General features: G+C 33.8%; 2 protein-coding genes across 2 annotated transcripts; both read left to right on the top strand.

The window, feature by feature from the left end:
* The first annotated feature begins 39,900 nt into the window (after nucleotides 1–39,900).
* Nucleotides 39,901–40,791, top strand: LOC141708885 (uncharacterized). Its single transcript, XM_074512711.1, has 2 exons — nucleotides 39,901–40,081; nucleotides 40,181–40,791. Exons 1-2 carry the CDS (start codon nucleotides 39,901–39,903, stop codon nucleotides 40,789–40,791), a joined length of 792 nt encoding a protein of 263 aa, XP_074368812.1.
* A 25,611-nt stretch (nucleotides 40,792–66,402) lies between these two features.
* Nucleotides 66,403–67,119, top strand: LOC141708737 (uncharacterized). Its single transcript, XM_074512500.1, has one exon. It carries the CDS (start codon nucleotides 66,403–66,405, stop codon nucleotides 67,117–67,119), a length of 717 nt encoding a protein of 238 aa, XP_074368601.1.
* Nucleotides 67,120–72,089: the final 4,970 nt, after the last annotated feature.

Below are 72,089 nucleotides of genomic sequence, written 5' to 3'. Positions count from 1 at the left end.
TTTATCAAATAAAATAATGTCTCTGTTGAATTTGACTCATTTGGTTTTTCTGTGAAGGATCTTTAAACAGGGGATACGGTCATGAGATGTAATAATTATGGAGATCTTTATCATGTTTTTCAAACCACCGTGGTTCTACCTTTCCGCAAGTATCCTTTGCAGTCTTATCTTTCCATGATTGACATTGTCGTCTAGAACACCTGGAGATCATGTTTTTGATTTTCTTAGATGGAATAATGCAATTTCTTGTAATAAAGAACAATGCTTCAAAAGTTTGTGTTCATCTTATCAATTTGCTAAACATAAGCGTTTACCTTTCTCTCCTTTTTTCACTCCTACTTAAGCACCTTTTGATATTGTTCATAGTGATATTTGGACTTCTCCCGTGTTAAGTAAAAATGGTCATCGCTATTACCTTGTTTTGCTAGATGATTTCACTAATTTTGTTTGGGTTTACCCTCTTAAACAAAAATATGAAGTTTACAATAAATTTCTTCACTTTAGTGTATTCATGAAGACTCAATTTGAGCGTGACATAAAATGTTTTCAATGTGACATGGGTCGCGAATTTGATAACTCTTCTTTTAAATTATTTTGTCAAAATTATGGGATGATCTTTCGCTTTTCATGTCCTCAAACTTCTCCTCAAAATGGGAAAGAAAAAAAAATGATTCAGACTCTAAATGACGTAATCCGAACTCTGTTAACACATTCGTCTCTCCCACCTAATTTTTGGGTTGCCTCCCTTCATATGGCAGTATATCTTCATAACATTTTACCTACCATGCTTTTAAATTTTGACACTCCTACTCATGCTTTGCACCTTCGTTCACCTTCTTACTCTCATCTCAAAATATTTGGATGTCTTTGTTTTCCCAACTTGACTGCTAGGACCCCTCACAAGTTGTCCGCTCATTTTACTCCTTGTGTTTTCCTTGGTTATCCCATTTCTCATTGTGGTTACTATTGTCTAAACTTGTCCACTCATAAACTTTATATATCCCGTCATGTCATTTTTGACAAGAATGTTTTTTCTTTTTCAAAGATAGACAATGTTCCCTCATCATCGTATAAGTTTTTAGCTAAAGATACACGTTCTCCATATTTGTTAGAGCATTTCATGACCATCCCAGGTTCTCATTCCACACCTACACCCACACCGACCAATAGGCCTGCACACCAAAAAAATCAAGACCTTCCACTACCATCTCGACCTCTATTGGTCTAGAGTCATGCTCCTAAAGAGCCTCCAAACAAACAGCCCCAACCACCCCCTGCTCGCCACCATCGAATGATTATCCGATCCCAAACAACAAACCAATATAATCTACACACCACTTCTCTCTCTCTCTCCCTTGCCTCACTCCCATCTTAGTGCCCTTGAAGACCCTAACTGGAATACCTCCATGCAAGAGGAATATAATGCATTGATTAATATAAGTACTTGGGATTTGGTCCCCCGACCTACCAATTCTAATATTATTTGGTGTATGTGGTTGTTTAAGCATAAGTTTGATTCTAATGGCAACTTGCAACGCTATAACGTCCGTTTGGTGGTTAATGGTTGATCTCACGAGGATGAGGTTGACTGTGATAAGACTTTAAGTCCAGTTGTGAAACCAGACACTGTTTGAACTATATTTAGTCTCGCCTTCTCTCAATCTTGGCAAATTCGTCAACTTGATGTCAACAATGCCTTTCTACAAGGGGATTTGAAAGAAACTGTCTACATGCATCAACCTCAGGGATTTGTTGACCCTTTATTCCTGTCACATATATGTCTACTTCGAAAGTCTTTATATGGTCTAAAACAGGCTCCACGCTGTTCGTATCAACAGTTTGCCACATTTAAAATAAAAATAGATTTTGTAAGCAATAAATGTGCTAATTTTTTGTTCATTTACAAGCATGGGGTGATACTGCATATCTTTTTGTGTATATAGATGATGTTGTCCTCACCATCTCTTCTCCAACATTCATTCAAAATATCATCTCCACTTTGAGTTCAGAGTTCTTTATGACCGATTTTGGGCCACTAAGTTACTTTTTGAATGTTTCAGTTCGTTGAACGGGTAATCAAATATTTTTTTCTCAGCGGAAGTACGTTGAGGATATTCTTCGCATGGCTAAGATGGATAATTGTAAACCAATTTAGACACCTATTGACACCAAAAACAAGCTAGGTGTTGCTTTAGGGGACCCAGTCTCTGATCCATCTTCTTATCGGAGCCTTGCTGGTGCCCTTCAATATTTGACATTCACTCGACCCGATCTTAGTTATGCTGTTCAAAAAATTTGCTTATTCATGCATGCCTCGCGAAAGCCCCACCTTGCTGCAATGAAACATATTCTCACATATATTAAGGGAACTCTTGAGTACGGCCGCCATCTTCCAGGTTCATCCTCCCTTGACTTGATAGCATACTCTGACGCTGATTGGGGTGGGTGCCTTTACACTCGTCGTTCCACCTCTATGTATTGTGTGTTCTTGGGTAACAATTTGATCTCTTGGTCCTCTAAACGATAACCAACGTTGTCCTGCTCCTCTGCCGAGGCAGAATATCGAGGTGTGTTGCCAACGTTGTTGCAGAGACCTCCTGGATCAAGAATTTACTACTCGAGCTGCACCAGCCCATCCAAAAAGCAACTCTGGTCTATTGTAATAATGTAAGTGCAATTTATTTGTCATGTAATCCTGAGCAACACCAACGTACTAAACACGTTGAGATGGACATCCATTTAGTACGTGAAAATGTTTATATTGGCCAGGTTCGTGTTCTACATGTTCCTTCCTGATCTCAATATGCAGATATCTTCACCAAAGGTCTACCTTCCTCCTTGTTCACAGAATTTCGTTTCAGTCTCACTGTTCATCCCTCCCCTGCTTTGACTAAATATAATTATATAAATCATTGCTTGATTGATGTTAAGTGATATTATCGTAATATCTGTAATTACTATAGGACAGCTAGACAATCATTTAGGACACTTACACAAATCTCTAGTAATTACAGTAAGGATATCTTCTGTAATCATAATCAAGATTCCCTTAGTATGTATATATAGTTCTGAAATATAATACGAGAAGGTCAAAGATAATTACTCAATAACTAGGAGAGAGGTTTAAAGATGTATTTAAATAATGATTAATTGTTTTGCTTTCTAATTAAAATAGAGATTTCTAATATTTGAGTTTTAATAATATAATATAAATAGGAAAAGGGAAATGTTGTATTTAAAAATCTTTTTCTTAGGTACAGAGTAAAATTGTAAAAAGATAAAATAACCTTTACATTAAATATTTTTTAAGGATCATCAGAACAGTTCCTTGCTCCACGCGTCTTAAATGTAAAGTAAGTCAAGCAAAATAGTGAATTACCTTTACAATTCTATGGCGTACCAATTCTGTGAATGAGAAAAATAAAGACTGCATTAGTGATAAAGTTTTTTGGGAAAATCCCCTAAAGAATTGAATATTTGCTTTAGTTTCCCCTCTCAGGAGCTTTGTGTTGCTTACTTTTGGTCTTACATTTCCGTATCCTGAGATAATTCTAAGACGATTGCTGCTTATTTTTGCTCCTAACTTATATCAGTCAACATATCAAACCATTGGCCAAAAGAAGTCTTGCTCTACTTGCACTGCAGGTTTTCTGGTTTTTCTTGGTCTTACATTTTCCAGAATGTCCTCAAAAGCCTCCCACTCCCACCATTGGAGCTTCCACATAAAACTAAACACGCCTTAACCAACTTCCACCATAATTTAATCATGGAAGACTAATTCCTGACTGATTTTCTTATTTTACTCAATACGACATACAGAATCCTATGTTCAGTCAGAGAACTAAGCCTCTGTCTGGTACTGCTGTTGCAGACAGCTACAACAGTTTTATGCCGAAAAGCTGTTAGAAAGGTATTTGGTAAATATCTAAATTTTATAAACTTTTTGTAAAAATACTATCAGTTTTTAAAATAAATTGTAAAAATATTATCTTTCAAAAAATATTTACAAAAATACAGAGGTTGCATTTGCAACCATATCTGCAACTGCTAGTAACCATGTATGCAACCACAAATGAAAATTTGAAAAAATCTGTTGAAAATTACACTTAGTTGCAAAATAAGTTGTCCAGGTGGTTGCAAATAGCGAAAAATGAGTGTCCCTGCGGGGCCAATACTAATATCACAAAAGCAAACATGAAATCAACCAAAAATTGTCGTCGCCGGAATCGTTAATATTTACTCAACTAGTTTAGTCAGAAAGAGATTGAAACAACAAGTTAGATCACATCCATAGAGTATTCAAGACTAATTTCAGAGAGAGAATAAAATTGAACAATAAAAGATAGCAACAAATAGTAGTAAGAATGTATTGGAAAATAATAAAAACGGTGATCAGATCGATTGTAGGAATAGAGGCGGTAGAGGACCCACGTGCTAGACAACCATGGACTAATCAAGCTGGTCTTCATCCGGCAACGGAGCTCTGGCCGATAAAATTTTCCAGAGAACTTCTTGACATTGTTTGGAGTCACTACAAGAAACAAGGCTAAATTCGACCGAAAAAAATCGGTCGAATTTAGCTTAATTCGACTGCGCGCGGTCGAATTTAACTAAATTCGACCGATTTTGAATCGGTTGTAATAAAGGGAGTCGAATTTAGGAGTTCGGTCGTATATAACTAAATTCGACCTGCTAATTACAACCGGATGAATACAACCGCATAAATTTGACCGCCCAAATTCGACCGAAGATGGTCAAATTAAAATTTTAACTGAAAATTTAAAAATCCAGCTTAAAAAATTGAATTTTCTGAAATTTTTTGAAAGAACCGCCCAAAACTTAAATTCGACCTTATCGAGTCAAAAATAAGAATTCTAAATTTAACTGGTTTCAGTTGAATTAATCAAAACCAGTTTTAAAAAAAATCTCACCGGAATCTGGAAAATTTCCAGAACCGGTGAGTTTGCCAAGATTTTACTACAAACAACTACATCCATTTCATATGCCCAACTTAAAATGTGTAGCAACTGTTTCTGTAACTAAGCAGTACAGAAAGAAATTACAGAGTGATTAGTACATTTCATATGATTTTTATGCTATTAAATGACATGTATAATTGTAGATTAGTATGAACTAGCAAGGCCTCTCTCCCACATAATTACCAACAGGATCATAGTTACATGTTGTTATTCCTAGTGGACTAACAATGAGATTTACAGAAGGGGGGTTGAATGTAAATCTAAAAACTTTTTCAAGTTTTGAGCAGTTTCAAAGGCTATGTGTTTAAGATAAACAAGTGTGTAAATTGCTTTAAGCTAATACAGACAGATATATATTCAAACACAAATGAAAAGAACACAACAGACCTTAAAAACTTTTCTGGTGGGTTTGTTGTTCCACCAGAGATGGTATTTCAGAAAATCTGTGATTCAAGAAGTTGATCACAGCTGCGTCCTAGTACAAACTAGATAAACTTTCTCTCAAGATTTTTCTAAACAGCTCTGGAAAATTCTTATCTAATTACTAGCTGCTACTTGGTTTATATATCACCAAGTTTACAAGTGAAGACAAAGATAAAATACAATAATAAAATGAGTTCTCCACTTGTTTCTTCTCCATTTCACTCCAGTACATTGTTGACTATTGCCTCTTTGTAGTAGAGTAGAACGGCTGCTGTTTCTGATGTTCCTGAAATAGGCTACCACATCTCAGTTGTCTCTGTCAACCCATGTGCCTCTGTCTGCAGTTACAACTACCACTTATCAACTGCTATTTAACAGAACATCCGTTGAAGCCTTCATCCGTTGATGGCTTTATCCGTTGATGTGTTAGCAGTTGAAGCTCTATCCGTTGATGCACTCATCCGTTGAAGGATGTTATCCGTTGAAGCTTTAGAGACATCCGTTGAAGCTTTGTTTCTCATCCGTTGAAGGTCTTTAAGTTTTCCGTTGATACCACTTCATTTATGCAAAATTACAAGGAATGAAATATTTATAATTAGCCTTCCTATTTGCATATCCTCTAGTAGTCAACATGACTTATAATTTCTCTGAACTTCTAAGAATTATATCTCAAATACAAAGACTGAAATGTGCTATAACACTAGACTTATTTCTAAGTAAAGCTACACCATCAACGGATAGCCAAAGTGGTCTTATCCGTTGAGGCTACAAATACTAGACTTCTACTTAAGTGTTTTGTTAAACATATCATCAAACTAATGCACATATATTCCTAACAATCTCCCCCTATTTATGTCTATAAGAATTGTAGGCATAAATTCAGGGTTAACTTGATGATAACAAAACACTTAACAAATATATGAATTGAAACTAAGTAGAAATTTAAAAGTGCTGCAAAAGTGTATGTACTAGGAGGTAATTGAAGATTTACTGTATTTCCAAGGGTGCTCCTCTAGCCTGAGCAAATCATCTTTTTCTTCTTTGTTCCCTTGTTTTCTTTCCTAGCCCTCTGTCATTTTCCTCAATTTGGAGTTGGAGTTGTCTGTAGAATTCAGTTTCATCTTCATCACTGATATCCAACTTAGATTGCATTTCCTTGAGAGTTTCATTGCTGGCAATCTTGAGTTGGTCTTCAAGTCTGAAAAATCTTCTGACTCCTTTATCATCTCTAAATTCCATCAACCAATGAGGTGATTTGTGGATTGTAATTCATCTTTCTTGAATGAGTAATGTTCTGGGCAAAGCATTGGGCTCCCTCCAAGTTTTCCTTATGTTGGCAATCTTGTTGAGAATTTCAGTCTTGGCAGTCCTGGTAAAGCCAGAATCCTTTTGTATGGCTGAATAGACTCTGATCAAGGTAGAGTAGCCTTCATTCAGAATTCTGTAGAGAGGCCATGTTCTTTCCCCAGCTCCTTTATATTTGAACACCAGTCTCTCTGGTAGCTGTCTGTAGGCAGCTATTCCCCTTACATCCTCCAGCTCATCCAGATAGAGTTCAATGTCTGAAATTTCTTTTATGTCACAGATGCGAACATAATCATCTTTAGAAATGGGTGGCTTAGGCTTAGGTTTATGTTTTTGAGTGAATTTCTTAGAGGTTAGGGGAGGTGTAGATTTGGATTTTCTTTTCTGTTTCTTTAGTAGTGGACGAGTGGTTAAAAAGGTAGGCAATTTGATGGTGTCCCAATCAATAGGTTCCTCTTTTGGGATGATTGGTTCACCATGGATGTTTATAGTGGGATCAACAACAAAGGGTTCAGGTATGGAAGGTAGTGGTTTAGATATTGATTTAGTTTCTTCAGTGTTATCTTCACTCCTTCTATGTGCCTTGGCCTTTCTTCTGTTTCCCTTCTTCCATTCCTCTCTTTCCTCCATACTTTCACCAAATATACTCCCAAAAACCTCATCTAAGTTTGCTATCTTGTCTTCACCCCTGACTTCAATTCCTTTCTCTTCTTCAACTTGACTTGACTTTAGCTGTTGTTCAAGCTTTGCTTGTGCTCTTTTGTCAGCCTTGAGTTTTTCAGCTTCTTTCTTCAACCTTTTGGTTTCTTCCCTCTTGGCCTTTGGAAATTTGGGATGTCCTTGCATCACACAGATACTCTTTCCCTCTCTAAAGATAATGGCCATGTTCATTCTTTCAACTATGTCCTTGGTCTCCTTGTGCTTTATGATGTTAGCACCCAAAACTTTGTTTTCATCAGGCTTTGGAAGAGGAAAGTCCACTTCTTTCATCTGAGCAAAGTCTAGGGGGTTCTTTGTAGAGTCCTTGCTGGATCTAGTGTTGGGCTTGAGAACCATAGGTTTTAGATTCTTGAAAGAAGACTCTCCAACCTTATTCCTCATTTCTGGCTTGTGCTCCATAATGATTGGTTCAACCTTTGTGCTATGTTTCACAGATATTGATTTATCTTGTGTAGAGCCAAACACCTGTTGCACCCTTTTATCAATTCTCCTCCTTTGCTCTTTCACTTGAATTTCAGCTGCTGCTAGCTGAATTAGATCAATTCCATCAGGCTTTCCTTTGATTTGAATAATTGGAGAAGTAGTGATGGCAGGAACTAGCACTTTAGATATTTGGATTTTTGTAGATGGCTCTCCTTCCCCTTCCCTTTTACTCTCCCCCTTTTTGTTATCATCAAGGAGAGGGGTCAAGCCTTGTGCCTTTGCCAGCTGCATAAGTAGACTTGTTTGAGATTGTTGGTTGTGAAGAATGGTGGCCACAGAATTTTCAATAACTTGAACTCTGTTTTCCAACTTGGCCAGCCTCTTTTCAGTATTTGATTCCTTTTTCAATCTCAACACTAACTCTTGCATTGTACCATAGGGCATGACTGAATCCAATTTTTCAGAATTGTAGGATTTCAAGTCAGCAATATCCTTTTTGAGTTCATCCACACTCAGATTCTGTCTTACTTGCTGCAACTTCATGAGATGCAGTGAGTCCAGGTGAGCTGTAAGGATAGCCTTGGTACCAGCATGTGAAGTTTTCTGAATGGCCTGATGGATAGAACTGATTTGTTTGACTAAGGAGACATTGAATTGCCCTGGTGTAGACTCCTTTGTCAAGGCCCATTCAGGTAAATTTGGAATAGAACTAGGGCCTTCATCTCCCCCTAAGTTCATGCTTCCATCAGAAGTAACAGAGTCATCATCATCAGAATTTACTCCAAATTCCTCAGATGACTCACCAGCTGTAGAAGGCATCTTGTTAATAGCAGCTTTATCCCTTTGAAGAGATTCTGTTGTATGTACTAGATGTAGTATCTTTTCTGCCTCCTCATTGCCCTGAGCAGCCAACAAGTGATAGGCTGATACAGGATGAGTAAAAGTGTCAGCATCCAAGGAAATGTTATCAATTACAGCTTTGTAATGTTGCTGAAATTGTCTTTCCTTTTCAGCATCATCCACAATCATTGACTCACTAGCAATGGCTGGATCCACCCTTATGTCTGCTGTACCTGCCTTTCTCTCATTTTCTCTATTTTCTTGCATCAGGGGCTCCCCCTGGCTCACACTCCTCACTCCCTCACCTTCACCTACTAAGGTGGTACTCCTCTCACTTACTTTTGCCATGCTGGAAGAAATAGCATGCATATTTGAGTTCTCAATCTCTCCTTTTGCCTGGGTGCAACCCAGCCTCTCACTCAAATTATCACTCCCTTCCCTCAGTCCTAAAAGTGATTGTACAGTAATCATGTCTTCTACGCTTGGAATTGTTTCAGTTGTGTGTGTAGAGACTATCAACGGATGTGGAATAGCCGTTGAAGGTGAAACTGATGGTATCAACGGATAACTGCTGTTAAGCTTATCCGTTGAAGAACAACCACTTGTCAACGGATGAGTGATATCCGTTGAAGAAGGAAAAGAAGTAGAAATTGAAAGTGATATAACTGTTGAATCTGTGTGGATTGATTTGAGTTTTGGTGACACAGATCCTTCAATTACATCTGAAAGAATTTGCGGGTGATCCACCAAATCATCTAAAAGATGATGATCACCTATATTTGAGTGGGGCTCCTCCCTGAGTTGTAAAGAGGGAGAATCAGGAATTGATGGGAATAACATATCCACATCCAGAGATGGTGATGAAGTGTGTGGTGATTGATGTGTGTTAATTGTGAGAGAATGGGGCTGTGACTCCACATTTGTTGGAGCCACATCAAACTGAGTTTGAGAAGGCATATATACAGATGGATGTATCTGTGCAGTGTGTGCACCCTGTGTAGAAGATTGGGTTCTAGCCCTCTTTCTTCTAATAAAAGCTTTTGTTGGTGAGTGTTTGGCTTCTGTGTCCCTCCCTCGTTTGTTCTGTGTTCCTGGTTGGGAACTATTTTCAATAGTTACATCCTTTTGGGAGGATCCAGCTAGGGATATGCTAGAAACCTTTTCAACCACCACAGCTTTTTGAGAAACTGTGGCTTGGCTAGCTTGGGAAGCACTTATCTTTCCTTCCTTATCCTGGGGGTTTCATTGATGTTCACCCCTCCCCTCACCACTCACACCCTGTTCACTCCCCTCAGGGTTAATGGTAGGTGTTACAACTGTTGTCTTTTGAGAAACAACAGAGGTGATTTTTATTTGTCTTTGATTTTGAAAGTTTAGTTTTGGTGACTTTGGTAGGAATCTGTTGGGGCATTGTCACAGATTCCATGGCCACACTAGAAGATAAAGAAATAGAGGGGTTAGAAGAAGTAGGAGTTGTAGAAGCAATTACCTCACTTACCTGAGGTGCATTCATGATTGGTAAATATATCAATGGCACACTGCTGTTGAGATCCATTCTCAATAAATCTGCAAGAACTCTTTTCTCTTCTACCCAGCACTTGAGTTTATTATTCTCATTGGTTATGACCAAACCTTCAGCAACATGGTTAGCCAATAACATAAAGAATCTAGCATAATAGATGTTATTAGGTCTATTAGCTTTGTTACCTAATCTAGTACCCAATTCTAGCATAACATAGTTGCTAAAATTAAAATACCTATCAGAAACAAGCATATAGAGCATATTAACAAGAGATGAAGTTATGGCATCAAAATTACTAATTTTCCCAGAGAAAACCTTGATAAAGGCATCCCCAAGAAAACTCCATTCTTTCCTAAGGCCTTTTCTTTTAATACTCCCTAAACTAGCAGAGTTAAGAGAATAACCTATGAAATCTAACATGCTGGATACATCATTATCAGTGTGTGGTGTCATGGCATTGTTCTCAGGTAATTTAAAACATGCTAGTAAATCATCATAGTTAACACAGTAATTTTTACTTTTGAGAGTGAAGGAGATGGTCATATCTATGGAGTTGAACTCAGCAGTTGTCCAAATCTCCTCAACTACTTCACAGTAAATCGTTGGGGCTTCCAGCATTGCATAGCTAAGTTTACAGTTTTTGATGAAGTCCATCATTTTGTGATAATCTGAGTGGGCTTCATTCTTTGCTACCAAAGCTATGAAATTGTTCTTCTCAAAGATGAACCCGGATTGAGACATAATCTTTACTACTGGTGCCATTATTGTGAGTAGAAATTGCAGAGAATAACTTGAAGGTTTTGCAGAGAGAAAATGGTAAAAGCTTTGAAATTTCAAGAAAGCGTAAAGTAAAAATGAAAAATCAGAAGGGCTTATATACTTTCTCAAATTAAAAAGCATAAATAAAAGATTAAACAATAAATATATGTAAGTGAATTTCAGCCGTTTAAGAATAAACTGTAAGTATTCTAAAAACTACCTTTAAAACAAATACATACAGCTGTATGTATGAGTATCAACGGTTAAGAAAATAGAATCAACGGCTGTGAATCACCTAAATCGACTGATGTGACATTTCAACAGATAAAGTAAACTGTCATCCGTTGAAAAGCACTACAGTTTTATCCGTTGACGGATAAAAATTCCAGAAATGTATATGTCTTTCAACGGATAATGAACATCCGTTGATAGAACAATTTTGACTTTCAACGGATAGGAAATACCCGTTGATGGAATAATCTGTGTTAAAAAGTCAAATTTGTTCTAGCAACTAATACATTTCAGGCTTCAATTCAAATTGCAATAAGGACATGAATTTTAAGAGTAATTAAGCATACCTAGCTCACTTACCAATCTTGTGAATGTTGATTCATCAAGTGGCATGGTAAATATGTCTGCAATTTGTTGTTCACTTGGAACAAAATATAGTTCCACTGTACCATTCATGACGTGCTCCCTAATGAAGTGGTACTTGATATCAATGTGCTTGGTCCTTGAGTGCTGCACAGGATTCTCTGTTATGGCTATGGCACTTGTGTTGTCACAAAAAATAGGAATTCTATCAACATGAAGTCCATAATCAAGGAGTTGATTCCTCATCCATAACACTTGAGAGCAGCAACTTCCAGCAGCAATGTATTCAGCCTCAGCTGTAGAAGTAGAGACTGAATTTTGCTTTTTGCTAAACCATGATACAAGCTTTTTCCCAGGAATTGGCAGGAGCCTGTTGTACTTTTTCTGTCTATTTTGCAACCTACATAGTCTGCATCTGAATAACCAATTAGATCAAAGCCAGATTCTCTAGGATACCAAATACCTAAATTTGGTGTACCCTTGAGATATCTGAAAATCCTCTTGATAGCAATTAAGTGAGACTCCCTAGGATCAGCTTGAAATCTAGCACACAGACATGCAGCAAACATTATATCTGGTCTACTGGCAGTTAAATATAAAAGTGAACCAACCATGCCTCTATAACTTGTAATGTCCACAGACCTTTCAGTCTTATTTAATTCAAGTTTGGTGGCAGTGACCATGGGAGTTTTTGCAGATGAACATTCCATTAAGTCAAACTTTTTTAAAAGATCATGAATATATTTAGTTTGACTAATGAAAATTCCATCACTAACTTGTTTAACTTGTAAACCAAGAAAATAGGTTAGTTCTCCCATTAGGCTCATTTCATATTTACTTTGCATTAGCTTAGCAAACTTTTTGCAAAGTTTATTATCTTTAGAACCAAATATTATGTCATCTACATAAATTTGAACAAGTATACTAGAGCCATTAACATTCCTAAAGAAGAGAGTTTTATCAACAGTACCTCTAGTGAAGTGATTCTCCAAAAGGAATTTTGATAGGGTTTCATACTAGGCTCTAGGTGCTTGCTTCAGTCCATAGAGTGCTTTCAACAGATAATACACATAGTCTGGAAAATTTGGATCTTCAAACCCTGGAGGTTGACTTACATAGACTTCTTCCTCCAATTTCCCGTTTAGAAATGCACTCTTGACATCCATTTGATAGACTTTGAAATTGGCATGGGCTGCATAGGCTAGAAATATTCTGATGGCTTCAAGTCTTGCAACAGGAGCATATGTCTCATCAAAATCTATTCCCTCTTGTTGAGAATAGCCTTTACCAATCTGGCTTTATTCCTTATGACAATGCCATTTTCATCCATCTTGTTTCTGAATACCCATTTTGTGTCAATAGGACTCTTGTTCTTTGGTTTGGGTACCAGCTTCCAAACTTTGTTTCTCTCAAATTGGTTCAGCTCTTCCTGCATAGCTAATATCCAATCTGGATCCAATAAGGCTTCTTCCACTTTCTTAGGTTCCTCCTGAGATAGAAAACTACTATACAGACATTCATCTTGAGTAGCTCTTCTTGTTTGCACTTTAGATGATGCATCACCAATGATCAGTTCAAAGGGATGATTCTTGGTCCATTTCCTTTGAGGTGGAAGATGTGCTCTAGATGAGGCGGCCTCAGTATTGTCATGATGTGAGACAGAGTGTTGATTAGTTGAAACTCCCCCTGAGTTGTTGGTCCTTTGCAGGGAACTTGGAGTTCTATCAACTTATGATGTAAATCGATTATCCGTTGATGAACTATGATCAACGGATGCTTCATTATGTACTTCGACGGATGATGCACTATGTCTTTCAACGGATACTGCATTGCCTCTATCAACGGATGCAGAATTCTGACTTTCAACGGATGCAGTATTTTGTGCATTATCCAAGGGCATATTTTGAATCCCTTTTGAAGTGTCATCTCCATCAATCTCCTCTTCACTATCATCACAATATATCTCAATGTTGTCAAATTTGAGTCTCTCATGGTGTCCCTCATCTGTTAGTCCATCAATCTTTTTATCATCAAACACAACATGCACAGATTCCATAACAATGTTGGTTCTTAGATTGTAGACCCTATAAATTTTCCAGCTGAGTAACCAACAAATATCCCTTCATCAGCCTTTGCATCAAACTTCCCTTTATGGTCAGATTGATTCCTCAATATAAAGCATTTACATCCAAAGACATGAAGAAAGTTTAGAGTTGGTTTTCTTCTCTTGAACAACTGATAAGGAGTCATGCCTTTAGCTTGATTGATCAAATAAATATTCTGAGTGTAACAGGCACAATTAACAGCTTCAGCCCAGAAATATGTTGGTAACTTTGATTCTTCAAGCATTGTTCTGCCAGCCTCAATTAAAGATCTGTTCTTTCTTTCAACTACCCCATTTTGCTGAGGTGTTCTTGGAGCTGAGAACTCATGCATGATTCCATTTTCTTCACAGAACAGCCTCATTGACAAATTCTTGAACTCAGTTCCATTGTCACTCCTGATATTCCTAACCTTCAAGTCAGGATGATTATTGACTTGCCTGATGTGATTGATAATGATTTCACTTGCTTCATCCTTTGATCCAAGAAAATAGACCCATGAAAACTTTGAGAAATCATCTACAATCACTAAGCAATATCTTTTTCTTGCAATTGACAATACATTGACTGGTCCAAACAAATCCATATGTAGCAGCTGTAATGGTTCATCAATTGTTGTTTCAAGCTTCTTTTTAAATGATGCTTTCCTTTGTTTGCCTTTCTGACAAGCATCACACAAACCATCCCTTGAGAATTCAACAAGAGGAATTCCTCTAACTAAGTCCTTTTTGACTAGATCATTCATTGTCTTGAAATTCAAATGGGATAGCTTCTTGTGCCATAGCCAACTTTCAACTGGACTTGCTTTGCTGAAGAGACAAGTAATAGATTCTGCATCTGTAGAGTTGGAGTCAGCTAAGTACACATTTCCTTTTCTAACTCCAGTTAGAACCATTTTGTTGTCTTTCTTACTGGTGATAACACAGGCTTCAGATTTGAAGGAAACTGTATTCCCTCTATCACATAGTTGACTGATGCTCAGTAAGTTGTGCTTGAGACCATCAACTAATGCAACTTCATCAATGATGACATTCCTTGTTGAAATCAAGCCATATCCCATAGTAAACCTTTTGCTGTCATCTCCAAAGGTTATGCTAGGGCCAGCTCTCTCCTTAAACTCTGTGAGCAGGGAGAAATCTCCTGTCATGTGTCTTGAACAGCCACTTTCCAAGTACCATAGATTTCTTCTTTTTCCCTGCACACCATAAAATCAATCAAGTTGATTTTGGTACCCAAGTTTCCTTGGGTCCATTCTTGTTAGCCTTTCTCCTAGACTTCATTCCTCCTGCATCTTTAGACTTAGGTAACTTTGAGTCAACCTTGATCTTAGATGTAGTTGGTTGAGGTGTAGGGTTAGTAACAGAATCATTTAGCACATTTGGAACTTGATAAGGCATAGATTGTGCAAACATGTTATTCCACATAGGCATATTGTATGGCATTTGAGGCATACTAAATGCAGCAAGATAAGGATTGTTAAAATATGGCATGTTTGCAAAATGTGCATAAGGATTCTGTTGAGACATAACAGGCATAGCATGCAGAGGTGATACAGACATATTAGGCATGGAAGAGGGTACAGGCATGGGAGTTTTCTTAATAGATTTGCAATTAGCAGATAGATGATTAACACTACTACAATGCACACAGCTTTTTCTAGGAGCATACTTATCAGGTGTGTAATTGTTATGTTTGTTAATCCCTACCTTCCCATTTCTACTAGATTTCCTTTTAGTTTCCTTTTTATCCTCAACCACTTTGAGCCTATTCATTAACTGTTCTAAGGTCATGTGCCCTATATTCACCTTACTGACATCTTTGGATGTGCTTGCTTCTCCTTTAACAAAGTTTTTGGAAGTTGAACCAAACTTTTTGTTGAGTTTCTTTAGATTTTAACTTTTAGAAACATCTGCCTTTTTAATTGAGGAACCTTCAACGGATGCTCCTCTTCTTCCTTCAACGGATAACTTTCATCATCCGTTGATTCCACATCCGTTGACAGCCCATCAATTAATTCCAGTTTCTTTTTGTTTTTATCCCAGGCAGTCTCACAGAATGATTCAATTCCTTGGACCTTGGCAATTTGAGCACTAACATCCCTAGATGTCTTCCAGGCTTTAATCACCTCTTGCTCTCTCTCTAATTGATTAGAAAGTATTTCTACTTTATTAACAGATTCAGCTAGTTCATTTTCAACAGATATACAATGTAGCTTAGTTTTCTCTAGGTCAATCAACTTATCTTCTAATACAGCATTTCTATCACTTAAAAACAGATTGTTCTCTTTAATCTATTTTCTTTAGCAAGAGATTTAAGAGACACACGCAAATGATACAATTCAGTAGACATGTCATTAAAAGCATCATTGCACTCTTCTTTAGTAAGCTGTGTTACATCAGTAGTGATTACCTGGTTGCTTGATGAACTAACTTCACTTTCCTCAGAATCAGCCATGAGAGCCAAGTTGACATATTCTACATCTTCATCCTCTTCTTCTCCATCGGCTGCCCAGTCTTTCTCTTGAGTAATGAAAGCCCTCTCCTTTTGCTTGAGCAGATCAAAATATTTCTTTTTGTAATCTACTTGGTCAAATTTCTTCTTTTCAGAAGTTGGCTTTCTGCACTCACTTGCAAAGTGTCCACTTGTACCACAATTGTAACACTTGAACTTGGATTTGTCCACCATGTTCTTATGAGGTTTAGTGGCTCTAGTGTTTTTCCTAAATTTCATCTTTGCAAATCTCCTGGACATAAATGCAAGATGCTCATCAATACTATCAGAGTCATCTTGGCTGGAGTTGTCTTCATTCTCAGCAACTTGCTCTTTACCCTTGCTTGATTCTAATTTGTTTGTGCCAATTTTGAGACTTGGCATTGTCTTCTCCTCAATCCTGGTTTCCATCTTCTCACTGTCAGCTACAAGAGCAACTGTTCCTCCTTTTCTCTTTCCCTTTTCCAACAGCTCATCCTGCTCCATTTCAAGTTCATAAGTCTTCAAAATTCCATATAATCTTTCAAGAGTGAAGTTCTTATAATCTTGAGAGTTTCTCAAAGAAACAGTCATGGGCTTCCATTCCTTTGGCAGAGACCTAAGAAATTTTAAGTTGGAATCCTTGACTTGGTATACTCTGCCATACAGCTTCAGTCCATTCAACAGCTTTTGGAATCTATTGAATGTGTCATTTAAAGATTCATTTTCTTTAAAATGAAAATACTCATACTGTTGAATGAGAAGTTGCATTTTGTTCTCTCTGACCTGCTCAGTTCCTTCACAGATGATTTGTACAGTATCCCAAACTTCCTTTGCAGTTTGGCAATTGATGACATTGTCAAACATATCTTGATCTAAGCCATTAAACAAAATGTTCATGGCTCTCTTATCCTTGCGGATTTCTTCCATGTCTTCAATAGTCCATTCTGCTTTTGGCTTGGGAATGGACTATCCAACAGCAATTGTTGCAGTAGCAGTTGTGGCTACTTTGTGAGGGATGTGAGGACCATTTTCAATACAGTTAATGTAGCTTTCATCTTGAAAAAGAAGATGTAAATGCATCTTCACTTTCCAGTAATGATAGTTATCCTTTTCCAGGACTGGGATCTTTACACCAATATCCTTCCTATTCATAATGGTAACAGGAGGGTTCTTCTGTGCACTCATCTTTGTTAGTTTCCAAGATCTTTAAACTCTTTGTGTGTCAAGAGCTTGCTCTGATACCAATTGTTATTCCTAGTGGACTAACAATGAGATTTACAGAAGGGGGTTTGAATGTAAATCTCAAAATTTTTTCAAGTTTTGAGCAGTTTCAAAGGCTATGTGTTTAAGATAAACAAGTGTGTAAATTGCTTTAAGCTAATACAGACAGATATATATTCAAACACAAATGAAAAGAACACAACAGACCTTAAAAACTTTTCTGGTGGATTTGTTGTTCCACCAGAGATGGTATTTCAGAAAATCTGTGATTCAAGAAGTTGATCACGCTGCGTCCTAGTACAAACTAGATAAACTTTCTCTCAAGATTTTTCTAAACAGCTCTGGAAAATTCTTATCTAATTACTAGCTGCTACTTGGTTTATATATCACCATGTTTACAAGTGAAGACAAAGATAAAATACAATAATAAAATGAGTTCTCCACTTGTTTCTTCTCCATTTCACTCCAGTACATTGTTGACTATTGTCTCTTTGTACTAGAGTAGAACGGCTGCTTTTTCTGATGTTCCTGAAATAGGCTACCACATCTCAGTTGTCTCTGTCAACCTATGTGCCTCTGTCTGCAGTTACAACTACCACTTATCAACTGCTATTTAACAGAACATCCGTTGAAGCCTTCATCCGTTGATGGCTTTATCCGTTGATGTGTTAGCAGTTGAAGCTCTATCCGTTGATGCACTCATCCGTTGAATGATGTTATTCGTTGAAGCTTTAGAGACATCCGTTGAAGCTTTGTTTCTCATCCGTTGAAGGTCTTTAAGTTATCCGTTGATACCACTTCATTTATGCAAAATTACAAGGCATGAAATATTTACAATTGGCCTTCCTATTTGCATATCCTCTAGTAGTCAATGTTAGGTCACACTTTCACTGTAGAGGGGGTGAATACAGTGTTTATTACAATCAAATCAAACTTCAAGAACTTATGTAACAGAAAACAAACTTTATTGAAATAATAAACTCTGTTACAATCTGGAACTGTTATCTCTCAGTGATGAACAAAATATCACGAGAGCTACTAGGGTTACAGTAAATAATATTCTCGATAATGATAACACTTATAGTGTAAACCCTATGTCTGTGTTTATATACTACACAATTACAAGATAATCGCTAATTGATATTGAATATAATTCTGCTTCCTAATATATATCAATCTGATATCTTCTATTCCAAGTATTCCATTCTTCACGGAATTCCTTCTTCATGCATATCTCTTCTTATGTTTATCTTGATCTTCTTAACTTTAATCAGCTACCGTCCTCATATGATCGTTCTTCAGCACTTAAGTTCTGATATCTATCTCCTGATACTTATCTCCTGATATCCCTTAAGTCCTGACTTCCAGTATAAGTACTGATCAACAGTTAAGTACTGATTTGTCCTGTTCAAATAAGATCTGAAATCTAAACATAAAACATATGAGCCATGACATTATCAAATATATCTAACAATCTCCCCCAACTTGTAAATTAGCAAAATATACAAGTTTAACAAATATTTGATGATTGTCAAAAACATTAAGTACAAATGCATAAGAAATAGACAAGATAACTACAACTTACAGTCCTTAAAGCTTTTACCAATTCAACTTCTGATAACAACTTTGGTCTGTATACACATCAGAATTTAAGTAGTTGTAGATCTTTGACTTGGCTTCATCATTTTCTGATCTCTCTGATGTCAGGAGTTGTTCTGAGATAATTCTTCAATAAACATTTCTCAGCATATCTGAGTTCATCAATCATTCTCCGTTTGACATCTTTAAGCTCTGCAGTATCTTCACCAGTTTGAAATATTGCAGCTCTGAGATCATTAATCTTTGCTTTTCTCAACTCCCGATCTAGTCTTATGACATAAGCTTTGTTAGACTCTAGATTGAATTCAAGCCCCTTAATACCAAGATATGTTCTGATCTGTGCAGTATTAGGCTTCATATCAACAATATCAACATTGTGATTTCTGTACTTTGGAACATATCTGCTGTCAGACTTAACAGAATAAAGCCTTTTCTGTCTCTGAATCTGTTCTTTTAAGTAGTTTGCAGCAGTCTCTGTTATTCTATTATCCACTTGAAGTAAGAAAAGTACATGCTCCAATTCTTCAAAATACTTCAAAGGAATGGCATTTTGTCTTATATGATAAACCCTATCATCTGTCATGAAATACAACATGATGTATTCTTTCAAGTAGGTATGGTAAACCATCTGTACAGATTCTAGTTGATTCAATCTCTCAGGAGTTGCTCCAATACCTGGTTCACTCAAGGAAGTTGAATCATCGGTAGTGTTGTGTACTCTTCTTTCATCAGCACTTCCCAATCCAGTTTTATCTCTAGCTTCCTTTCCAGTAACTACTCTTGCTTCAAAACCACTTGGAGTAGTCTTCAAAGATTGAGTCTGTTTTGCTTTAGTGAATCCTGGTAGGAGTGTTTTAGATTTTTTTCTGATATCAAGTTAACTTGAGCACTGTCAGAGGTTACTTGCTTCTTCTGAATATCAGAACTTACAATTTCTTGACTCTGAACAACTTGAGCCATGTCAGAGGTTGTTTTAAGAACTTTTCTTGAAGTCAGAGCAAGATCATCTTTTCCATCAGTAATTTCTTCTTCCTCAGGAGGTACATAAGGCTTGATAGGTTCACCAACCTTTTCTTTACCCTTGGATATTGGATCTATCTGTGGTTGTGATCTAGCCAAAGTTTCTTCAGTATGTATCCTTTCTTTGATCACAATGCCTTTAGGTTTTGGAAGTAACTTTTTACCAGAAGCTTCAGATTTAGATGTGACTTTCTCTGATTTAAGTCTGGCTTCTTCTTCCTTTAAACTTTCCAAGTCCATCCCTGGATTTTCTTGAAGAAATAACTGTCTTGACATTTCCTCATCAAGATCTAGAAGTTCATCAGAACTTATCCTTTTACCAGCAGCAGAACTTATTCTTTTCCCAGTATCAGAACTTGTTCTGTGACTAGCTTGTCTTGATGTAAACCTTCTACCTTGACTATGACCACTACCCATTCCAGAGTTTCCTTGGTCATCTTTTCCATCATCCTTTCCTTGCAGTGACTTGTTGGTTTTGCATTTGGACTTAATTACCTTCTCCCCCTTTTTGGCATCAGCAGGTAATAAAAGAGAGATAAGTAGTTCCACTGAGGTCTGGATTTCAGTAAGTTGCGATTGCTGAGAAGCTTGATTTGTCAGAATTTGATCAATCTGAGCTTGTTGCTTCTTTTGAGTTTTCTCAATATAAGCAACCCTGTCAATGGTAGGTTGGAAGAACTTTTTCTTATCAATTTTCCAAACTTGTTCCTGTTTGATAAAGTTCTCCTGAATCTTGTGTAGCTCTGCATGAGTGTTGGAATGAAGACCTTGTAGATGTTTAGTACTCAATGCAGTGACTCTAAGCTGGGTTTTAAAATCATCAGAATGTAACATTTCATCAGCTTTAGTCAAGTGCTCAGCAAGATGTAAAGCATTTGGAACACATGAAACAGAGTTCCATTCCTTAGTCCACTCCTGACCTGCAGGAGTTTCACTCCAAGGTACTGGTGCATCCCTGATAACAAACTCCTTTACCAGTTCAGACTTAGGAAGAGTCAGTGGAGGAGTATGTCCTGAAGGACCTGCTTCATCAGCATCTACTGTTGTAGCAGCCTCACCAGTATCTCCAACATTTGCAGCATCAGAACTTAGAGAATCAGTATCTTCTGATAAGACAACTGTGTGAGTAGCAATGGAGGCTTCAACATCCTCTAATTGCTGATCTGATACTAAGTTCTGATCAACAGCCATATCCTGATGCTCACCTAAAATCTGATCATCAGTATCTTGATGCAGAGAAGGTGTTAGTGATAACTCAGGAGTTTGAACAGCATCAGTAACAGGTGTTGTGGAAGGATTATTTGCTGTTGGAGCTTCTAAGAAAAGTATTTCAGGCACAACCAGGTTCTGAATATCAATTTCAGCACTTGTGCCTGGATCAACAAGAGACATAGAAGGTGAATTAGCCTTGTCAGATATAGGTTCCTGAGATGGAGTTGATGGAGAAGAAGTGACTGGAGCAAATTCCTTGTCTTGTGAGATCAGAGATTCCTGATCCCCTTCCTTAGCTGCTTCCTCCTCATCATCTGAAACTGGCCTTTGTGCCCTCTGTTTCTTGTACTTCCTTGTTGATTTGGATTCCTTGGGAGTTTCAGGAACCGTCATACGTCTAAGCCTCTTGAGAAGCCTAGAACCCCCAATTGCAGAATCCGTCTGAGAAGTTGCCTTCTCAGCTTCATTTACCACAGGTTCTGAAGAAGGAATCTGATCCTCAGAATCTGATTCATCTCTCAAAGTAATTCTCCTCCTCTTTTGAGGTGTTTGAGGAACAGTCTTTGTTCTCTTTGGCTTAGAGGATGTAGGCTTCACAGTAGGTGCTGAAGAAGGTTGAGCAGTCTGTGAAGTGGAGAGATAGGATTTGAGATAAGTTCTGAGGGTAGGTTGAGTAGAATGAGAGGTAGGTACTGAGGTTGATGGATTTTGGTTATGGTGAGTTGGTTGAACATTTGAGTAAACAGATTTGTAAGTAGCAGGATCAACATTTACCAGAATCTGTTTTACAGACTGAGGAATCTGTAATTGTCTCACCATTGATTTCTTTGTGTCAGCATTTAGCATGTCGTTAAAGTACCTTTTTGCAACCTTAAAAGGTGGGGTTTGAGTGCTGACTAACTGGGGTTCCGCAGTACAATACGTATAAATAAGTTGACAGAATCTAGCAAAATAAACAACATCTCGATCCTCTGTCATCCTATCCCCAATAAAACCAATTATTCCAGTTGCAAAATCAAAATGAGTTTGATGGATAATAGCATACCCGATGTGCTGACTCAGAATTGGGATGGCATCAAAATTTGAACACTTGTTGCCAAAAGCCTTGGTGATGCAATCGAAGAAGAAACTCCATTCTCTTCTGATATTAGCCCGTTTCAACTGTCCAAGTTTCGTTAGACTCTTTTCATATCCCAAATCAGTCATTAACCCCCGAAGTTCTGATTCCTCTGGTATAGAGAAGGTACAATCTTCTGGAAGATGTAATGCTCTTCGTACTGTACCAGGATTGACTACATAGGATGAATCACCCACTTGGAAGATAATACTGGGAGTTCCTCGTTTACCACCATCATCAAAAACTCCAGTCCTCCAGAACCGCAGAACTTGTTGACTTGAAAATAATTCAGGCTGAGTTAAGGCGTACCCAACCTCACTATGTGCAAGAAGATCTTGCACAAAATGCAATTCAGATGGAGCTTCAGCATGATCAAGAATTGCAGCATAGTTGTTTGGAACAAACTTTGCTCCATCAATGATTAAATCCTTTGGTGCCATGTGAAAAAATATTGAAATTCAAGTATGCCTGTTAGGTGTTTGAGATAATGTCTGTATGAAAAACCAACGTAAGAAAGAATGAGAATTAGAGTAAAAGTAAGAAGAGAGATAAAGTATAAAGAAAATAAAAGATTAAAGAAATCTTCTCTCTGTTGTTCTTATACTCTGAAAAAAAATGTTACCGTTGGACACCTGTCAGACATGCAGTAATAACGGATAGTTACTGGGCTCGAGAAAACATGAATGATTACTTACCCAGTTGCCTTATTTCAAGGAAAAACCGTTTCATTTATCAAGAGACACAGTTTTAATTCAAAATTTAAACCGTTATCACTGATTGAATTATTTTTCACTGTAACATTAATATTCTGAAAATGAATCATGTTAAAAATGACCGAGATAATTTCGATGAATAAGTGCTGACAAAGAATCAGAACTTAAATAAAGACAAAATTTAAATGGTCATCAGAATATCAAGCAGGATTTAACAACACAAGATAAAATAACTCAGAGACAAAATCTTGAAGTAAAAATAGTTTTCATTAATATATCAAGTCAATACATATATGAAATAGAAATTACATCAATACAAGATTTTCCCTAAGCTTCTAATCCTAACTTCAACAGCTTTAGTCCTAGCTAAGAAGCCTGACAAAGCTGAGGATGAAGAAGAACAGGAAGAAGACGAGATTAAGTCATCTTCCTCTTCCTATCTTCGACAAACAAGATAGCGAGTCGAATGATTCGCTCTTGCTGACAGATACGACGAAGGTGAAGGTCTCTTCGAACGACCACCACATCACGTTTGATAACCTCTGGAAATTGAATCCAGAGATTGTGAGGAATGTTTGTGATAGGGTAGGGAGTTGGAATTCCATTCAAAAAGACATGCACAGTCTCATCACCGTAATTGTAGAACCAGCCAAATTCAGCCATTTGTGATAGTAAATGAAAAACAAGACTGAATTTGTGATACAAGTGTGATGAGAAGACTAATGTGAAGTGGCTGTGTATATAGGCAAGAGAATGTCAGGAGACGCGAAGATATTTAATGCTGACAGGTAGAATTAATTCTACCTCGTCTCCCTAGACTTTGAAAAAGAATAACAGTCATTGGAAAGAGGAATCATGGTCTAGACCGCACAAGACACAAGAAACAGTGGACTGTTCAAGTACAAAACCATTAATCCTAATCATAGTGACTATTAATCTTCCACTTCAACATATGCGAGTACAAACTGAGACTGTTATTAAATTTCATTCAAAGATAAGCCAAGTAAAGGATTAGACTGAGAAATCAGAACTTAGACCTATACCAGAACTTAACAGTCATCAGAACATAATTTCTTAACTCGAAAAAGGAATGCTCATCTTAGTAAATACTCATACAAGTTCTTAGTTATGAACGTCAGAACTTAATCATCAGAACGTGTAACTAGAACTTGTCCTCAGAATTTGTGCAAAGATGACACAATGACTGTTTATCTAAAATAACATAGACCACCACAGAAATTTTCATCATTCAGATGGAGTGATTAGTGTGTGCATTAAGCTAAATAACAGACAAAGAGTAAAGTCTGATCTACTTCAGTACATCTTAGAAATAAGTCATAATTAAAATTTTGCTAAAGAGCTGTCATTATCCTGAAACCTACTGAAAAATGAGTACATGCATGAGTCCACCTCAACTGTTTTTGTGCTAATTCTATGCATCTTTAAAATTCTCTTTTACAGTGGCTTCTCAGTGTAAGTGAGTCACGACTGCTTATCAGAATTTATGCTTTTATCAGAGTATTTCTCCAGTAATCATAGAGTGTGAAAAGTCACCAAGAAAATATTTTGCTTTTCTAATGCATATTTACGTAATACCAGCAATGCACTTGGGTCGTCCCATTCATATTTTTTTTTACTCTAGATCTCAAAGGAGTATCTGATATTATTCTTTGATTCTTGTTCTTCTTCTTTTGATAAGTGAGGTTTATCAGCACTTAGTACATTCAGCAGTTTTACTAGTATCAGAACTTAACAGATGAGTAGCATTATTCTAATTTGTGACTTAGTAATAAGATATACAAAGTAAACTTAACTAAGCTCAGTTATCAGAATTTGCTAGTGTCATAAGATTTCCACTGAAATAATTACTTCTTCCATGGATTCATTTGTTTATTGAAGATTACTAGATCAGTATCTAGCACAGTTATCCTCATAGGATTGAATAGTTACTGAAACAGACATATCACTTATCAGAGTTTAGAAACATATATCAGACAACAGTCAGTACTTAAAGACATTTATCAATTAATGCACAGAATATACAAAGAGATTAATTCTGTAAATACTGATCATAAAGTCTGATAACATAGAACAAGTTTAAGCAGATTTAGAGAAAGAACCTGAAATCATTCCAAGTTCATTTACCAATTTTGAAAAGGTAGCTTCACACAGTGGTTTTGTGAAGATATCTGCTACTTGTTTATCTGTGGGAACAAAATGCAATTCCACTGTACCTTCATCCACATGTTCCCTGATGAAATGGTACCTGATGCTGATGTGCTTTGTCATAGAGTGTTGAACTGGATTACCTGTCATAGCAATAGCACTTTGATTATCACAGTAAATAGGGATTTTGAAATATGTTAACCCATAATCCAGTAACTGATTCTTCATCCAGAGAATCTGTGCACAGCAGCTTCCTGCAGCAATATACTCTGCTTCTGCAGTTGATGTGGAAATTGACTTTTGTTTCTTGCTATACCAAGAAACCAACCTGCCTCCAAGAAATTGGCAGCTTCCACTTGTGCTTTTCCTGTCAATTTTGCAACCTGCAAAATCTGCATCTGAGTAACCTATTAATTTAAAATCTGATTCTCTAGGATACCATAATCCTAGATCAGCTGTTCCTTTAAGATACTTAAAGATTCTTTTTACAGCTGTTAAGTGAGGTTCTCTTGGATCTGCTTGAAATCTTGCACAAAGACAGGTAGCAAACATGATATCTGGTCTACTAGCAGTTAGATAGAGAAGTGAGCCAATCATAACTCTGTAATCAGTAATATCTACTGAATTACCAGTATCCTTATCCAGTTTTGTTGCAGTGGCCATGGGAGTGGATGCACTTGAACAGTCTTGCATTCCAAATTTCTTCAGCAAGTTTCTGGTGTACTTAGATTGACAAATAAAAGTTCCTTCTTCACTCTGTTTGACTTGAAGGCCCAGAAAATAACTGAGTTCTCCCATCATACTCATCTGATATCTTGACTGCATTAGTTTGGCAAACTTTGTGCAAAGTTTGTCATTTGGAGACCCAAAAATAATATCATCAACATAAATCTGAATCAAAAGTAAGTCCTTGCCATGGTTGAGATAGAACAGTGTTTTGTCAATAGTTCCTCTTTTGAATCCATTTTCCAGAAGAAACTGGGCTAATGTCTCATACCATGCTCTAGGAGCTTGCTTAAGTCCATAAAGTGCTTTATTAAGCCTGTAGACATAATCTGGATGTTTGGAATCTACAAAGCCTGGAGGTTGTTCAACATATACTTCCTCTTCCAATTCTCCATTGAGAAAAGCACTTTTCACATCCATTTGAAAGACAGTAAACTTTTTGTGAGCAGCATAAGCCATGAATATCCTTATGGCTTCTAACCTAGCAACTGGAGCAAATGTTTCATCATAGTCAATTCCCTCCTGTTGAGAATATCCTTTTGCAACCAGCCTTGCCTTGTTCCTTACAATTATGCCATCACTGTCAGTTTTGTTTCTGAATACCCACTTTGTACCAACAACCGATCTATTCTTGGGTCTTGGCACTAAGGTCCAGACTTTGTTTCTTTCAAATTCATTCAACTCTTCCTGCATTGCTTGCACCCAATCAGCATCTTGAAGAGCTTCTTCCACTTTCTTTGGCTCAGACTAAGAGAGAAAAGAATTGTAAAGACATTCATTCGAAGTACTTGTTCTAGTTCTGACACCTGCCTCAGGATTTCCAATTATCAAATCAGGTGTATGTGATTTTGTCCACTTCCTTGTAGATGGAAGATTTTCTCTAGAACTGGATGCTCCCCCATGATTCATGCTGTCTTCGGTTTCATTTTCTGATGCTCCCCCTGAAACTATGTTCTCTGAGTTGGATCCTTCAGTATTTAGATTTTCAGTACTGTCAGTACTTGGCTTATCAGAACTTGACGAATCAGAATTTGAAGAGCCAGATGTATGTTCTGATGCTTCTTGAGATGTGATAATATCTTGAGTATGCTCCCCCTGTATTGGTGCATCTTCCTTTGACATAGTCACCACAGTTTCAATAACATCAGAGTTTAATCCATCAGAATTTACAGTATCAGGACTTAGACTGTCAGGACATGAGGTATCAGAATATGAATCTTCATTTTCAAATCTCAGCTGATCATGATCAATGCAATCTTCAAGTCCAGTGATCTTCTTGTCATCAAAAGAGACATTGATAGATTCCATGACCACTTTTGTTCTCAAATTATAGACTCTGAAGGCTTTTGTAGAAAGTGGATATCCAACAAAGATTCCCTCATCAGCTTTTAGATCAAACTTGGATAGCTGTTCAGGATGAGTCTTGAGAACAAAACACTTACATCCAAATACATGAAAGTATTTGAGATTTGGCTTCTTGTTCTTCACCATCTCATATGGTGTTTTTCCATGCTTGTTAATGAGTGTTGCATTTTGAGTAAAACAAGCAGTCTGCACAGCTTCAGCCCAGAAATAGGTTGGAAGCTTTGCTTCTTCAAGCATTGTTCGTGCAGCTTCAATGAGAGTTCTATTCTTCCTTTCAACAACTCCATTTTGCTGTGGAGTTCCAGGAGCAGAAAATTCCTTCTTTATTCCATGATTTTTGCAGAACTCTTCCATTATCAGATTCTTGAATTCAGTGCCATTATCACTCCTCAAAATTTTCACAGAATCTTTGATCAATTTATCCAGATGTTTGACATGATCAATCAGGATAGATGCAGTTTCACTTTTTGTGTGCAAGAAATACACCCATGTGTATCTGGTGAACTCATCTACTATGACCAACGCATATTTCTTCTTTGCAATAGACATGACATTCACTGGACCAAATAGATCAACATGAAGTAGATAATAAGGCTCAAGAATTGATGATTCAGTCTTGCTCTTGAACGAAGATTTTCTTTGTTTAGCCTTCTGACATGAGTCACAAAGACCATCAGGAACAAACACTGATTTTGGAAGTCCTCTCACAAGATCTTTCTTGATTAGTTCATTTATCTTGTTGAAGTTTAAATGAGAGAGTTTCTTGTGCCAATTCCAGCTTTCTTCAGTTGAGGCTCTACTCACTAAACAGATTGCAGAACCATCAGAACTTGTTGAAAGCTTAGCTTCATAAATGTTACCACGCCTGAATCCCTTCAGAACAATTTTTCTTTAGATTTACTAACTATTTCACAATGTTCTGCAAAGAAATCAACATGATAACCTCTGTCACAGATTTGACTTATACTCAGTAAGTTGTGTTTAAGTCCTGAGACCAGAGCTACATCTTTAATGATGACATTCCCAAGATTGATATTGCCATATCCCAAAGTTTTTCCAATGTTGCCATCTCCATAAGAAACACTTGGGCCAGCTTTCTCCACAAAGTCTGATAGCAGGGCCTTATTTCCAGTCATATGTCCTGAACATCCACTGTCCAGAACTAAAATATTTTTCCTGTTGCCCTGCAATCAAAAAGACCACTAATTATTAGTTTTAAGGACCCAGACTTGCTTGGATCCTTTGGCCTTTTTAGGTTTGTTAACATTTGCAGCGGATTTAGCATCAGATTTTATGTTAACAGTTTTCTTATCAGAACTTATACTACCAGACTTTGAATCAGAACTTACACTAGAAGGAACAACAGAAACTTTCTTTAAAGAAGGTTTTATTTGATAATAATCATAGTACAAACTATGATATTCCTTACAAGTATAAATGGAATGCCATAAACTACCACAATGAAAACAAGGATTTTGTGGTTTGTATCTAACAGACTGACTCTTAACTCCTGATTTTGAAGATAAGAGTTAATATTCTTATTTTTCCTGCAAAAAGAAGCCAGATGGTTAGAACTTCCACAGTTATGACACGCTTTCCTAGGAGCATCAGGAACAGATTTATAGTTATTGCTTTTATTCACACCTTCCTTTCCATTCCTGTTTTTCCTAGGTGATTTTACCTTGTTTGCATTCTTAACATCTTTCAGCTTATGCTTAAGCTGCTTCTTTGTCATTAAGCCTATGTTAACTTCAGCTGTCTTTTCCTGTTTTAGTTTGTCAGAAGCTAATTCCTTTTTAACTTCTGATTTCTCATTTTCAGATTTTTCAGTTACAAACTTAACAGGTTTTAACTTCAGCTTTTGCTTATCAACAGGCTTAATTTCTACAGTACCTTTTTCATTTTTATTTTCTCCATAACCTAAGCCCTCTTTCCAGTTTCCACTGCTTAGCAAATTTTGAGTTGTTTTGCCAGAGTTAGTCCAAGTTCTGATAATCTCTCTCTCCTTTTCTAACTCAGTTTTTAGAGATTCATTCATTTTTAGCACTTCATCCCTAACATAAAAAGCATCATCTCTATCCTGCTGAGTTTGATGGAACAGAACTAACTCTTTTTCTAAGAAATCATTTCTTTTCCTAAAAGCAAGATTTTCAGAAGTTAATCTTTCACATGTTAAAGTTTGATCTCTATAACTAACAAACATGGTTTTAAGATATCTTCTCAACTCATTAATATCATCAGTATGAAAAGCATAAGTAGTCTGAGGTACCTTTGTTTCAGCAGCTTCAGAACTGCTCTCAGAACTTGATTTATCAGCATTTGCCATCAATGCATAGTTCTCCTCACTTTCAGAGTCTGAGGTGTCTGTCCAGCTTTTCAGCTTTGTGACAAGAGCTTTGCCTTTGTCACTCTTGGTCTTCTTGCAATCAGGAGATATGTGGACTTTCTCACCACAATTATAACATTTAACATTAGCGTAATCTCCTCTGTCAGACTTTCCTCCTCTTCCTTCAGATCTTCTGAAATTCTTCTTATCAGAACTTATGCCTTTCCTGGAAAACTTCTTTCCCTTCCTGAACTTCCTGTATGCAATCTTTGTGATTCCTTTTACCATAAGAGCACACAGCTTCATCATCTCCTCATCAACATCATTTTCAGGCAAGCTTTCAGAATCTGAGTCATCATCACTCTCAGAACTTGATGACTCAGTATCAGACTTCATGATAAGAGCTTTACCCTTGTCTTTCTTTGAGGAAGGTGGTTTGGGGAATTCCTCTTCAGCCTTGAGAGCAACTGTCCTTGACTTTCCTCCTTTCCTCTTGCTTCTTTGTTCCATCTCAAGTTCATGAGTCTTGAGCATTCCATAGATTTCATCAAGAGTTGTCTCATCAAGATTGTAGTTGTCTCTTATTATTGTTGCCTTCAAATCCCAACATTCAGGAAGAGCTAACAGGAATTTAAGGTTTGTATCTTCAAGATCATACTCCTTATTAACCAATGACAAGTCATTCAAGAGTTTGACAAATCTATCATATACATCAGTCAATGACTCATTAGTCCTAGAGTCAAAGTGTTCATACTCTTGAGTGAGTATTGTCTTCCTGTTCTTCTTAACTGTTTCAGTTCCTTGACACCTTGTCTCCAGTACATCCCATATCTCCTTAGCAGTCTTGCAGTTGATTACCCTGTTTGACATTACATTATCAATGGCACTATGCAATAAGTGTCGTACCTTGGCATCCTTAGCAATAGATGCTATATCTTCAGCAGTGTAATCACTCTTTTCCTTTGGTACGGTCATTGCTGCTTCACCTGCAACTACAACAGCGAGCTTGGTAGGTTTGTGAGGCCCTTCCTTGATTCTATCGAGGTATTCTGGATCTGTTGCTTCCAGAAACATGGTCATCCTTACCTTCCATATGGGATATTCAGATGGTCTCAATATGGGAACTCTGATAGTCTCATATCGACTCTGAGTTGATGTCTTTGATGATTCCTCAGTTTTGGTAGGCTTAGTTGGAGTTTCTGTGTCAGACATGATTGTGTTTGGATCTTTAACTGTATGTGTGTTAACAGAATGCTCTGATACCACTTGTTAGGTCACACTTTCACTGTAGAGGGGGTGAATACAGTGTTTATTACAATCAAATCAAACTTTAAGAACTTATGTAACAGAAAACAAACTTTATTGAAATAATAAACTCTGTTACAATCTGGAACTGTTATCTCTCAGTGATGAACAAAATATCACGAGAGCTACTAGGGTTACAGTAAATAATATTCTCGATAATGATAACACTTATAGTGTAAACCCTATGTCTGTGTTTATATACTACACAGTTACAAGATAATCGCTAATTGATATTGAATATAATTCTGCTTCCTAATATATATCAATCAGATATCTTCTATTCCAAGTATTCCATTCTTCACGGAATTCCTTCTTCATGCATATCTCTTCTTATGTTTATCTTGATCTTCTTAACTTTAATCAGCTACCGTCCTCATCTGATCGTTCTTCAGCACTTAAGTTCTGATATCTATCTCCTGATACTTATCTCCTGATATCCCTTAAGTCCTGACTTCCTGTATAAGTACTGATCAACAGTTAAGTACTGATTTGTCCTGTTCAAATAAGATCTGAAATCTAAACATAAAACATATGAGCCATGACATTATCAAATATATCTAACAGTCAACATGACTTATAATTTCTCTCAACTTCTAAGAATTATATCTCAAATACATAGACTGAAATGTGCTACAACACTAGACTTATTTCTAAGTAAAGCTATACCATCAACGGATAGCCAAAGTGGTCTTATCCGTTGAGGCTACAAACACTAGATTCTACTTAAGTGTTTTGTTAAACATATCATCAAACTAATGCACATATATTCCTAACACATGTCATAAGCACATATCCGCTGTCACAAACAACACGAGCACACCCAACTCTTCTTGTTGTTTTCCACACAATCTGCGTATAATGCCCACATTGCTTTTCTTGAGCACAAGTATTCATAGCGTAATTATAGTACTTTTCTTCTTCAGCCCAGGCACGGACAGTGTTTGATGGTTTCCAATCAGAGCCGTTGCCCCAATAAACATTCTCTCCAAGTTTTAACTCGTATTCGGGGAATGAATGCCTTATCTCGGAATCTGGTTATTGTTGTCCAGCCCACCACTGCGCGTTTCATGTGCCCAACTTTAAAATATGTAGGATCAATCACCACCGTCGCCGCCGCATCTCCGCCTCCTCCGCCCGAACCTCCGGCGAGCAACTCCAGCCGCGACTACCTCTCTCGCACACACTCCCCACCCCTACCTCTCGCAAACTCTCCTCTTCTTTTCACAGATTCAATTCATTCTCCGCACCTGCTACCTTTAATCATCTCGCTACTTCTTCATCTTCTCATCGTTTTCCATCAATCTCTTGCTCTTCTTCATCATCTCCCTGTTGGATTTTGACTCCATAGCTTTTATTTAAAAGCCAATCTGATGACAGTGTATGAGAATATAATATGAAGGTGAGAGGGGGAGAGGATGGTGAAGGTGGGGAAGAAGATGCAGGCGGCCACAAAAATTGGTTCTGTTTGTGATGATTTTAAATAAAAATGATAAACAGCTGAGCTAGGGTTTGTCTATGATGGGCTGGGCCTTGACTTAATTAGCCCTTATTAAATTTTAATTTTTTTAATTATTATGATTTTATCTTATTTTTGTGTAAATTAATTAAATATTATTATTTAATGCTAGAACTAAAATTTTACAAAATCTTATTTTTAACAATATATTATTTTAATAGAAAAAGAATAGAATCATGATTTTGGCTGATTTTATAATAAATACCACCAATATTAGTGTGTAGTGAAATTTAGTATAATTTTTAATTAAATTTTATTGGTGAAAATATTCAAGGTCTAATAATTAAAAAAATCTTTAACAAGTTCATATATTATTTTTCAGAATTTATTTTAATATCCGTACGGTTGGACTTTTTAATATTTATTTTGAATATTTGGAACATTCTAGGTTTGGAAATCCCTAAATTCGATTTTGTAAACGTAATTTAAATTTAATTATTTAAATAAATATTGATGTAAATATATATATATAAATATATATATTAGTGATATAACTGTATATATTTCTATATATATATATTAGTGATAAGTCAAAATTTCAGATCAAAATAATTTTATTTGATTTGTCATTTTAACAGTCAAACATTAGTTTTACTAGTACAACTACCTAGTGTTTGGTCCTGAATTGGTGTTTCGATTTTTTAAAAAATATTTTTTCATCAATCCAACCTTAATGGATGTCGATAGATAGACATATTAGTGGTATAACAACAGTTTCGGATCAAAACAATTTTATTTGGTTTGTCATTTTAAAAGTCAAACATCAGTTTGACTAACACAACTACCTAGTGTTTGGTCCTAAATTGGTATTTCGATTTTTTTTAAAAATTATTCACCGATCTAACCGTACGGATATCAATAGATTTACATATTAATGATATAACCAAAGTTTAATATTAAAATAATTTTATTTGGTTTGTCATTTTAACAGTTAAACATCAGTTTGACTAGTACAACTACCTAGTGTTTGGTCCTGAATTGGTGTTTTGATTTTTTTTTAAAAAAAGTATTTATCGATCCAACCCTATATATATCAATAGATATACATATGAATGATATGACCAAAGTTTTAGATCAAAATAATTTTATTTGATTTGCCATTTTAATAGTCAAACATCAGTTTGACTAACACAACTACATAGTGTTTGGTCCTGAATTGGTGTTTCAATTTTTTTTTAAAAAAAGTATCCAACGATCCAACCGTACGGATATCAATAGATATACATATTAATGATATAACCAAAGTTTTAGATCAAAATAATTTTATTTGGTTTGTCATTTTAACAGTTAAACATCAGTTTGACTAGTACAACTACCTAGTATTTGGTCCTGAAATGGTGTTTCGATTTTTTTAAAAAATTATTCATCGATCTAACTGTATGGATATCAATAGATATACATATTAATGATATAACCAAAGTTTCAGATCAAAATATTTATATTTGGTTTATCATTTTAACAGTTAAACATCAGTTTGACTAGTACAACTACCAAGTGTTTGGTCTCAAATTGGTGTTTCGATTTTTTTTTTAAAAAAGTATTTATCGATCAAACCATACAGATATCAAAAGATATACATATTAATGATATAACCAAAGTTTCAGATCAAAATAATTTTATTTGGTTTGCCATTTTAACAGTTAAACATCAGTTTGACTAACACAAGTAACTAGTGTTTAGTCATGAATTGGTGTTTCAATTTTTTCAAAAATATTTTTCATCGGTCCACCGTATGGATGTCAATAAATATATATTAGTGATATAACCAAAATTTCATATCAAAATAATTTTATTTGATTTGCTATTTTGACAGTCAAACATCATTTTGACTAGTACAACTAACTAGTGTTTAGTCCTGAATTGGTGTTTCGATTTTCTCAAAAATATTTTTCATCGGTCCAACAGTATGGATGTCAATAGATATATATATTAGTGATATAACCAAAATTTCATATAAAAATAATTTTATCTGGTTTGCCATTTTAACAGTCAAAAATCAATTAGACTAGTACAACTAACTAGTGTTTAGTACTTAATTAGTGTTTCGATTTTTTCAAAAATATTTTCATCGGTCCAGCCGTATAGATGTCAATATATATATATATATATATTAATGATATAACCAGAGTTTCAGATCAAAATAATTTTATTTGGTTTGCCATTTTAAGAGTCAAACATCAATTTGACTAGTACAACTAAGTGGTATTTAGTCTTGAATTGGTGTTTCAATTTTTTCAAAAATATTTTTCTTCGGTCCAACCGTATGGATGTCAATAGATATTGATATTAGTTATATAACCAGAGTTTCAGATCAATATAATTTTATTTGGTTTGCCATTTTAACAGTCAAACATGAGTTTGACTAGTACAACTAACTAGTGTTTAGTCCTGAATTGGTGTTTCGATTTTTTCAAAAATATTTTTTATCGATCCAACCGTATGGATGTCAATACATATATATATATTAGTGATATAACCAAAATTTAATATCAAAATAATTTTATTTGGTTTGCCATTTTAATAGTCAAAAATCAGTTTGACTAGTACAACTAACTAGTGTTTAGTCCTCAATTGGTGTTTTGATTTTTTAAAAAATCTTTTTCAGGGATCCAACCGTATAGATGTAAATATATATATTAGTGATATAATGAAAGTTTCAAATCAAAATAATTTTATTTAATTTGCCATTTTAATAGACAAGCATCAGTTTGACCAGTACAGCTAATTAGTATTTAGTCGTGAATTGCTGTTTTACTTTTTATTTTTATAAAAAAATTCATCGATTCAACCGTATGGATATGCTTATATATATATATATATATATATATATATTAGTGTTATGACCAAAATTTCAGATCAAAATAATTTTATTTGGTTTGTCATTTTAAAAGTCAATTATCGGTTAGACTTATACAAATAACTAGCATCAATTATATTTTTTAAACAAATATAGAAATTTGAAAATTCTTATAGCGCATAATTTATTTTTTCAAGAACTAATTTTTTTTGGATAACTTTTATTCTCTCCCATATTCACAATTTCAAAATATTCACTAACATTTAAATAATTTTTTTTATTAAAAATTAAATTGAAATTAGTTATAAATACAACCAAATTTCGTTGAAATATACCTTCAAAATGGGCGGGAAATTTCCCTCATTTTTTTTTGAAAATTGCAAAAGTATGGGTAAATTTCCCACCATATTTAACTATAAAATTTGACCGAAATCGGTTAAATTTAGGAGTGGCAAATAAATTACTTAGCGGGAAAATTCCCTCCATTTTTTTGGGCTAAAATCGACCGGAAATTTTTTTTTGGTCGAATTTAGGGGCTAAATTCGACCGGTTTAATTTTGAGCGTTTTAATTTCCACCGTTTTCAGTTAAAATTGATTGTAAATACGTCCATTTAAATACAACCGTTTGGATTCGACTGAGGCCGGTCGAATTTAGCCGTGTCCAAAGGATTCAACCGCCTGCGGTCGAATTTAACCCCGGTCGAATTTAAATCAGTTGTATTAAACCTTGTTTTCTTGTAGTGAGTCGGTGTCTTACTTTTGTACTATTTCCGATGTTATCACTAAGCATCAAAACATACAGAGAAGAGAGAGAGAGCAATTATAAAACTGAAATAGAGAAAGAGAGACACGGAGAGAGGGAAGTCGGAAGAGAAGAAGAAAGGAGAGAGTCGGGAATGTTGGGTGGGGGATTGGGCCGAGAATGTGCCTTTAGTTGAAAGAAAGTTAGGAACGTAATTTTGCAAATAAAAATTTAAAATAAAGTATATTTGTAATAAGTTCGGTAAGTTGGTATAATTACATCATGAACAAGTCCATGAAAACGGCAACACTAACGGCCACCATGCTAACGGCTGCTTCATGTTTCATCGACTCCCCGCTCAGGAGCACCAATACCAACCTATACATTACCACATTCACACGCATCTAGTTCAACTTGAAGATATCAATACTCTAAATTTCAACAATGTTCCTTCTCAAGAATTCCTTCGTGATCAACTAGAAGTTGGATATGAAATACCCGACCATGATCACCACAAGCATGTTCACCAACATATCCATCACCATGTTATGCGAAACGACCCTCAACAACACTATAATGATTATATGTTTCCTCCTGGTGACGAAAACAATGTGGATCTCGATAATCTTGATTTTGCCCAATTTCCACCTATTTTTCAATGATTATTTACTCTGGCATTTGAATAAGCTAGAAGTGCAGTTAGCTATCAAGTTGTGTTTTCAAGTTTTAAGGGTTAACTAGCTTATTGCCCGTGCTCATGTCTTATCTTCAATGTTTATGTTTTAATTTTCTTAAAATTTGTTTTAAGAATTTATTTATATTAAAATTATTTCTCCTTTTTAGTGTATTTTTTGTGATAATTAGAATAATATATAAAAAACTAAGAACATTACAATTTAATATGAATTATATAAAAGAATGAAACGAAAACATGATCAGTAACTTCTTCCCCTCATGACTTCATCGTGTAGATACTTCAAAAATTGCACATAACTTCTCTGCTAACTTAACATCATAATGAACTTTTTCCTCTTCGACTTCATCATGCAAATACTTCAAAGATTGCACATAACTTCTTTGCAACTTAACATCAAAATTGTCTCGCTGCTCTTAATAAAATTTTTTGTTAATACAATTGATGCTAGTAACTTTATACAATTGATGCTAGTAACTTAAATATTAGACCTTATTGTAGTTTTTTAGTTTAGTTATACTAGCTTACACCTTATACTAGTTTGGTAATTCTCCTTATGTCAGAGCCACGAATGTTCAGTTGGTGATAACTCCTGGTGGAGGTCCTGCTCCTTCGACGCCATGCTTGGATCCTTCGCCACTGTGGAGGTGTAGCTTTCGTGGGGCTACTATAAAACAACACCGGTAGGGGGTTTGGGTCCCGCGGCGCCTCCAGTGTGAGAGTAAGAACTCGCTTTTGGGGAATATGAAGATAGAAAGGAATACAAGGTGGGTGTGTGTGTATATGAGTGTGAGAGAGTGATTAACCCCAAAACCTTACCTTCTTGGGCTATTTATAGGCCAAGGATAGGATTTTGGAGTTGGTACTTTTGAATCATAGTCATTGGTTCTAGGTTCGGAGGAGACCTGGATGGGATGCATGCCTTACACGTGTCGGGGCGAGACTGGTTGAAAAATGTTCTGAGGATCCTCTGACACGTGCCTTGATTATTCCCATGATTGATGGGTGACAGTTGTCCATATAATGCATTTCGACATGTGCCTCTCGTGTTGGGACCTCCGAAGGTTGGGCTTGCGGGACTGGACCAGTTAGGACTAGTAGTGTGCAGGACTGGATTGAGTTAGTGGTCCGGGCCTTATTCTTGCGAGAGCTACATATACTATCAGTTGGTGGATAAGGATCCAGAAAAGAGCTATCCCTTTATTCTCGGGAGCAATTAGTTAAGGAGATAAAGTGGATAATGTTTTGAAAGATATGGCTATTTGTTATGAAACAACAAAATCGATCCGAGGAAGCCATTGAAGTCATTGAGTCATTGAAAGTACGATGTTCTGATAAGTTTTAAGAGTCCCTTGATAACATCTTGTCGGATCTCTACAAGAGATGTGGCAGATTAGATGACCAAATCGCATTGTGAGGCGCAAATTGTTCTTTATTCAATAAGGAATGGCTTTTAATGGGAAGCGAATAAAGATACCGAATTAAGTTTGTATGACGGTTTTTGAAATACTAAGAAACAACTCGAAGTTGATGACAATAATTCTTCCTTAAGTTTGATAAAAAGATAATGAACATTTACAAGTAATTCCTGTATAGGCTTGAAATCTTTCTGATTAATAATAATAATAATTATTATAATAATAATAATAATAATAATAATAATAATAATAAAAATTAATATTAGTAACCGGTTCAGTTCGGTTTTTATCCGTTCCGTTTTAAGGTATAACCGGAACAGAGTCATTTAAATTAGTTCGCTTTTTTATTTTTCGGTGGTAGGTTTAGATCAATTTTTTCGATTCAGTTTTCTCCGATTTTGGTTTTAAATCAGCTTTTTGCGGCGCCATAACTAGAGATACCAAATTGGTACCCAATTTTGGTTCGAATGACATGATATTGGTAATTTAGCATGAATAATTTTATTAGTAAACTTTATGTGAATGCATAGATTCCGCTATTAATAATTAATTATAATTAATTTACAGACAAACACGTGACACTTGGGAAGTTTGGTATCTCCAGCATTATTTTTATAAAAAATTAAATAAAACAATCGATAAAGTGGGGCTACTTTTTTTTTTATATCGAACGAACCAAAAATAACAAAATGGGTATAATTTTGTTCAAAATAGCAAGAATTGTATAGTAAGTTGATTTTTGTTTTTTAAGTTATGAGCTCCATTTGAAATGGAGTTCATCAAAGGGATTTTTTTTACAAATGGAGAATGTCATTTGAAATGGCGTTTGTACCTATATTTTTTTGTCACTTTTCCCTCCTTGACAACTCGAAATGATTCATGTTTTGAGGCCCATTTTGGGGAAGTTAGAAAATGTGATAAGATTATTAATTATTTTCATAAATTAGTTGGGGCTTAATATATTGATGTTCTACTTTAAAACCAGCCAGAAAAAATGAAATTATAATATGTAGAGCATTTTTATTTTCAGCTCCGAAAATGGGTGACTAGATAAAATATTGTTAAAACTAGTTCATGAAGGCATGTTGAGGAGCCTATTAAAAATGTTTTTTTCTTAAATTAAATTTAAAATGATTGGCCTGTATTAAAAAATGTGTCTCCTACTTTCATATAATCCAGAAAAAATGAAATTATAACATGTAGAACATTGTTATTTTGAGCTCCGAAAACGACTGTTGAACTCTTATTTCGTGGGTAAATGAGCTGATTCACCAAAGTATATGCAAAGAATGGCCAAAGAGAAAGCAAAGGTGAAGGAGGGTTCACTCAGTTTAAGTTATCCTATGTTAACTAGGGATAATTATACCGCTTGGGCCATGAAAATGAAGGCCTTTATGAAAGCACGTGGTGTGTGGAAAGCTGAAGAAATCAGCGAAGGAGAAAACTCAAAAGTTGACGAGAAGGAGGATCAGATCACACTCGCTGCAATCTATCAAAGTATACCTGAGGATATACTTTTTTCTGTGGCAGAAAAGCAGACTGCAAGAGAAACGTGGGAAGCAATAAAAATTATGTGTCAAGGTGCAGATCGCGTAAAGAAAGCCAAGATTAAACGCTTAAAAGCGAGTTTGAAATATTGAGAATGAAGGACTCGAATCAATTAGAAGATTTTTGTATGAAACTAAATGGTCTAGTGACTAACATCCGTGCACTGGGTGAGGGGATGTCAGAGAATTATGTGATGAAGAGATTGCTTCGTGCAATGTCAAGCAAGTATCTGCAAATTTGTGTCTACCATCGAACAATTTAGGGATTTTGACAAGATGACGGTCGAGGAGGAATTTGGCTCGCTTAAGGCACATGAGGAGCAAATTAAAGGACAAAGTGACAATGGAGGAGAACAACTGATGTTTACTGAGGAGGAATGGACAAGGAGAGAGAACTCGAGTGGAAAACTACTGTTGACTAAAGAAGAGTGGATGAGTAAGACAAATAAGAACGGAGGTGAGAATTCAGGAACATAGAGAAATCGATGGGCAAAGAATGGCGGGAATGGGAACCGCGACAAAAGCACTGTAAGGTGTTATAATTGTGGAGCATAAGGTCACTTCGCGTATCAATGTAAAAAGCCTCGGAGAGACAGGGAACAAAAGCCAGAGGTAAACAAGACTCAGGCTGAGGAGGATGAGCCTGCTTTATTATTGTTGAAGTGCGAAGATAAAAATACAGGCATGGAGTTATTGAATGAAGAAAATGTGGATCTTATGCTCAATAAAAGCATTGAAGAGGCCAAAATGTCACAAGTCTGGTATCTCGACAACGGTGCTATCCAACACATGACAGGAGATCGAGGAAAATTCAAGGAACTAGATCAAACAGTCACGGGACAGGTGAGGTTCGGGGATGGTTCCACAGTAGCCATTTGTGGTAAAGGAGTAATTTCGTTTTTATGTAAGAATGGCAAGGAATGGAAACTGAAAGATGTGTACTATATACCGACCCTGTGCAATAATACTTTGAGCTTGGGACAATTGGCGGAGGAAGGAAGCAAGGTAGTGTTGGAAGAGGATCAGTTGAGGATCTACAATAAGGAAGGAGCATTACTAATGAGAGTGAGGAGGTCTGCAAATAGACTTTATAAGATAAGCCATGGGGAGACTCAACCTGAATGTGGATTATCTAACGTGGAGGAAGGTGAAAGGGATATGTCCTAAGTCCAATCATGTGTGAGGATTTAGGAATAACTTTTATGTAATCTGTTTTGATTTCATTGATATTAATAAAAGACTTGTTTTGTTTTTATTGCGGGTTCTATCTATTTTAAGTGTTTAAATAAGATATACCACAGTTTAGAGTAAAGTTTTCTATGGATTGTGATGAGATCATAATAATGAGACCTAAAAGATAATAACTCTAAACTTAAATAGTTCCTGGTCATAGGATTACTAACTGGTAATTAATAATCCGCAAAGATCGGTACATACTATGCTTGCTTCATTATGAAGGATGTTTGTTCTCATAGACATTTGTGTGGTGACACTATAGATAGTATGTAGGTGCTTATTATAGAATAAGTTCACTGAACATGACTCACACAGCTGAACAACTGATGGAGTTCACTCACGTGTCAGCAGTTGTTCACATAGTGATAGTTGTACAAGTATCCTTAGACTTGAGGTCATCATAGTCATCTTGTGTACACTGAACTATGCTTCTCTACTGGGTATAGGAATTTGTACACAAAGATAGTGTATAATCAATAAAGGATCTACCCCTTCCAGTGAAGGAAGAGAATGTTCAATGCTGATCCACTTATGCTAGTTCAGGAATCTCTGGCCAGAGTGAATGAAATTAGAAAGGAGTTTCTAATTTACATTAAATAGAACTAAGCATAGTGAATGGGAAAGCAAGTGATTAAATATTATAGGCTTGACACAAGTTCCATGCCTTGTATTTAATCATCACATTGCAGGGTAGAAGGAATTGATTGTACGGTAACTACTCACTGAATAGGTTCTTGGTATTCTAAGCAGTGAATTCGTATTATCTGGATAGTCGCGATATGCTGAGAAGTATCCCTCACGATGTAGAATAAGTATGATTAATTAATTAATCATATTTAATGAATTAGAGAATTTATATAAATAATGATAAAATAGTTTTATTATTATTTATTTTTACTACCGGCTTAATATTGAACCTATAGGGTCACACCATAAAAGAGAATGATTTAATGGTGGAGGAATTAATTAATAATGGATGATAATTATTTATTTATGAAATAAATAATTAATTGGCAAATTTAATAATTGATTAAATGAGATTTAATTGATTATAAATTAATTAAGAAAAGTTCTTAATATTATTAATTAAGAATTTAATTTTTGTAAATTAAATCAAGTGAGAGAATTATTTCTAAAGTGTTTAGAAAAATGATTAATAATTAAAAGGTGTTTTAATTATTAGTGAGAATAATAAAGGGTTAATAATAATAATATTTTATGGGAAAATTTTCAGCTGAAAATTTTGCCTATAAATATAATATTATAAACCCTATATTTGCCTCAACCTAAAAATTTACAAAACCCTAATTCTCTCCACCTCCTCCTCCTTCATTACATCGATTTCTTGGTGGATACCGGTGGAGTGCTTCATACATGAGGAGCAGATGCTAGGGACCTCCGCTCGTGGTTCTTGGATCGCTTTTAAAGGTTAGAAACGATCCCTCAATTTAATTCACAATCTGTATGCGTATTATATGGATTTTATATCATGAAAAATTGTTTTACCATTCTTCTGTGATAGATAAAATCCTACAATAGTATCAGAGCATAGGTTGTATGAATATAGATCTGTGATAAAAATTTCAGAATTTTATGTGCTTGTATGAATTAATTATGATTTTTACAAGTTATATTATGGATTAATTATGACTGATTAGAAATTGTTTCTCAGAATTATTTTGACTGTAGATCTGGGTTCTACAAGTGTTGTAGATCGTCTGGATATTTTTTTCATAATTTTATGATATATGGATTAATTGTTATGAATTTTTGAAGTTGTTTTAATTAAAATTCGTAATTAAATATATGTATATATAGTATATATATATTTATTTTGCTGAAGAATAAAGTAAAGCCTGTACTGATGTTCTGCTGTACTGAGTGTTGGCGGCACGGTTTTCTGTGCAAGAAAAGTACGGTGGCTGTTCTGATAGGCGGAGAAACGCAGAAGAAAGGGTGTCGCGCATTCCGGGAATGCGTTACACCCTGTGGCGTATTCACGGAATGCGTTACACCTTTTAATGGCTTAAAAGGGTTGTAACGCATTACCGGAATGCGTTACAGGGCTTGTAACGCGTTCCTGTAATGCGTTATTGCCCATCTGTTATTTTTAAATTTGATTTCTAGGAGTTTCGTAACTCCATTTTGGGCATACAATATATCGTTGGATTCGTTTTTCCGAGACGGATCTAATGGAGTTGTCAAATATTTTTTATATAATAGTTTTGAACTATTTATATTCCCGAAAGTGTTTTAAAGCATGTTTTAATTGTTTTAATTGCTTTTAAATGCTATAATAAATTAGTACATCATTATATCAATGTGTGACATGATAATTGCTTGCATGCTTACTTGTTTATTTATTTTTATATATGAGATATATGCCCATGTTTACCATGCGATGATAGATTAAGGTGAACTTAAATCAATATAAGGCGTGCTCCAGAAAATCTAGAATAGGAATCGTTTCTTGCCTTAACAATAATATTATGAATACAATAATGAGATTCTTGTGTTTATGAAACACGTAATTAAATATGAATTTTGGGAGTAAATAAGTTAGCTCTTTAGCCGTGCACACATGTAAAATACCAATAAATTACTAACAATTTTTAAAATTTATGATGTATTCTGCAAGCTAAACTTAGATAAATAAGTTAAATGATTGATGATCTTGGAAAATTATGTGTTGTTAGATTAATGATCATCTTGATGTTAATAATAAACTAATCATATATTTTTCTTATATATTCAATATTTATTTATATAAAAACATTAAAAATTTTCAGTACTGAGTCATATATATCTTTAAAAAATTAATTTTTTAACCTAATCTTTGTTTTTCATTTAATTTTAATTCGCATGATGACAACTATACTTTCTTATAATAATTCCTCTTAACATATTAATAATAATTTTTTTTTTAAAATAATGGTTTTATTTAATATATCCACTCAAAAAACTAAATTTTAATTATTTTGTTATAATCGTGTTTAGTAATAAGATTATATTAAGTTTTTTAAATATATATATATATACATATATATATATATATATATAAATTTCTAATGTTAAATGATGAATAGTAATAAAATTATGATATAATGAGTTTGACCTATTAATGCATGCTTATGAAAAACATAATTAATATATATATATAATGTAAAGTCATATATAATTATAGGGGGCATACTTCATAACTAACAAGTAACAAACAACCTTCCCTTGTTTATATTTTAAACAGGTCCTGTTAACCACAACCCTCAGGCTGTGGATAAAAACTTAATTTTCAACACTTGGCACATTATAATTTGTGGTCATACTGTGTATAAAGGGCCGGTATATATACTATACAGTTGTTTGATACGACAATTAACAACCGTCAGATCAACCGTCACATCTAAAGTCAGAAAGATGAGAACTGTTGCAATAATAAAAAATTAATATATTAATATTTAAATTGTTCTCATGGATTCAGGGTTCGAATCCTGTCAAGAGCTTATTATATTTAAAATGCAATAATAAAATATCATTATATTAATATTTAAACTTCTCTCATGGATTCAAGGTTCGAATCCTGTCAAGAGCTTATTATATTTAAACTTTTATATTCTTACGATTGAGGATTGAGTGTTAAAGAGTATAAGATTCAGGCCTTCTTCTACAACCTTAAGATTTTAGATGGACTGGTTACTTAACAATATGTACAGTACAAAAAAATAAAACAAGATGCTTAACCAAGTGTGTCCCAACAAGGACATCTTGTAAGCATTTTTAGAAGAGGATGTTCAATTGAATGTACTATTACATTTTGACGCAACACGAAAGCTTTGGAAAAAGGACTCAGAAATCCTTTAATATCTTGAATCCACAAGGTTTTAATTCACAAGGGTTTTCTTGAATTCATAGAAAAGATAAGAGAAAAAATCTTCGGTTTTTTAATTTCAATAAAAGATTGTTAATACATTACATCACAAGACAATTTATATAGGAATATGAAATCCTAAAATAAATAAAAACAAATCCTAAACTTTTTAAGACAATGACCTTATTTGAACTTTATACCCGAACTCTTCTCCAAGATTAACATATTGTGAAAATAACACTTGAATTAATCCAACCACATTTTTGTTAACCACTGCCGATTTAAAGCTTGAATAAACTTTAACTTTGTTAAACCCATTACTTGCAGAAATAACCATCACATATTTAAAAGAGGATTTCCAGGAAATCCTATCCCCCAATGGATACAAAATATCCCTCCATTATTGTCAATTATTTTCTCCATACTTTTGTGACATGACTTCAAATCAAACTGATATGGTCTACCCAATACTAACTCACATGATTTTATATCAAAATTATCAAAAACTATATTATCTTTGTAGCTCAAGCTGTCAATGTCAATCACAAAAGTTTTACTAAGGTATTAAAAGCCATTGGATTATTCCAAACAATATTATCTATTGCGACAGAAATTTGTAGAGATAATTTGATTTCAATACCACATCCCTTAAATTAAATTTCTCGGTATTTTTGTAATCTACCACAATCTCGAATGTTTGGGGACTCACTTTACAAAATGGTTGAGTAAAGCTTTCATGTTTCAAATTAACTACCTTCAGTGATGTATAAGTGTTTAAGGATAATGTTTGCAAACATTTAACAAGACGTTTAGCATCACCGTCATTCTCGTATTCATAAACATTCTCAAGGCCTTCTTTAATGTGTTCTTCTACATCTTCATTCTTATCTTCTTTTATCACTACATCATACGCCTTCTTTAATATGAATATACAGATGACCCCTCATCTTTAGATCGATAACAGGTTATGGTTTGAAATAAGAGAATAGAATACATCTTAATTATTATAATATCTAACTCAAACTTTAATACCTCTTGACCAACCTCCTCGTCTTATATGCCTTGAGATGTCTAGCTATCTGAAGCCGGGTTCTCTCCATAGCGCTGCCTACTGCGATTTACTTATAATAATCTTCGATATCACTAAAAGGATAGGAAAATGAAAAAGCAAGAGTGAGCTAAGAATACTCAGCAAGTACTATAATTTGGTTTCCAGATTTTAATATAAAAAGAAACCACTTGAAATAATTTTTGAATAATTTTATAAATGTCTTTGCTTATTCAAATCAGTGGGTGAATAAAACATAATCCATTATTGGCTATCCATAATAAATTTAATTTATCTGAAATGGAACTGAAAGGTTTTTAGTTCATCTCAATAATTTATCATTTGATTTATCTCGTAATCGAGAAAATTGAAAAGAAAGAATGCAATTAATGGCAATCAACGATAAATGACTTTAAACTAGAACCAACATATGTACTATACTCCACTAATCAGTCTGAATATAGTACGGATCTATGCCCATACACATAGACCAACCATCATATCAGGTACCCAGGCACACTTTGGCCTAGTAAATCATAAGGTCCAGTCCATCTATGGCCCTTTTCATAACCATATAGCCCGTAGGGTATTTGATGATAAACCATTTTGGGTAAAATATCATAATTCAGGGTTCGCAAATAACCCAAAATAAAAGGTATTTGCTCAAGAGATCAATTAATAATAGTAAAAGAACAAGAATACGGAATACTGGCATAATCAAGATTTATTGCAGCGAAATATAAAATATTTAGCTATTCTGAATTTAGAATAGGGAGAAATACTTGCCTCAATTGATCAATTATCCGATCTTCAACAAATTACCACATAAATCAACTCTGGTCTATCTGTATCTCGATCGACAGACTATCTGATGACCTTTACTCGTCAGTCACCATTCTATTTTCACCTCATCTCTGAGTCTACTCGTTTCAAGCATCCCATATGAACAAGCTTTACTTTTATACTCTTGGTCTGGTCTTGAACGCCTCGAACTATGTGTATCTATCTATCATAAAAGATACTATTTTAATCAACCACAAATATATAATTGTCTAACTTGTACGTCTATCCTTATCGTGTACCCACTCGACGATAATAGATAAAGATCATATTCAATTATAAAATTTAAGAGACGCGGACACGTAATTCACATAGCACATAAGCATGTTATTTATGTAACACAGAATAGGGTTTGGTATTTTTAAAATGAAATTTGGATCAAAATATTATTTTCCGGTAAAGATTTGACTCAAAAAATTTAAAAAGTGAGCGATCTTTCGATACAAAAGAATTTACATCTCGAAAGTATTTTAAATGAAAGCAGGATATTATATTGAGTTAAGACGCGTTTGTTTCGTTTAAAACGAACAAACGGTCTATTTAATATCAGTAAAATATGAATAATTCAATTAACAATAATATTAATTGATTAATTAATAATTTATAAATTTTGAAAAGCAAAAAATTAAGTTTTAAAATTTTATTGGAATTAAATATAAATAAATAAATTTTGTGGAACTATTTATAATTGAAATTAATTGATTAAATAAATTAATCAACTAATTACATTCATAAATAATTAACTTAAATAAATTATAAATATTTACATCAAATATTTATTTTTGAAAATAATGAAAAATTACGGAAATAAAATAATTTATTTAGTTATTATGAATAATTAACTAAATTAATTTTAAGATTTTAAAAATAGATTTCTAGGATTTATTTTAAAAATAAAGCCCACAAACAGAAAATTAGGGTTTGTCTTGGGACCGGAGGATCAAATCCGGGCTAACAATCGGGTTGGAATCCGGTCAACGGGTTAGGAACAATCAAGAACCATGCCGGAAATCACCAGATTCCGGCGACGGCCAAGAATCCGGTGAGGCTCCGACGGGGGTCAAAACAGTCCCACTTCATTCGTTTTTCAATCCTAATTGTTTAATATGATCTTAGCAACTCAAAACATGCAACAAAAATCATAAACGATCAACATTTTAGCAAATCTGGTCAATCAGATGAAGAAAATCGGCGAAACTCCGATCAACACCGACTTCATTCCAAACTCAACTAATAACGACGATTAATAGCATAAAACGAAGCTGATAATCGAACCCAACTATTACATATAATCATATCAATGAAAAATTAAAGATTTAAATGAAAAATTGAATTTAAATTTTTGATAAAACTATCGACTTTGAGCTATCAATTCGTGCAATAAATTATTACATTTTAATACATAAATCAACTCAAAACGATACGCGGAATTTACATATATCCTGAAATCATACAACCAAACATCAATTAAAAAACCCCCAAATTTCGATTATGAAGAATGAATCGAAATTAAAATTCGATTACCCTTTGAATGCAACTGATAACTTCATTTTGGCTATTCGAAGTCCACAAACAAACATCTCTAGCACAATCAACCGATGGATCAAAGATTTGAGAAGAACCTTAACCCCCAATCTAATTTTACTGAATTTTCTGGATAATTATCAAGATTAAAAATAATTCGGCTATTTATAATTACTGGAAATAATACCTCTAAAAACAATTAAGGATGTTTTTATCCCTTATTTTTAAAAATTAGTCCCAAATTATTTTTTATGGTGAATAATTTTAAAATTGTTATTTTTCAATATATACAACATATATGTCAAAATTCCCGAACACTTATAAATGTTTAAAAAATATAAAAATATTACATTCTTTGAAATGTTCATGATTTGATAAAAATCAAAACACGAATATTATGGGCTTGGTGTCCTGATAGGGGCCCAATTTGATAAACTTTTGTAAAATGAAACATTTCCTAAATTAATAAAATATCCCGAAAACAAATATAATGAGTAACAACTCACACAAAATGATGCAAAACACACCACACAATACAAGCCATCAGAATAAATCCACGTAGCGTATAGTTTTATATAATTGCAGTTTTCCACGTAACAAAATATCCAAAAAATATTATGATCCTGACAGTTACACATAAAACATATACCGCCTAACGTTTATGACCACAATATCTCGTACTGAGATTAAACATATAGTATTTTATTTAATATATCATACATAGTCCAAATTTCCAGGATCTTACAAAATATGGTATATTAAATAGAGAAAATAAATAATTTCTCAAAAAACAAAGCTTGGAGACACATTATCACTCTTTTAAGGTTATCTTTAGGTTTGATAAAAAAATTAAAACAATCTAATATTCACAAAATCAATAATGCCTTATCTAATCCACCTCTCAACTTCTTATCTTAAATAAGCACTACGTAAATTTTATTTAATATGAAATTTTCAATTATATTTCAACATGGACCAAAGAAATAATTTGGGCCACTTACTATTTTATAACTAAATAAACATATTATAAAATTAGCCTTATTTTGGGCTTTCAAAAATTAGCCTTATTTTACATTCCAATATACATATAATGGATTGTAAAAATTATGGGCATTCTGATCTCGGTGGGCCTAATGTGGTAGCACGGCCTGAATTCGGTGATGACCACCTCTCGTCTATTCTAGATTCTTCCAAATCTATTATAAATATTTGTCATTCTCAATTTTTTTCTATACCCACTAAACCCTTACGACCATCTTTCATTTCGTCCATCTTTCTATCATACAATCTTGATTTAAATCTTTCCATCTCTCGATTGAACCGAGATATTTTAGGCTAAAATCTTCGCCTAAATATATGAAAACTTAAAGTCGGTGTTCCTTTTCAAGCACTCAATTCACCAATAACTCCCAAACACCACATGACTTCTCGATTATACCTTGAATCTCATCAATTGCAATTCGGGCCCAATTAATTAGTGTGTTCTCATCTTTGGCATATTTACATGAAATTCCTCATTTATGCTATACTAGTAAGTTGTATAAATTTATTCAACCAAATATAAATTTTTCTATTGGATATTTGTTACGATTGAGTCCAAACTAATCCGTAATTATAGATATTATTTTAATTTCCTAAATGTAATTTTTTTATTTGAGTATGACATAAATCAAATTTTTAATGTACCTGCAGAAATAATGAAGAAAATGCTCCATCAAAAAAGATTTAATTTTCATCCATCACGTTCAGATTTAATTTTCCGATCATTACCAGGTAATATTTCTTTATTTTTATGAAATTTATGTAAGATTACATGTCATGTTATAATATTTGTTGTTGTTGTGTAAATAATTATTAAAGTAACACATGCTTAATTACTAAATTCAATTGGTTCTCATGTCTGAAATAATTATTTTTTGCAGCTCTTCTCCTAAATCTCTTGTGAATATTTGTAGGGTTGTCAGATTTATAACTGAAGATACAATTGAAGAGAAGATCTTGATGCTACAAGAAAGAAATATTAAATACTTCAATGTTGTGGTGATGAGTGGGTTGAAATGAATGAAGAAGAGAAGACAAAATACTCTGCCGCCATTGAGGCTGAGAAAACATGACGAAAGGCCATTGCTGATGAACTGCCGGATGATCCTTCCGAGGACGAGTGTTTAGAGAAATGCTGATTAGGATCCGAGGAGGCACCAGAGGAGGATCTGTCATTGGATAAAATTGGGAAAATGTTGGCCAACCTGGAATTGTTTAAACATTCATTGAACTCTAATTATGGAACGCATACTGAAACTTCATCAAGTATGCTAACAAATGAAGAAGTTCCTTTTGTTATTCCTCAAGGTGTAGGCTTCCCTTCCAGTCCACATTCATATTTGGCTTATACCTATGGAAGCCATAATGACAGGGGCAATGCACCAATACAGGACTAAATTGTTATATATGGTGTCAAGTTGAGTTATTTTAAGCATTTGAATAGTACCTAATAAATGTGTTATTGACATTGTTTCAATTCAATCTTCAAATAAATATGTGAGTGATCTCATTTTTGTTGAAATTGATATCATCTATCAATAAGAGATAATGAATGGTGTATTTGTTTCGATCTTTTGTCTTTGATTTGATGGGTAATTCAATGACTTTTTCATTAATTGGCTAACGAAAGCTTTCTTCCTGGATTGGGATTAACACTCTTGATGCGGGAGGGTCCCACATTTTCACTAGCTTTTTTACTAGTGTGAATAGGCTTCATTCTCAAATTTTACTCAAAGATAAAAGTAAGCAACAATAAGTGTGAGCCAAAATTGTTCAAAAAGTACAAAATATGTATATATAGTATCACAAGATATAATAAAAGAATCTGATAAGAAATGGATAAGCAATTCCCATAAGCATCTGATTATTTCTGAAATGAAATAGGCAGGCGATCAATAATAAACTAGACTGGACACAAGGAGTATAGATGTGTTAAATATTTCTTGAAATTTAAAATTTTAATTGATAAAATAACAACTTAATCATTTTCTAAAAGGATATCTATACTATACTATAATAGCCGAAATGAGGTATAATTTTTGGTTTGGTTAACCACTAATTTTGGTTATCCCTTTCTTTCACGACCGTCATATTTCTTCATCAAATAATCAGAGTCGTTACATCCAAATACTAAAAAAAATACACTCCACAAGTTCTCAAGTTCGAATCTTGTCAACAACAAATATTTATATTATTATTTATAAATATATATATAAGTTTTCAGGTTCGAATCCCATTAATAACAAACATATATATTATTTATAAAGATACATATAAGTTTTCATATTCGAATCTCACTCACCAATAATAAACATTTACATTGTCATATACGAATAAGATCTCATCAATCATATACTATTTATACTATTTGAACCTCGCTTGATATTATAACTATATAATCAATATATATTATTTAATTATTTATATTGAATTTTAATAAAATTATACAGAAAATTTTAAAATATATAAATTCTAACCAAGACCCGTGCATCGCACGGGCCGTAAGCTAGTATTATTATAATAAAGGGTCTTGGAGGTTTGGGATTTTGTGCTCTTTATTAGTTCAACATAGCCCTTAATTTTATCTAAACAAAGTTGTATTATTGTGAATGGGTGTCCATTAATTCCTTATAATCTCTGGCTTCCAAATCTTTGTAATCCCTTTACAATAAAAATAGCATGTACTCTTCTAATGATGAACTTGCTTGAAACGTTCACATTGTCAAGATTTACTTAATGATATTCTAGATTAGCCCCTAATTCAAATTTTCATCCCACTTGGCTCTCAACAATGCTATCAAATGGGGACGTTGGGAGACTAATTATGGAACAAACTATGTTCGTAGTACATGCCACCAAAACTTAAGAATTTGCTGTTGGGAGCTCTTTATTGGAGCCTCCCCACCGTTGATAATCTTAACTTTTGAGTGTCACATCTAGGTTTTAAATTGTTGTGCTTTATGTGATACAACAGGTGAAACTATTGAAAATATATTTAAAACACCTTTGTTGTAAGCATTAATAGCAAACTCCTCATTTGTTATCTTACACGGTCTTCAATATTTAGGTGCTTTTCATGTAAATGCAGGGGTCCATTTTCATTTAGTCAATAAAAATTTAACAGGGCATTTTGTAATTTTTTTGGGAACCAATTTGGTGCCCCTAGCATTTTCCCTGAAAATATGCTCAATCTTTATGATTGTCTAATCTTCATAGTTTTTCCTCACGCTCCTTCCTGTTGGAAAATATTGTAAAAAAATTTCACACCTTTAATATGAACGCTGCAGTTTTTACAGATGACGATCATAGCGCAGTAGCCTCATTACGAGAGCATTCAGGTTTATGCTTAGAGGGGTATATTCAATCAAGATTTTAAAAGATTTTTTTGGATTCTTGAAATTTAAATTTGGATTTAAAAAAATCCTTTGAAATCTGATGGTATTCATTATATATTAGATTTTTTTTTTAAATCTCAGTGTATTCAATTTATATTTTAAAAAGTCAACTAAAATATGGTGGTATTCAATTTGGATTTTTAAAAGTCCATCAAAATTTGATGATATTCAAAAATCTGTGAATTTTTTTATTTGAAAATATTCTCGATTTTAATGGATTTTCTAGTTCATTTTTAATCTTTTAAAATTTCTTTAAAATACATGGGATTTTGAATAATTTGTTGAAACTTCACAAAATCAGCAAGACTCAGCAAGATTCTTCCATCAACTCCTTCAAAATCCACGAACAATTAAAATCAAGGAAAATCTTCCAAAATCGATGGATTATTATCAATCCTTTAAAATCTGAAATGAATACACCCCAATTAGATATCTCTTGTTAGTCGTTGCTTAGCATAGACGATTAGTTCTAACGATATTCGTAAGGAGTGGATTTTTTTGGTCCTGCTCCTTTTATACATAATTTACTTCTTGGGTACTTTCAAATTTAAAATAAAATAAAATAAATAATTTTATCCTTGGTAGCTTTTATATATATGATCCAAAATAAACACACATGTATTCTTTAAGAATAGTTAGTAATGAATGGAAGACAAAACCTGTGATTCCATTGCATAAGTGCTGAATGAAAACAAAGTAAGATTAAATACCAAAACTTTCTTGTACAATGTTCACCAGATCAATTTCCTAAAATCACTCCAATACTCCTATTAATTAGTGATTCTCCTATTATTACTGAAGCAAACTTACGACTACGTTTACCCGCTGATTTCTTGTTTGACAGCCTTTTATTTTATGCAAAACATAAAAACATGCTTAGATTAATTCCTAACATATTCCCACTTAATCTACGCTACTTTCTGCAGATCCTTCGGACCCAACGGTGCTCTCATTTGTTCAAACTTGACTGTAGACATTGCCTTGGTCAGTACATCCGCACGCCGGTTCTCTAAGCTTACATGCTTGATCTCAATCTCCTTTCGTTCAACACATTCACGGATAACGGATAAAGTGATAACGGATATCGATGTGCTTACTTCGCCCATAAAAAACCGGGTTCTTTGCCAAATTAATGGCAGATTAGTTATCGACATATATTACCATTGGACCATGTTTCATATCAGTAATCTGTTCGAGTAATGTTTTATAGGTTTTGAATTCTTGGTTCATCACCATGACCACAAGCTCTCCATACCACTACTCCTGATGGTATCTCTAGGCAGTTTACAGATTTGCCACATGCTTCTTCTACCATGACCATGCATCCACCTGATGAATCATGGTATATGGACATATGTGCTTCTTCTCACATGGCTGCTAACCCATGTACATTTCACACTATTTCAGCATCGAGCATTGTTCCTTTCATATATGTTGGTAATGGAAATTACATTTCTATTGTTGGTTCTGGTACTGCACAACTATCCCCGCACCTAACCATGACTAATGTCCTACATACTTCTCATATTATTACAAATTTAGTGTCGGTCTGTTAATTTATCAAAGAAAATAATGTCTCTGTTGAATTTGACTCATTTGGTTTTTCTGTGAAGGATCTTTAGACAGGGGATACGGTCATGAGATGTAATAGTTATGGAGATCTTTATCATGTTTTTCAAACCACCGTGGTTCTACCTTTCCGCAAGTGTCCTTTGCAGTCTTGTCTTTCCATGATTGACATTGTCGTTTAGAACATCATGGAGATCATGTTTTTGATTTTCTTAGATGTAATATCGCAATTTCTTAGATGTATATAGATGTAATACCGCAAGTTCTCCATATTTGTTCATTTACAAGCATGGGGTGATACTGCATATCTTTTTGTGTATATAGATGATGTTGTCATCACCATCTCTTCTCCAACATTCATTCAAAATATCATCTCCACTTTGAGTTCAGAGTTCTTTATAACCGATTTTGGGCCACTAAGTTACTTTTTGAATGTTTCAGTTCGTAGAATGGGTAATCAAATATTTTCTTCTCAGCGGAAGTACGCTGAGGATATTCTTCGCATGGCTATGATGGATAATTGTAAACCAATTCAGACACCTGTTAACACCAAAAACAAGCTAGGTGTTGATTTAGGGGACCCATTCTCTGATCCATCTTTTTATCGGAGCCTTGCTGGTGCCCTTCAATATTTGACATTCACTCGACCCGATCTTAGTTACGCTGTTCAACAAATTTTCTTGTTCATGAGCCCCACCTTGCTGCCATGAAACATATTCTCACATATGTTAAGGGAACTCTTGAGTACGGCCGCCATCTTCCACGTTCATCCTCCCTTGACTTGATAGCATACTCTGACGCTGATTGGGGCGGGTGCCTTTACACTCGTCGTTCCACCTCTGTGTATTGTGTGTTGGGTAACAATTTGATCTCTTGGTCCTCTAAACGACAACCAACGTTGTCCCGCTTCTCTGCCGAGGCAGAATATCGAGGTGTGTTGCCAACGTTGTTGCAGAGACCTCCTGGATCAGGAATTTACTACTCGAGCTGCACCAACCCATCCAAAAAGCAACTCTGGTCTATTCTAATAATGTCAGTGCAATTTATTTGTCATGCAATCCTGTGCAACACCAACGTACTAAACACGTTGAGATGGACATTCATTTTATACGTGAAAATGTTTCTATTGACTAGATTCGTGTTCTACATGTTCCTTCCTCATCTCAATATGTTGATATCTTCACCAAAGGTCTACCTTCCTCCTTGTTCACGGAATTTCGTTTCAGTCTCACTGTTCATCCCTGCCCTGCTTCGACTAAATATAATTATATAAATCATTGCTTGATTGATGTTCAGTGATATTATCGTAATATCTGTAATTACTATAAGACAGCTAGACAATCATTTAGGACAGTTACACAAATCTCTAGTAATTAGAGTAAGGATATCTTCTGTAATTATAATCAAGATTCCCTTAGTATGTATATATAATTCTGAAATATAATACGAGAAGGTCATGGAGAATTACTCAATAACTAGGAGAGAGGTTTAAAGATGTATTTAAATAATGATTAAATGTTTTGCTTTCTAATTAAAATAGAGATTTCTAATATTTGAGTTTTAATAATATAATATAAATAGGAAAAGGGAAATGTTGTATTTAAAAATCTTTTTCTTAGGTACAGAGTAAAACAGTAAAAAGATAAAATAACCTTTACATTAATTATTTTTTAAGGATCATCACAACAGTTCCTCGCTCCAGGCGTCTTAAATGTAAAGTAAGTCAAGCAAAATAGTGAATTACCATTACAATTCTATGGCGTACCAATTGTGTGAATGAGAAAAATAAAGACTGCATTAGTGATAAAGATTTTTGGGAAAATCCCCTAAAGAATTGAATATTTGCTTTAGTTTCCCCTCTCAGGAGCTTTGTGTTGCTTACTTTTGGTCTTACATTTCCGTATCCTGAGATAATTCTAAGACGATTGCTGCTTATTTTTGCTCCTAACTTATATCAGTCAACATATCAAACCATTGGCCAAAAGAAGTCTTGCTCTACTTGCAATGCAGGTTTTCTAGCACCATTGGAGCTTCCACAAAAAACTAAAACACGCCTTAACCAACTTCCACCATAATTTAATTGTGGAAGACTAATTCCTGACTGATTTTCTTATTTTACTCAATACGACATACAGAATCCTATGTTCAGTCAGAGAACTAAGCCTCTGTCTGGTATTGCTGTTGCAGACAGCTACAACAGTTTTATGCAACAGCTACAACAGTTTTATGCTGAAAAGCTGTTAGAAAGGTATATAGTAAATACCTTAATTTTATAAACTTTTTGTAAAAATACTATCAGTTTTTAAAATAAATTGTAAAAATACTATCTTTCAAAAAATATTTGTAAAAATACAGAGGTTGCATTTGCAACCATATCTGCAACTGCTAGTAACCATGTATGCAACCACAAATGCAAATTTGAAAAAATCTGTTGAAAATTACACTTACTTGCAAAATAAGTTGTCCAGGTGGTTGCAAATAGCGAAAAATGAGTGCACTTGCGGGGCCAATACTAATATCACAAAAGCAACCATGAAATCAACCAAAAATTGTCGAATCGTTAATATTTACTCAACTAGTTTAGTCAGAAAGAGATTGAAACAACAAGTTAGATCAGATCCATAGAGTATTCAAGACTAATATCAGAGAGAGAATAAAATTGAACAATAAAAGATAGCAATAAATAGTAGTAAGAATGTATTGGAAAACAGTAAAAACGGTGATCAGATCGATTTTAGGAATAGAGGTGGTAGCTCTGGCCAACAATATTTTCCACAGAACTTCTTGACATTGTTTGGAGTAGGTGTCTTACTTTTGTACAATTTCCGATGTCATCACTAGGCATCAAAACATACAGAGAAGAGAGAGAGAGCAATTATAAAACTGAAATAGAGAAAGGGAGGCATGGTGAGAGGGAAGTGGAAAGAGAAGAAGAAAGGAGAGAGTCGGGAATGTTGGGTGGGGAATTGGGCCGAGAATGTTCCTTTAGTTGAAAGAAAGTTAGGAACTTAATTTTGCAAATAAAAATTTAAAATAAAGTATATTTGTAATAAGTTTGGTAAGTTGGTATAATTACAAATAAACATATAAAAATTGGTATTTTTGACAAATTCCCAAGAAAAAACGAGTCAACTTGGTTAATCAAGAAAAGTAATTCAATAGGAAATTAAGGGGAGTAAACTAATTGATCTGGGACTTGGTTAGTTGATTGAATTTATGTAGAAAACTGTAATTTGAAATTTATTTTTATTTTCTAAATTAATTAATATTAAAGGAAACCGAAAAAAATTAAAATAAGGGGATGATCGTTGAATCAAATCATATCACATTCCGATTATTATAATTTAGTATATATATTGTATATATTATAACTTTATAATTATTATTCGTTTATATAATACTAAAGTTATTATATGATTGTATAAATAAAATTTTGAAATCTTAATTTTGAATTAAAAATCAAATGAAGAGAAACAATTAAGAGAATTTTTGATATAGGCCTCTAAAATAAATGGTAAATATATACGAAAATATTTTTTCTCTTATTTTTACTCATATTTCTACATTTTAAATTTATTAAATTTATAATAAAATAAATTTAAATAAATAAAAATGAATATCAACAGGTAAGTTAGAATATGAATAATAGATAACAAACGGCTAATTCCTAACATATTTTGCATATATAGCAAATAATACAACAACCTTATATAATACTAAAGTTATTATATGATTGTATAAATAAAATTTTGAAATCTTAATTTTGAATTAAAAATCAAATGAAGAGAAACAATTAAGAGAATTTTTGATATAGGCCTCTAAAATAAATGGTAAATATATACGAAAATATTTTTTCTCTTATTTTTACTCATATTTCTACATTTTAAATTTATTAAATTTATAAAAAAATAAATTTAAATAAATAAAAGTGAATATCAACAGGTAAGCTAGAATATGAATAATAGATAACAAACAGCTAATTCCTAATATATTTTGCATAAAAATATAGGATTTTTATTCACATAAAAAGATACCACAACATCTAATGTTCAATTATAATTAAGATTGGATTAATGCAGAACACAGGACATGTGTATGTGTTTATATACAGACACACAGGGTTAAATCCTGAGATCAACAACACGATGGACAACATGATGGTGTACGCTAATGATCAGCTCCCACAGCTACACAAGCACCGTTACCGCCACCACCACATCCACAACCACTACTTGAACAACAATAACCAGCATCTGAATAATCTTCCCCTTCAACTGCAGGTAGTGCATGACACCATTGATCAGTTTCAACTCAACATACCTTATAATCTTCCAAACCAGCCTGTGTTTGAATGGACTCATAATCATGAAGAATTACAACAGGCTGCAGCAGCACAAGTAGAAGAACATCATGAACAAGTCCATGAAAACGGCAACACTAACGGCCACCATGCTAACGGCCGCTTCATGTTGCATCGACTCCCCGCTCAGGAGCACCAATACCAACCTATACATTACCACATTCACACGCATCTAGTTCAACTTGAAGATATCAACACTCTAAATTTCAACAATGTTCCTTCTCCAGAATTCCTTCGTGATCAACTAGAAGTTGGATATGAAATACCCGACCATGATCACCACAAGCATGTTCACCAACATATCCATCACCATGTTATGCGAAACCACCCTCAACAACACAATAATGATTATATGTTTCCTCCTGGTGACGAAAACAATGTGGATCTCGATAATCTTGATTTTGCCCAATTTCCACCTATTTTCCAATGATTATTTACTCTGGCGTTTGAATAAGCTAGAAGTGCAGTTAGCTATCAAGTAGTGTTTTCAAGTTTTAAGGGTTAACTAGCTTATTGCCCGTGCTCATGTCTTCTCTTCAATGTTTACGTTTTAATTTCTTAAAATTTATTTTAGAATTTATTTATATTAAAACTATAAAGTGGATAGTGTTTTGAAAGATATGGTTTTTTGTTATGAAACAACAAAATCGATCCGAGGAAGCCATTGAGGTCATTGAGTCATTGAAAATATGATGTTCTGATAAGTTTTAAGAGTCTCTTGATAACATCTTGTCGGATCTCTACAAGAGATGTGGCAGATTAGATGATCAAATCGCGTTGTGAGGCACAAATTGTTCTTGATTCAATAAGGAATGGCTTTTAATGGGACGCGAATAAAGATAGCGCGATCTCAAGGTAAAAAATATTAAGTTTCTGTGGAGCAAGAAGCCACTAGATTACTAGGTAATTTGGAATGGGCACTAATGCAACAAAACAACTACATTGAAACTAAGGACGGGACAGTAACAAGATGTGCAATTTACTATATATATATTAGTGATATGTCAAAATTTCAGATCAAAATAATTTTATTTGATTTGTCATTTTAAGAGTCAAACATTAGTTTTACTAGTACAACTACCTAGTGTTTGGTCCTGAATTGGTGTTTCGATTTTTTAAAAAATATTTTTTCATCAATCCAACCTTATGGATGTCGATAGATAGACATATTAGTGGTATAACCACAGTTTCGGATCAAAACAATTTTATTTGGTTTGTCATTTTAAAAGTCAAACATCAGTTTGACTAACACAACTACCTAGTGTTTGGTCCTAAATTGGTATTTCGATTTTTTTTTTAAAATTATTCACCGATCTAACCGTACAGATATCAATAGATATACATATTAATGATATAACCAAAGTTTAATATCAAAATAATTTTATTTGGTTTGTCATTTTAACAGTTAAACACAAGTTTGACTAGTACAACTACCTAGTGTTTGGTCCTGAATTGGTGTTTTGATTTTTTTTAAGAAAAGTATTTATCGATCCAACCATACATATATCAATAGATATACATATGAATGATATGACCAAAGTTTTAGATCAAAATAATTTTATTTGGTTTGCCATTTTAATAGTCAAACATCAGTTTGACTAACACAACTACATAGTGTTTGGTCCTGAATTGGTGTTTCAATTTTTTTTTAAAAAAGTATCCATCGATCCAACCGTACGGATATCAATAGATATACATATTAATGATATAACCAAAGTTTTAGATCAAAATAATTTTATTTGGTTTGTCATTTTAACAGTTAAACATCAGTTTGACTAGTACAACTACCTAGTATTTGGTCCTGAAATGGTGTTTCGATTTTTTTAAAAAATTATTCATCGATATAACCGTATGGATATCAATAGATATACATATTAATGATATAACCAAAGTTTCAGATCAAAATATTTATATTTGGTTTATCATTTTAACAGTCAAACATCAGTTTGACTAGTACAACTACCAAGTGTTTGGTCTCGAATTGGTGTTTCGATTTTTTTTCAAAAAAAGTATTCATCGATCAAACCATACAGATATCAAAAGATATACATATTAATGATATAACCAAAGTTTCAGATCAAAATAATTTTATTTGGTTTGTCATTTTAACAGTTAAACATCAGTTTGACTAACACAAGTAACTAGTGTTTAGTCATGAATTGGTGTTTCAATTTTTTCAAAAATATTTTTCATCAGTCCAACCATATGGATGTCAATAAATATATATATTAGTGATATAACCAAAATTTCATATCAAAATAATTTTATTTGATTTGCTATTTTGACAGTCAAACATCATTTTGACTAGTACAACTAACTGGTGTTTAGTCCTGAATTGGTGTTTCGATTTTCTCAAAAATATTTTTCATCGGTCCAACAATATGGATGTCAATAGATATATATATTAGTGATATAACCAAAATTTCATATAAAAATAATTTTATCTTGTTTGCCATTTTAACAGTCAAAAATCAATTTGACTAGTACAACTAACTAGTGTTTAGTACTTAATTAGTGTTTCGATTTTTTCAAAAATATTTTCATCGGTCCAGCCGTATAGATGTCAATATATATATATATATATATATATATATATATATGTATTAATGATATAACCAGAGTTTCAGATCAAAATAATTTTATTTGGTTTGCCATTTTAAGAGTCAAACATCAATTTGACTAGTACAACTAAGTGGTATTTAGTCTTGAATTGGTGTTTCGATTTTTTCAAAAATATTTTTCTTCTGTCCAACCGTATGGATGTCAATAGATATTGATATTAGTTATATAACCAGAGTTTCAGATCAATATAATTTTATTTGGTTTGCCATTTTAACAGTCAAACATGAGTTTGACTAGTACAACTAACTAGTGTTTAGTCCTGAATTGGTGTTTCGATTTTTTCAAAAATATTTTTCATCGATCCAACCGTATGGATGTTAATGCATATATATATATTAGTGATATAACTAAAATTTAATATCAAAATAATTTTATTTGGTTTGCCATTTTAATAGTCAAAAATCAGTTTGACTAGTACAACTAACTAGTGTTTAGTCTTCAATTGGTGTTTTGATTTTTTAAAAAATCTTTTTCAGGGATCCAACCGTATAGATGTAAATATATATATTAGTGATATAATGAAAGTTTCAAATCAAAATAATTTTATTTAATTTGCCATTTTAATAGTCAAGCATCAGTTTGACCAGTACAGCTAATTAGTATTTAGTCGTGAATTGGTGTTTTATTTTTTATTTTTATAAAAAATTTCATCGATTCAACCGTATGGATATGCTTATATATATATATATTAGTGTTATGACCAAAATTTCAGGTCAAAATAATTTTATTTGGTTTGTCATTTTAAAAGTCAAATATCGGTTAGACTTATACAAATAACTAGCATCAATTATATTTTTTAAACAAATATAGAAATTTGAAAATTCTTATAGCGCATAATTTATTTTTTCAAGAACTAATTTTTTTTATTTGGATAACTTTTATTCTCTCCCATATTCACAATTTCAAAATATTCACTAACATTTAAATAATTTTTTTTATTAAAAATTAAATTGAAAAAAGTTATAAATACAACCAAATTTCATTGAAATATACCTTCAAAATGGGCGGGAAATTTCCCTCATTTTTTTTTGAAAATTGCAAAAGTATGGGTAAATTTCCCACCATATTTAACTATAAAATTTGACCGAAATCGGTTAAATTTAGGAGTGGCAAATAAATTACTTAGCGGGAAAATTCCCTCCATTTTTTTGGGCTAAAATCGACCGGAAATTTTTTTTGGTCGAATTTAGGGGCTAAATTCGACCGATTTAATTTCGACCGTTTTAATTTACACCGTTTTCAGTTAAAATTGATTGTAAATACGTCCATTTAAATACAACCGTTTGGATTCGACTGAGGCCGGTCGAATTTAGCCGTGTCCAAAGGATTCAACCGCCTGCGGTCGAATTTAACCCCGGTCGAATTTAAATCAGTTGTATTTAACCTTGTTTTCTTGTAGTGAGTCGGTGTCTTACTTTTGTACTATTTCCGATGTTATCACTAAGCATCAAAACATACAGAGAAGAGAGAGAGAGCAATTATAAAACTGAAATAGAGAAAGAGAGACACGGAGAGAGGGAAGTCGGAAGAGAAGAAGAAAGGAGAGAGTCGGGAATGTTGGGTGGGGGATTGGGCCGAGAATGTGCCTTTAGTTGAAAGAAAGTTAGGAACGTAATTTCACAAATAAAAATTTAAAATAAAGTATATTTGTAATAAGTTCGGTAAGTTGGTATAATTACATCATGAACAAGTCCATGAAAATGGCAACACTAACGGCCACCATGGTAACGGCCATGCTAACGGTCGCTTCATGTTTCATCGACTCCCCGCTCAGGAGCACCAATACCAACCTATACATTACCACATTCACACGCATCTAGTTCAACTTGAAGATATCAATATTCTAAATTTCAACAATGTTCCTTCTCAAGAATTCCTTCGTGATCAACTAGAAGTTGGATATGAAATACCCGACCATGATCACCACAAGCATGTTCACCAACATATCCATCACCATGTTATGCGAAACGACCCTCAACAACACTATAATGATTATATGTTTCCTCCTGGTGACGAAAACAACTAGAAGTGCAGTTAGCTATCAAGTTGTGTTTTCAAGTTTTAAGGGTTAACTAGCTTATTGCCCGTGCTCATGTCTTATCTTCAATGTTTATGTTTTAATTTTCTTAAAATTTGTTTTAAGAATTTATTTATAATAAAATTATTTCTTCTTTTTAGTGTATTTTTTGCGATAATTAGAATAATATATAAAAAACTAAGAACATTACAATTTAATATGAATTATATAAAAGAATGAAACGAAAACATGATCAGTAACTTCTTCCCCTCATGACTTCATCGTGTAGATACTTCAAAAATTGCACATAACTTCTCTGCTAACTTAACATCATAATGAACTTTTTCCTCTTCGACTTCATCATGCAAATACTTCAAAGATTGCACATAACTTCTTTGCAACTTAACATCGAAATTGCCTCATTGCTCTTAATATAATTTTTTGTTAATACAATTGATGCTAGTAACTTTATACAATTGATGCTAGTAACTTAAATATTAGACCTTATTGTAGTTTTTTAGTTTAGTTATACTAGCTTACACCTTATACTAGTTTGGTAATTCTCCTTATGTCAAAGCCACGAATGTTCAGTTGGTGATAACTCCTGGTGGAGGTCCTGCTCCTTCGACGCCATGCTTGGATCCTTCGCCGCTGTGGAGGTGTAGCATTCGTGGGGCTACTATAAAACAACACCGGTAGGGGGTTTGGGTCCCGCGGCGCCTCCGGTGTGAGAGTAAGAACTCGCTTTTGGGGAATATGAAGATAGAAAGGAATACAAGGTGGGTGTGTGTGTATATGAGTGTGAGAGAGTGATTAACCCCAAAACCTTACCTTCTTGGGCTATTTATAGGCCAAGGATAGGATTTTGGGGTTGGTACTTTTGAATCATAGTCATTGGTTCTAGGTTCGGGGGAGACCTGGATGGGATGCATGCCTTACACGTGTCGGGGCGAGACTGGTTGAAAAATGTTCTGAGGATCCTCTAACACGTGCCTTGATTATTCCCATGATTGATGGGTGACATTTGTCCATATAATGCATTTCGACATGTGCCTCTCGTGTTGGGACCTCCGAAGGTTGGGCTTGCGGGACTGGACCAGTTAGGACTAGTAGTGTGCAGGACTGGATTGAGTTAGTGGTCCGGGCCTTATTCTTGGGAGAGCTATATATACTATCAGTTGGTGGATAAGGATCCAGAAAAGAGCTATCCCTTTATTCTCGGGAGCAATTAATTAAGGAGATAAAGTGGATAATGTTTTGAAAGATATGGCTATTTGTTATGAAACAACAAAATCGATCCGAGGAAGCCATTGAAGTCATTGAGTCATTGAAAGTACGATGTTCTGATAAGTTTTAAGAGTCCCTTGATAACATCTTGTCGGATCTCTACAAGAGATGTGGCAGATTAGATGACCAAATCGCATTGTGAGGCGTAAATTATTCTTTATTCAATAAGGAATGACTTTTAATGGGAAGCGAATAAAGATAGCGAATTAAGTTTGTATGACGGTTTTTGAAATACTAAGAAACAACTCGAAGTTGATGACAATAATTCTTCTTTAAGTTTGATAAAAAGATAATGAACATTTACAAGTAATTCCTGTAAAGGCTTGAAATCTTTCTGAATAATAAAAATAATAATAATAATTATAATAATAATAATAATAATAATAATGATAATAATAATAATATTTATTAATATTAGTAACCGGTTCAGTTCGGTTTTTATCCGTTCCGTTTTAAGGTATAACCGGAACCGAGTCATTTAAATTAGTTCGCTTTTTTATTTTTCGGTGTTAGGTTTAGATCAATTTTTTCGATTCAGTTTTCTCCGATTTTGGTTTTAAATCAGCTTTTTGCGGTGCCATAACTAGAGATACCAAATTGGTACCCAATTTTGGTTCGAATGACATGATATTGGTAATTTAGCATGAATAATTTTATTAGTAAAATTTATGTGAATGCATAGATTCCGCTATTAATAATTAATTATAATTAATTTACAGACAAACACGTGACACTTGGGAAGTTTGGTATCTCCAGCATTATTTATATAAAAAATTAAATAAAACAATCGATAAAGTGGGGCAACTTTTTTTTTATATCGAACGAACCAAAAATAACAAAATGGGTATAATTTTGTTCAAAATAGCAAGAATTGTATAGTAAGTTGATTTTTGTTTTTTAAGTTATGAGCTCCATTTGAAATGGAGTTCATCAAAGGGATTTTTTTTACAAATGGAGAATGTCATTTGAAATGGCGTTTGTACCTATATTTTTTTGTCACTTTTCCCTCCTTGACAACTCGAAATGATTCATGTTTTGAGGCCCATTTTGGGGAAGTTAGAAAATGTGATAAGATTATTAATTATTTTCATAAATTAGTTGGGGCTTAATATATTGATGTTCTACTTTAAAACAAGCCAGAAAAAATGAAATTATAATATGTAGAGCATTTTTATTTTCAGCTCCGAAAATGGCTGACTAGATAAAATATTGTTAAAACTAGTTCATGAAGGCATGTTGAGGAGCCTATTAAAAATGTTTTTTTCTTAAATTAAATTTAAAATGATTGGCCTGTATTAAAAAATGTGTCTCCTACTTTCATATAATCCAGAAAAAATGAAATTATAACATGTAGAACATTGTTATTTTGAGCTCCGAAAACGACTGTTGAACTCTTATTTCGTGGGTAAATGAGCTGATTCACCAAAGTATATGCAAAGAATGGCCGAAGAGAAAGCAAAGGTGAAGGAGGGTTCACTCAGTTTAAGTTATCCTATGTTAACCAGGGATAATTATACCGCTTGGGCCATGAAAATGAAGGCCTTTATGAAAGCACGTGGTGTGTGGAAAGCTGAAGAAATCAGCGAAGGAGAAAACTCAAAAGTTGACGAGAAGGAGGACCAGATCACACTCGCTGCAATCTATCAAAGTATACCTAAGGATATACTTTTTTATGTGGCAGAAAAGGAGACTGCAAGAGAAACGTGGGAAGCAATAAAAATTATGTGTCAAGGTGCAGATCACGTAAAGAAAACCAAGATTAAACGCTTAAAAGCAAGTTTGAAATATTGAGAATGAAGGGCTCGAATCAATTAGAAGATTTTTGTATGAAACTAAATGGTCTAGTGACTAACATCCGTGCTCTGGGTGAGGGGATGTCTGAGAGTTATGTGATGAAGAGATTGTTTCGTACAATGTCAAGCAAGTATCTGCAAATTTGTGTCTACCATCGAACAATTTAGGGATTTTGACAAGATGACGGTCGAGGAGGAATTTGGCTCGCTTAAGGCACATGAGGAGCAAATTAAAGGACAAAGTGACAATGGAGGAGGACAACTGATGTTTACTGAGGAGGAATGGACAAGGAGAGAGAACTCGAGTGGAAAACTACTGTTGACTAAAGAAGAGTGGATGAGTAAGACAAATAAGAACGGAGGTGAGAATTCAGGAACACAGAGAAATCGATGGGCAAATAATGGCGGGAATGGGAACCGCGACAAAAGCACTGTAAGGTGTTATAATTGTGGAGCATACGGTCACTTCGCGTATCAATGTAAAAAGCCTCGGAGAGACAGGGAACAAAAGCCAGAGGTAAACAAGACTCAGGCTGAGGAGGATGAGCCTGCTTTATTATTGTTGAAGTGCGAAGATAAAAATACAGGCATGGAGTTATTGAATGAAGAAAATGTGGATCTTATGCTCAATAAAAGCATTGAAGAGGCCAAAATGTCACAAGTCTGGTATCTCGACAACGGTGCTAGCCAACACATGACAGGAGATCGAGGAAAATTCAAGGAACTAGATCAAACAGTCACGGGACAGGTGAGGTTCGGGGATGGTTCCACAGTGGCCATTTGTGGTAAAGGAGTAATTTCGTTTTTATGTAAGAATGGCAAGGAATGGAAACTGAAAGATGTGTACTATATACCGACCCTGTGCAATAATACTTTGAGCTTGGGACAATTGGCGTAGGAAGGAAGCAAGGTAGTGTTGGAAGAGGATCAGTTGAGGATCTACAATAAGGAAGGAGCATTACTAATGAGAGTGAGGAGGTCTGCAAATAGACTTTATAAGATAAGCCTTGGGGAGACTCAACCTGAATGTGGATTATCTAAGGTGGAGGAAGGTGAAAGGGATATGTCCTCAGTCCAATCATGTGTGAGGATTTAGGAATAACTTTTATGTAATCTGTTTTGATTTCATTGATATTAATAAAAGACTTGTTTTGTTTTTATTGCGGGTTCTATCTATTTTAAGTGTTTAAATAAGATATACCACAGTTTAGAGTAAAGTTTTTTATGGATTGTGATGAGATCATAATAATGAGACCTAAAAGATGATAACTCTAAACTTAAATAGTTCCTGGTCATAGGATTACTAACTGGTAATTAATAATCCGCAAAGATCGGTACATACTATGCTTGCTTCATTATGAAGGATGTCTGTTCTCATAGACATTTATGTGGTGTCACTATAGATAGTATGTAGGTGCTTATTATAGAATAAGTTCACTGAACATGACTCACACAGCTGAACAACTGATGGAGTTCACTCACGTATTAGCAGTTGTTTACATAGTGATAGTTGTACAAGTATCCTTAGACTTGAGGTCATCATAGTCATCTTGTGTACACTGAACTATGCTTCTCTACTGGGTATAGGAATTTGTACACAAAGATAGTGTATAATCAATAAAGGATCTACCCCTTCCAGTGAAGGAAGAGAATGTTCAATGCTGATCCACTTATGCTAGTTCAGGAATCTCTGGCCAGAGTGAATGAAATTAGAAAGGAGTTTCTAATTTACATTAAATAGAACTAAGCATAGTGAATGGGAAAGCAAGTGATTAAATAATATAGGCTTGACACAAGTTCCATGCCTTGTATTTAATCATCACACTACTCACTGAATAGGTTCTTGGTATTCTAAGCAGTGAATTCGTATTATCTGGATAGTCGCGATATGCTGAGAAGTATCCCTCACGATGTAGAATAAGTATGATTAATTAATTAATCATATTTAATGAATTAGAGAATTTATATAAATAATGATAAAATAGTTTTATTATTATTTATTTTCACTACCGGCTTAATATTGAACTTATAGGGTCACACCATAAAAGAGAATGATTTAATGGTGCAGGAATTAATTAATAATGGATGATAATTATTTATTTATGAAATAAATAATTAATTGGCAAATTTAATAATTGATTAAATGAGATTTAATTGATTATAAATTAATTAAGAAAAGTTCTTAATATTATTAATTAAGAATTTAATTTTTGTAAATTAAATCAAGTGAGAGAATTATTTCTAAAGTGTTTAGAAAAATGATTAATAATTAAAAGGTGTTTTAATTATTAGTGAGAATAATAAAGGGTTAATAATAATAATATTTTATGGGAAAATTTTCAGCTGAAAATTTTGCCTATAAATATAATATTATAAACCCTATATTTGCCTCAACCTAAAAATTTATAAAACCCTAATTCTCTCCACCTCCTCCTCCTTCATTACATCGACTTCTTGGTGGGTACCGGTGGAGTGCTTCATACTTGAGGAGCAGCTGCTAGGGACCTCCGCTCGTGGTTCTTGGATCGCTTTTAAAGGTTAGAAACGATCCCTCAATTTAATTCACAATCTGTATGCGTATTATATGGATTTTATATCATGAAAAATTGTTTTACCATGCTTTTGTGATAGATAAAATCCTACAATGGTATCAGAGCATAGGTTGTATGAATATAGATCTGTGATAAAAATTTCAGAATTTTATGTGCTTGTATGAATTAATTATGATTTTTACAAGTTATATCATGGATTAATTATGACTGATTAGAAATTGTTTCTCAGAATTATTTTGACTGTAGATCCGGGTTCTACAAGTGTTGTAGATCGTCTGGATATTTTTTTCATAATTTTATGATATATGGATTAATTATTATGAATTTTTGAAGTTATTTTAATTAAAATTCGTAATTAAATATATGTATATATAGTATATATATATTTATTTTGCTGAAGAATAAAGTAAAGCCTGTACTGATGTTCTGCTGTACTGAGTGTTGGCGGCACGGTTTTCTGTGCAAGAAAAGTACGGCGGCTGTTCTAATAGGCGGAGAAACGCAGAAGAAAGGGTGTCGCGCATTCCGGGAATGCGTTACACCCTGTGGCGTATTCACGGAATGCGTTACACCTTTTAATGGCTTAAAAGGGTTGTAACGCATTACCGAAATGCGTTACAGGGCTTGTAACGCGTTCCTCTAATGCATTATAGCCCATCTGTTATTTTTAAATTTGATTTCTAGGAGTTTCGTAACTCCATTTTGGGCGTACAATATATCGTTGGATTCGTTTTTCCGAGACGGATCTAATGGAGTTGTCAAATATTTTTTATATAATAGTTTTGAACTATTTATATTCCCGAAAGTGTTTTAAATCATGTTTTAATTGTTTTAATTGCTTTTAAATGCTATAATAAATTAGTACATCATTATATCAATGTGTGACATGATAATTGCTTGCATGCTTACTTGTTTATTTATTTTTATATATGAGATATATGCCCATGTTTACCATGCGATGATAGATTAAGGTGAACTTAAATCAATATAAGGCGTGCTCTAGAAAATCTAGAATAGGAATCGTTTCTTGCCTTAACAATAATATTATGAATACAATAATGAGATTCTTGTGTTTATGAAACACGTAATTAAATATGAATTTTGGGAGTAAATAAGTTAGCTCTTTAGCCGTGCACACATGTAAAATACCAATAAATTACTAACAATTTTTAAAATTTATGATGTATTCTGCAAGCTAAACTTAGATAAATAAGTTAAATGATTGATGATCTTGGAAAAGTATGTGTTGTGAGATTAATGATCATCTTGATGTTAATAATAAACTAATCATATATTTTTCTTATATATTCAATATTTATTTATATAAAAACATTAAAAAATTTCAGTACTGAGTCATATATATCTTTAAAGAATTAATTTTTTAACCTAATCTTTGTTTTTCATTTAATTTTAATTCGCATGATGACAACTATACTTTCTTATAATAATTCCTCTTAACATATTAATAATAAATTTTTTTAAAAAATAATGGTTGTATTTAATATATCCACTCAGAAAACTAAATTTTAATTATTTTGTTATAATCGTGTTTAGTAATAAGATTATATTAAGTTTTTTAAATATATATATATATATACATATATATATAAATTTCTAATGTTAAATGATGAATAGTAATAAAATTATGATATAATGAGTTTGACCTATTAATGCATGCTTATGAAAAACATAATTAATATATATATTTAATGTAAAGTCATATATAATTATAGGGGGCATACTTCATAACTAACAAGTAACAAACAACCTTCCCTTGTTTATATTTTAAACAGGTCCTGTTAACCACAACCCTCAGGCTGTGGATAAAAATTTAACTTTCAACACTTGGCACATTATAATTTGTGGTCATACTTTGTATAAGGGGCCGGTATATATACTATACAGTTGTTTGATACGACAATTAACAACCGTCAGATCAACCGTCACATCTAAAGTCAGAAAGATGAGAACTGTTGCAATAATAAAAAATTAATATATTAATATTTAAACTGTTCTCATGGATTCAGGGTTCGAATCCTGTCAAGAGCTTATTATATTTAAAATGCAATAATAAAATATCATTATATTAATATTTAAACTTCTCTCATGGATTCAAGGTTCGAATCCTGTCAAGAGCTTATTATATTTAAACTTTTATATTCTTACGATTGAGGATTGAGTGTTAAAGAGTATAAGATTCAGGCCTTCTTCTACAACCTTAAGATTTTAGATGGACTGGTTACTTAACAATATGTACAGTACAAAAAAATAAAACAAGATGCTTAACCAAGTGTGTCCCAACAAGGACATCTTGTAAGCATTTTTAGAAGAGGATGTTCAATTGAATGTACTATTACATTTTGACGCAACACGAAAGCTTTGGAAAAAGGACTCAGAAATCCTTTAATATCTTGAATCCACAAGGTTTTAATTCACAAGGGTTTTCTTGAATTCATAGAAAAGATAAGAGAAAAAATCTTTGGTTTTTTAATTTCAATAAAAGATTGTTAATACATTACATCACAAGACAATTTATATAGGAATATGAAATCCTAAAATAAATAAAAACAAATCCTAAACTTTTTAAGACAATGACCTTATTTGAACTTTATACCCGAACTCTTCTCCAAGATTAACATATTGTGAAAATAACACTTGAATTAATCCAACCACATTTTTGTTAACCACTGCCGATTTAAAGCTTGAATAAACTTTAACTTTGTTAAACCCATTACTTGCAGAAATAACCATCACATATTTAAAAGAGGATTTCCAGGAAATCCTATCCCCCAATGGATACAAAATATCCCTCCATTATTGTCAATTATTTTCTCCATACTTTTGTGACATGAGTTCAAATCAAACTGATATGGTCTACCCAATACTAACTCACATGATTTTATATCAAAATTATCAAAAACTGTATTATCTTTGTAGCTCAAGCTGTCAATGTCAATCACAAAAGTTTTACTAAGGTATTAAAAGCCATTGGATTATTCCAAACAATATTATCTATTGCGACAGAAATTTGTAGAGGTAATTTCATTTCAATACCACTTCCCTTAAATTAAATTTCTCGGTATTTTTGTAATCTACCACAATCTCGAATGTTTGGGGACTCACTTTACAAAATGGTTGAGTAAAGCTTTCATGTTTCAAATTAACTACCTTCAGTGATGTATAAGTGTTTAAGGATAATGTTTGCAAACATTTAACAAGACGTTTAGCATCACCGTCATTCTCGTATTCATAAACATTCTCGAGGCCTTCTTTAATGTGTTCTTCTACATCTTCATTCTTATCTTCTTTTATCACT

This window comes from Apium graveolens, chromosome 2 (genome assembly GCF_009905375.1).
Source record: "Apium graveolens cultivar Ventura chromosome 2, ASM990537v1, whole genome shotgun sequence".
Lineage (NCBI taxonomy): Eukaryota > Viridiplantae > Streptophyta > Magnoliopsida > Apiales > Apiaceae > Apium > Apium graveolens.
Note: the sequence above shows the minus strand (reverse complement) of the source record. Positions and strands in the feature narration are given on the sequence as shown.

Bases quoted from the DNA above. Each gene is read 5' to 3' on its own strand.
- LOC141708885 (XM_074512711.1), top strand. From the start codon at position 39,901: ATGACGGTCGAGGAGGAATTTGGCTCGCTTAAGGCACATGAGGAGCAA. The intron at 40,082-40,180 runs GTGAGAATTCAG...GTGGAGCATAAG, and splicing joins TAAGACAAATAAGAACGGAG to GTCACTTCGCGTATCAATGT.
- LOC141708737 (XM_074512500.1), top strand. From the start codon at position 66,403: ATGACGGTCGAGGAGGAATTTGGCTCGCTTAAGGCACATGAGGAGCAA.